The 72,089-nt window shown below is 37.6% G+C and overlaps 1 protein-coding gene across 1 annotated transcript; it reads right to left on the bottom strand.

The window, feature by feature from the left end:
- Positions 1 to 170: 170 nt before the first annotated feature.
- LOC150092087 (uncharacterized) lies at positions 171 to 20,553 on the bottom strand. Its single transcript, XM_090415319.1, has 3 exons — positions 20,391 to 20,553; positions 16,950 to 17,091; positions 171 to 492 (listed from the first exon to the last, which is right to left on the bottom strand). Exons 1-3 carry the CDS (start codon positions 20,551 to 20,553, stop codon positions 237 to 239), a joined length of 561 nt encoding a protein of 186 aa, XP_090271445.1. The 3' UTR covers positions 171 to 236.
- Between the last annotated feature and the right edge of the window lie 51,536 nt (positions 20,554 to 72,089).

The following is a 72,089-nucleotide window of genomic DNA, read 5'->3' on the forward strand; positions in this document are numbered from 1 at the left end:
CAATAATTGCAGTGACAAACGAGACTACTTTACTGTGTGATCATAATAATTTCAGTCTACATTAAATGGGACTAAAAGTATATTTTTTACACTCGTTTTGATGTATTTTAAAGTTTAATGATAAGATTTCTGTATACTTTAAATAGTAAAGCTCATCGTAAGAAATTTAATTTCCATTATACAAAATGTACAATCGGTTGTGTTTACAAAATTTACAGCTTCAGTGATGTTGTTATTCAATATGTCGTCAAGCTTACGACCACGAAGATTAAAGACATCGGTAACATCATGCTGTCACTGAAAGTGCAGTAAGAGACTGATCCAAGGGAGTAGGTGTGGCAACCCTTAAGATCATATGTATAAGCAGCACAGTGCTGTGTCAGGAAAGATCCAGACATGCGATCCATGTGTCGATGGAGAAATTTTCCAGCATGGTGGCCACAGTCATTCACTACGTGGGTGTATTTACATTGGACGAATTCAACAAAAGTGCTGAAATAAAAATTGAATCAATCAGACATGAAATTTTCATCACACAATAGAAAACAAAATCAAGATTTGACAGGATTATACTCTTAAAAATAGTTTTGTTTAGCGGTATGTGAATAACTGAAAAGTAGTCATTATTTGGTTTTAAGAATTGAGACTGGGGCAAGGTTCTCCCTTTAAGTGAAAATTGTACAGCACACTGTTTCTCTTCAACACGAACCATTACTTTACAGTATTTGAAAGATGCAAGAGGAATCAAAGTCAAAATTATATACTCATATGTAGTGTAATTTTTTCAGTGAAAACAAAGTTTACTACTCTATCAAGTAGGCATTGTTTTGAACCACTTTCTCAGTAATTTTGAGGCTTTTCTTTTTAATTGGGTAGGACATAGGTCCTTTGCTTCATCTTTCTTTTCTGTTAGGCTCAGTATCTTATCACAGCAAAATAACTTGGCCTCTTAGAAACATGATATTGCCAGTGTCTGCATAATATTCACTTTCTGTGGGGAGAAGAGGGGATTACCTTTCTAGGTGCCACTGTGTGAAATTTCTTTGGAATTAAGTTATTCCAAACACTTGACTACCATTCCTATTCTGCATCTAAACACATTTATCATAAACAATTGTTGGGAAGTTCTCCTGTGCTGGAGACCAAATAGTAAACTTTTTTTATGCTTCATACATTTTGTCAGTACATAGGTGGTGGCTTATACCACAATAGTGAAATTCATATACTACATAACGACATTCACAGTCAACATGTGCACAGGTTATCTGGTACAGGTGCAATGTTAAACTTCCAATATGAAGTCAAAACTTGAGCATGTTGCAAACCTACTGATAAAATGTGTGGAAATGAAAAATCTGCACCATGCTGTGACAGAGATCAAATTTCATGTCCTGGCATGGATGTTTGCTAGTTGGACTATCCCAGGTTGCTAAGTGCCAATTACACCAGTGTATGATTCTGAATTAAGTTCTCTTCTTGAATTTTTCAAAATAAATACATCCTGGTCACATGACCACCCATGCAACTACCTTGTAAAAAAAAGTTTGTAAAATATTTAATGTTCCGAAACAAAATTACAAATTTATATACATTGCTAAAAGGTAGATCTAATTATTACAGTAATCATGTTCTTCAACCAACAAGCTCGGGGATTTACATAAATTGATGAGTTTTCTGTCCCTCCTTTGATACAAAATTTAGTTTATTTTCCTCTGTGACCGTAATCGATGTAAAAGAACATGATTACGGTAATAATTAGATCGCAGACATAAGATCGATTACGAACGCTGAGATGGCAGACATGCACCTCGTTTACTATAGTATGTATCTAACTACTAATGAACTGTTCACAGTTATGCCTAATCAAGTTTTTTACACTATTTACTGCCTTGTGTTATTTTTGTATCTTTGTGTCCCTGTTCCTTCTGGTGGCGTTTCCCGTCATGCTTTCCTATGTGAATATGGTCGATTTTGATGTTCTCTATCTCCCCTCAAAGTTTGTAAGTGAAATTTTGAATCACCCTGTATGTGAGAGAGAGAGATTAAACAATGATCCATGGGGCACACTGCAGGCCACCTTAAATCTGACTGATTCACAACTCTAATATACCGAGTTCATATTTCTCTACTAAAAGACAAATTTTGTTAAAAAAATTACACAAGGCTGCTTATGTTGTGAGAGGCATAAAAGCTTATATATATATATATATATATATCCTCTGATACCTTTCATTCTCAAATTCCTATGATTATAACTGTTGGAATATGATGTGCAGCTGCCCCCCCCCCCTTCGTTAGCTATCGCAGTTAGCTCAGGCCGTAGATTTCAGAAGCAGCATCAGGTGGAGAATATGGCACACATCCATTTCCTTCCTGTGACCCCCACTCCTTGTCGGTTTTATCTTTTTTCTAGAGGCCTAGAAACAGATAAAAATTATTTTTAATGTAGGCAAAATTAAGATTTCCACCAAACTGGTTACAAAAATAAAACAAAATAAACTATCGAAACAAAACCTAATTGCAATGTAAGATGGCATAAATAACTATTTAGAAAATATAGAAAACGAAGACATCGAGAAAGATTGGATAATATGGAAGAAATTACTGCATCAGCATGTGAAAATCTAGGGAGACATTAAAAATTACTTGTATGGGATAATGGAATAAAAACAATACTGTACTTGAAAAAAAAGTTGCTCTTTAAAAGATGCTTAAAAGAAAGATGAATATGAAAAGAGAAACCAGAAAAATAAATTTAAATTATTCGCTGAAAATTATATATACATAGTAAGAACCAATGCTTATAAAATAATGAAGCATATGAATGCAGGTGTAAAAGAAACCACAATTTATATTTGCAAAGTCGATTTAAAAGAATTTATTATTTTATAGATCTTTGGACAGATAATAAATAAAAATAATCGCTCAAAGCCTGCAAATTATAACAAAATATAACAATGAAAGAATCAAAGCGCAGAATACAAGAAAAATAATAAATGGTAAATTTGCAGAATAAACTACAGGATAAAATCTAAAGTGTATAAATTTGCTTTGCTGAAAAAAAATTTAAATAAAATATGGACAAATACGAGTAGAATGGTACACATGTATAGTAAATATCGATATTTAAAAAAAGGGTAAAGGAGGCATCAGTTTATTGAACACATGCTACAAAACATATAGTACAATACTTTATGAAAAATTGCATTTTATGGGCAAGTTTAGAAGTAATTATGAATAATACAATATGGTAAAAAAAGTATTGAATAACTGCTAAGAGTAAAGAGGTTTATTCACAAGGAAATATATGATGAAACGTACACGCACAACTATCGGTGGAACGTTGGACGAATAAAGCATTAACGACGGCAGATTACGTTCTCGAAATGGGCACCTTGTCTTTCAAGCCAGATTTCTTAACACATACAAATGTGCTCTATCATCTTGGAGAACAAGAATTGGCCCATCTGCTGGACATGTCGTGTAATTTATCCCTTAGTTCATCAAGGTTTGAAGGCGGGTCATGGACATCCACCATGACCATCCATTCCACCATGACATTTGGACCATTTGCTTTACCCACTTCGTATGAACGAAAATAATTCTCAACAATAAACGCCTTTTCTTCCAACGTCAACACCATTGCTACAGCTGAATGTAATGGCGTTGACTGTACACGTGATCTTCTATTGTGAATTCAGTCGAACAGTTATATCCTGTAACGCCTTTCAAAGTACAGTACTTTTTTTTTTTTTTGCGTCTTACAATAGAAATACTTTTATCTTGGATGCGAAATATGAAGGAGAAAATGACAAAATTGAAAACTTCTAAAATTACGTCCTGATAAACAACGCTAAATTCGAATCCTGCACAAAAAACATGCTTAAAAATATACACTTAAGCATTACGTGTATTGTTAGATTAATTATATAACTGCCCACTCAGTCTCCAAAAGTTAGATAGGGCTAACAACGGCCTTGCCTGCTCCCAATATGCGGGAATAAAAAGGCGTTAGCTGATTTTTTTTTTTTTTATGTATATTTATGTATATGGCAGTGAAATTTGGGCAGTAAATAAACAAGTGCAATAATGAGAGTCACGAGAACTGCACAATACACCTTGTCAGACAACAACAACAAAAAAAAAAACTTCCAAAGAACAAAAAATAAAATTAAAATAAATAAACAAACAAAGAAACTTGCATAGAACAGAACGTAAAACGAATGGCCAATATCCTAAACAATTAATGATATATAAATCAACTAGGAAGAGAAGGCCAGGTAGACCTAAAATGAATATATTAAACATTACAGTGGAATAGATCATAAGGTTTATGTCCATATGCGTAGCGTTATGATGAACATAAAGCACAAAAATAGGGAAATTTGGTGAAGATACATGTAATCAAAATGGACACAATCTAGTTGATTTTGTAATTCATAATACGAGAATAAAGAACTCACTATTTGAACAAAGACATACATGGGCAGCCAGGGGATGTAAGTTGGTTATGGACTACATAATCACAAATTTTAAATTAGCCGAGTTAATCCCAGATGTAATAATTTAATTCAAACTCTGATCAATATATGGTATTGGCAAAAATAACGTGGAAAATAACTATCGATCGAGTTATAAAATTTCTTCATTACAAGAATCCCTTAACTAGGCAACCATATCGGTATTGCACTAATTCAAAACCAAAAATGACATAGTGGAGGAAGGGGGAAATCTGAAACAAAAGCTGCAACGGAAGACTAAGGAATATATAGAGCAAATAGAATAGTAAAGAATGGAGGATGGTTAATATTATAATTGGAAATACAAATAAGAAAACAAGAGAATTCCCAAAGGGCAATGATGTCACTGCTGTTCTTAGAGAAATGAATTACAAACTATGGCAGTTGGGATTTTGCTCCTTTATCCTGTTTAAAGTACTTGAGTCACCTTCTGTACATTAAGAATTCGATGTATTATTGGATCCTATGTTCTACTCCGATGTATATTCTAGCTGTTGACTGACTCCACATTCGAACACAGAGAAAATTTATTTTTTAACTGCGCCACCCTATGTTCTAACCTGCATAAGCAACATTGTGAAATCAACCATCAGCTAGCACAATATTGTTATCAACTTAATTCAAGCCGAAATTCTCCTTATTATATATATATAGGGTTCCTGCTAAGATTCGAACTATTTTAATGAGCAGTGCAATGAAAGAAATCAGGCAAACACAAGATTCAACTAAAAAAATTATTTAATGCTTTAACACATAAATTTACATTAAAACAAGAATTTCTAGTAGGGAGAATACAATTTAAGAATCAATAAGCTCTCATTAAGACATTAGTAATTTACTCAGCTGATTATATCATTTACGATTAGAATTTATGCATATAAATTCTACTCTTCTTATTATCCAAGATTCCAAACACAATTTCACTCTAAACAAAACTATCGTTCAATGTACTCCAAATATTGATTCAGTTTAACTATTCAGAACAATCACAAAGCACAAGTCAGACATTCATTCAGCAGCCTTTAAGTTTATCAATCTAACACAATAGTTCTCAGAAAATTCAGTCTTAAATTTACATTGCGTTCTCTCGTAACAGGCTTCTTTATATCACACATTCAATCTTGAACTATTAATCCGGAGATACTTCATATATTACGTTTACAAGGAAATGTTTCACACATTCAATCTTGAGCTGTAAATTTCAGCAATATGAACTATATCATGTTCTCCAGAAACAAGCTTCGTTACTTCACACGAGGCATAGAAAAGACATCCTTTCCGGAATAGACAGTATAGCTTCCTCATTATCGAGAATCCTAGAATTTCTCCTTAGTTCTTTAATACTTTCACTTTGAGAACATAGAAATATTACAGAAACCTGGGTTTCAGTGACTGATTAGTTAACTCGGAAGAATTTATCTTCTTGCTCGTAATTGCCTAACTTTCATTATTTCTTACTCATTCTTTATTATCCTTTCGTCCAACATTATCCTTCTGCGAGGCGATAGGAATTTATAAAAGAATATGAGCTCGAAGAAAGATAAATCAAAAAACAGCGGTTCCTAGTCCTTCCTACTCCGTTCAGCCCCTGTTAACTGATGTGGCTTTGATGGATATCAGTCCCATGGACTCTGATCTCTTCATCGCTATGAATGATTCTCGGTTTAAAGGAAGAAAGTTTTGAGCGCTTGGCTCGCCCTATTTAGGGCTGTGTTGAAAGATTTCATTTAGTGATCAGGGCCGCCTTTGGGCGTTTATGTTTCCATCTGTCTTTTTCATCGTAATCTGATGACTCACGAATGAGTAGGTTGGGATGGAGTGATGCTTGAGTAAAGTACTTGGTTGCTATCTGGAGGAGAAATGTAGGTATGTCTGGCAGGTTTCCGTCTTGATGGAAGATGGTGTTTCTTACAAACCACGGGGCATCAAAGATCATTCAGAGGCATTTAGTTTGGATTATTTGTAATTTTTTGATGTTGCTAGGAGAGGTGTGGCTCCACGCTGGTGAACCATAAGTCAGTATGGGTCTGATGATTGTCTTGTATATTCTTAATTTGTTTTCTGGGCTGACTTTGCTTCTACGGTTGAGTAGCGGGTAGAGTTGAGCAGTTGCTGCGTTTGCTTTGTTGCAGGCATGAGAGATGTGAGAGTTAAAGTTGAGGCGGCTGTCTAGTTGAATACCTAAATATTTGGCGCTGGATTTCCATGGAATAGTTGTGTTGAAATGTTTGACTTCTCCGTATGTGATGCCTTCCGTGTTGTGAAGAGAATGGCAGTACTTTTGTCAGCATTCACAGATATGCTCCATTTCCTGAGATATCTTTCCAGGTTTGCTGCTGTGGTCTGCAAGCGCTGTGTAGCTTAGTATGGTCTGAGAGATCTACTCAAAATTGCCATGTCATCTGCATAGCAAGCTCTGGGGGTTGATGTCGTGTTAGGGACGTCAGCAACGAAGATGTTAAAAAGCAGCGGAGAGAGCAACGAGCCTTGAGGAACACTTGCAGTGATTCTTTTCAAACAAGATTTGAGTCCTCTGAACTTGACCTGAAATTTCCGGTTTTTTAGAAAGGAATCGATAAGTTTGATAAGGTAGAGTGGAACTTTGGCCATAAATAATTTATAGATGAGGCCTTTGTGCCAAACCTTGTCAAAGGCTTTTGCTACATCCAGAAAAACAGCACCTGTATGTTGTCTCCAATTGAATCCAGTAGTGATAAATTCAACCAGTCTGTGAACTTGATGTGTAGTACTGTGTCCGGTTCTAAACTCAAACTGCTCCTTCGGTACTGTGTTGTTAATATTCACCACATCCTGAAGTCGATTGAGGACGATTTTTTCTGCAACCTTTCCCAAGCATGAAAGGAGACTGATGGATCTGTAACTTTGCGGCAACTGAGGTGCTTTTCCCGGCTTATGAATGAGAACTATATCTGCTTGTTTCCATCGGGTTGGAAAATAGTTTAGTCTGAGCATTGCATTTATGATTACTACAAAGTGCATGACAGCTTTGTGCGGAAGGGCCTTGATTGTTTTGTTTTTAATTTCATCTGGGCCAGGGGCTTTTTTGTTGTTGAGCTTCCTAATGATTGTAGACCTCTTTAGGTGAAGTGGGACAGATATTTTCACAGTTGTTAGGCTGCCGGGGCGCAGTACGGACTCGACGGTGAATTTTCTCTATGAAGACCAAATCCGCATACGCGTAATTAGGACTGTACTGAAGTTGAAGAGCTTCGGCAAGGGCTTCTGCTTTTTCATCGTCCCTATAAACTATACCTCTTTCTCCGTGAATGGAGTGGATGTTGGAACGGTCCGTACGGATAGCCTTTGCCAACTTCCACAAGAATTTATCTTCAGTTTTCAGGGAACAAAGTTTTCTTTCCCATTGCAAATTTCTGTGATCTTTTAGTGCATAGCGAAGTAAGTTTGATGCTCTGTTCAGCTCTTGGCGATCTTGAGGAGACAGTGTGTTATGAAAGCAACGTCTGATTTTATTTTTGTTTTTGATTAGAGCAAGGATTTCTTCTGGAAGTTGGTTTATTTGAGCTGGAGTGGAGATAGAAGAGGCTGCAGTTAAGCTAGTTTGAATTTTTCTTTCCAGGTTGTTGACTGCTGCGTCAATTTCTTCACAAGTGGAGATATTCGGCACTGAATCCATGATAGTTTGATTGTAGCCTTGAATTTTGTGAAATTAGTAAATGACTGACTGGGAATAAGTTCCGGATCCTCACCCAGTTTTAGAAGTACCGGGTTGTGGTCCGAACTGAGGTCGTTTTTAACTACTTGCAGCTGGAATTGATGAGATGTGTTTTTGAATATGGCTATATCTAATACATCTGGCCTGCCATGTGTATTAATCATATGCCCCGATAATCATATTATTGGGCCTGCGACGATAATATTTCTCAACTTAGCAAAATTGGAAAGGATTTTTCCGCTATAATTGGTACACCTGCTATTCCATAAGGGATGTTTTGAGTTTAGATCACCTGCTACTATTGTTTCTTCAGTAGTGTCAAGCAACTGAGAAAGATCAGAGGATAACAGAGTTCTGCCTGGAGGGTTATAAACAGAATATATTTTTAAGTTGCCTGCATTAATGGCGTAAATTTCTATGCCAGTTTTTTCCAGATTAGTTGTAGGAATCTTTTTTATCTCATTATAACGGATGTTTTTCTTGATAAAGATTGCAGTACCTCCACCTCTGGCATTAGGTCTGTCGTTTCTAATTAACGAGTAATTTCTTAGTTTGGGATTTTCACATGCTGCAGATGGGTCTCATTAACTAACATGATATCAATTTTGTAGTGGGTAACAAATTCATGGAGTTCTAGAATGTTGTTGCTGAGTCCATTAGCATTCCAAAATGCAACCTGTATAGAATTTATTGTGATGGCCGAATTATCCATTAATCAACGAGAATATGACTTGGGTATTTTTGAGAAATCTATTTGTGTCATCCTGGTTTGGATTTGATTTGCTGAAAACTGATAGCATTTCTTCCAAACTGGCAGCAAGCATTGCAGCAGAGTTTTGGCTGCTTTGTGTGGATTCTGCCGGTTTGTTGCATGAGGAAACTACAGAGGCATGTGATTTATCAGGTGTAATATTCCGCACTTTAATTTCCGATTTAAGGTGTGTGACTCGCTTCTGAGTGGGCGGGGTTACTACCTCCCTAGTCCTTGTCAGGTTAGATAGGTGGAGTGAACAGCCCTTGTAATTAGCTGGATGTGGGCCGCCACAATTGGCACACTTAGCAGGAGTGGTTCTTGATTTGGCACATGTGTGCGAGGGATGATTATTTCCGCATTTCACACATTTGTATTCCACCCTACAGAGTTTCTGCGCATGCCCATACTTTTGGCAGCGGTGGCATTGACCAGCTGAAGCTTTTCTTCTGAGAAGTTCGATCTTGATGATTAAGCTGCAAACTATTTTAAGGTCATAAATTTCTCTATGGTCTTTGCTGATCTCGACCAAGACCACAGGCATGGGGCGTTTGTCTGCTCTGTACATGCGCGATATCTTAATCGGCTCAAGGCCTTGTGATCTGAGGTCAGTAGCTATTTTTTCGGCTGGTATCGTCTCAGCCAGCCCTTTGATTACCACCTTTAATTTTTTTTCGCTTTTAGGCTGAAACGTATGATATGGGACTTTTAGTTCATCCATAAGTCTGGTGAGCTGGCGGTAGTCCGAAATTCCTTCTGGTTGAATTCGGATTCCTTCATCTGTATTCTTGGCTGATGTAAATTTGATGTTTGCATTCTTCATCGTCGCTGTAATTGAAGACCATTTTTCTTTTGTTCTTAAAATTACAGGTGGAATCCTCTCTTTGGGTTGTGCCCTGGAGTCAGTCTCTAATCTTTCATCAGGTTGTGCTGTTAAGTCCATTGTAGTTGTTTTTTTCCAAGGGTTGATGTATTATTTCAGGATCTGCTGCTGGCGAACCCTTCTTACGCTTCTTTCTGCTGACAACCTGATAGTCTGTAGAGTTATCGGAGTCCACTAGGAGCTGGTCGTTAACCGGTGACATAATCTCTCTGGTGTTATCTTGAGAAGTGCTGGGGAGAGGGTCAGGGGGATTGACAGTCCTCTGTTTCAACCTCTTCTATTTGGTGGGTTGCCACATTTCCTTTGTAGTAGGCCTCCTACATGCTTAAAGATTGCCAATAGCTGCTTGAAATCAAGCTCATCGTATGGAGAGTCCATAGTTTGGCCTGAGAGAAAATAGCGGTTTCCCGAGTAATCCTGTAGACTGAGAGTCTACTAGCAAATCCCGTAGACAGCTTAGAGTAAGCGTCTACCAGCAAAAAGTTAGTTTGTTATAGGTGACTATCCTAAAAACGAGGAAAAAGGTGTTTCGGGAACTTACTTGGACACAGTGCAGCGACCTACCTCCCTAAAAAACCATTCAACCACCACTGGTCCTCATTGCGGGTGGGGCATTCCGGCTATTAGACCTCTGCATATTTCATACAGAGGGGCAGATAGTAGGTCACGAACTGTGTTAGTTCCAGTCAATGCGAGCTTCCCGAAAAACCTTATATAAAAATCAACTAGGCAGAGTCTAAAGGAATACGTGCGATCACAATGACAGCACCAACAACACAATCCCATTCAGCCCCAGGCTATTTTTCTCCTTTTTTACTGTGCTACTTCTTTTTCATGCACTGTCCATGACATTCTGCTCTCCTTTCCTGCCAAAATCTGGTTCTAACTGGTTTTGTTGATACCGAACTGGTTTCTTGCATACTGTATAGCACAGGGGTTCCCAACCTTTTTGTTTCCTAGAGCACATTCAAAATACCGATAGGGCAACGGGCGCCATCTATTTTTTCAAGCAAATTTTTTGAATTCTTTTGTTAAATGAATACATACAAAGTTTACATTATAATCAAATGTTTTATTACTTAAAAGTTTACATTATATAAAAATTAAAATATATATATGAAGTTAGTGTGATCTTTGGCATTGCATTTCATAGGCCAGTGCTTCATAATTAGGAGAATATGATGATATTCCAGTTCTTAAACTGGAATGAATAACTTCGAATGTGCGTCTACTTTACATTGTATGCGTTTAATACTCGTCATGTGTCATTAACGCATGCGTCATATAGCATGCCATGAATTGTTGCGTGATTATTTCAAACTATACGGCACATGATTGAACAGGGGCGGGCACACACAAATTGGCGAACGGGCGCCATGGTGCCCGCGGGAATAGGGTTGGGAACCCCTGGTATAGTAACTCGCGATAAGGCACGCGCTGGCTAAAAATAACATAATTTCTCACAAACAACCAATCAAGTCTTATTTTGAAGAATTTCTTGGATACATTACATTTTGCTAATAACATAAAAAGATTACTAAAACAGAGATAAAAAACTGTAAAATATGTAATCTTAATCTCATAATATATAAGCAATATTTAATACATAGTTTTTACAACTGTGCTTCATATCAAAATAAATGAACAAATAAATATTAATAAACATAACTTGAAAGAAATCATATGAATAGCATACTATTAATAAGAGATTATTAGTCTGATGAGCAAATTTGGCTTAGGGAATGGCTGATTATGTTGGACTCTGAATGAAGTAATAATAATTTCCAATTCTTCTCATTCAGAATCCAATATTATCTATATTCAATAAATGAGGTAAAGAGTATAGTAATCGGATTTAAAAAAGGCGATGTGATCATACAAATGTCGAAAACCTACATACATAATTAAACATAACCTAAAATCTTATACACATATCATTAATAAATCTTTAGAACATGGGAAATTTATAGAAAATTTAAATGATGCTTCAGGTTTCGGTTATTTAGGTAACAAATGAAGCAGAAATTACAGCCCACTATGTATATCAGGGATGGCCAACCTGTGGCGCATTTAATCCCAATGATAATAATAAAAAAGTAAGCCTATTTATGCAAAAAGTATTAATCAAAAACCGATTTATAGAAATCGGTTTTTGATTAATACTTTATTTAAATATGACCCTGAAAAGATGTGCGCGAAACAATAAAATCGCTAATTATTTTTATCGATTTTATTGTTTCGCGCACATCTTTCACACATTCATTGGTTGATCCTGAGGTGCCAAGCGTTAGCAAAATCGGTGCGGCGCAGGTTTTTAATTAGTCAGTTTGCAAGCGATACTCGTGGGCTACGGAGTTGTGCTCTGTTTGTTCTTTGTGAACATTTGCAGTTTTTTCGAAAGTTAAGCCTTGTTTTTACATTCAGTTACCCATCACAGTGCAAAAGAAAACGAGCAAGAAAAAAAAAAAAAAAAAAAAAGAAAACAGAAGGCGATAGTAAGTGTGAATTCAGTGAACGATGGAAAAATGACTTCTTACTTATAGCTAATCCGCCAGGAAAACCGTTGTACATTATTTGTGAAAATACTTTCTCACATAATAAAAGACATGATCTTAATAGACACACAACATCAGACTGAAATACGAGGAGAACTGAAGTGCTTGGGTCTGAGTTACAGATAGAGAGAATCTCGTTTTTATATTAAATCAATATATCATCACTATATTAACATATTTTTCCTGGGAGTTTTTAAGGGTACAAGAGTTGTACGACGCATCTGAATTCGCAAGTGAAAAAATTGGCGCATGGAAAGCAAAAGGTTGGCCACCCCTGATGTATATTATCCATACTCTCAAAACAGCTACCTAGATTCCACATCCTTTTAAGCGCCTATCAAGGCGTTATTGGAGTTCCATAAAATACTTTATAATGGAATAAATAAAGGATTACAGTATCTAAAGCATTGGACTGTGCATCCTGACTTACTAGTTCGGAAAATGTCTATATACGTCAGTACAGGAGTTACTAATGACTGGTTCAAATCCTATTTGAATAACAGAAAACAATATACCAGCTATGACACCTTCAATACACAACAAAAATAATAAAATACGGAGTCATGCATGGTTTGGTGATAGGTCTTATCATATTTCTTAATATACGTTAATGATCTGAGTGCGTGTACAACCTTTTTTTTGGCAAGATGATATTGTTCGCTGATGACACGGCATTAATATATACTGAAACGATCATCGAGGAATCTAGAAAACCGCATCAACCATGATATGTTTAAATTAAATAAGTGGTTTATCATATAATAGCGTTGAAATTAATATTATTAATACATAAAAGTAAACATGTGTGTATATATATATACACACACACACACACACACTACATGTTAGCAAAAAAGCCAGATCACGATATAACTATAAAATGGCATGAAATAAAGCGAAGTGATATTCAAAATTGTATTCTATTCAAGATGTATAATAGCAGTCAAATTAAAGCAGATACACTGTTATTTGTAGATGATCTACAGAGATCAGTAAAATCTTTATATGAAATTAGAAAATAAGTTAGCACTAATTTCTGTTCCGAAATGTCTAAAGAACAAAAACTAGCGAAGATGCTAATTTAAAAAATAAAAATAAAAAATAAAAAAATAAAATTACGGACGAAACAACTAAGTCTCTGAATCCAGCATATTTCGTCTCTTAATTGCTTTGTTCTTCTGGCCAGCATGTCTATTCTGCGGAATAAAAACCTGAGTAATATAATATGAGAATATCAAAAGTAAAGAAAAAATAATGGCTTTCAAAGGAGAAAGCCCAATAAACAGTAAAATAGTGATATATAATAAAATATTAGAACAAGTAAATATTTTCAAATACCTGGGATGCAGATGAAAAAAAGGTACAGACATTAAGACATTAAATTTCATTAAAGTAAACGGCATAATAAATAATATTTAAGCCATCGCTGGTACAAACACACAAGATATAGCGTTCAATTTTACAAGCCCTAAATATAAAACCAATTAATCACAATATAAGTAAATATAAATGGATAGAACACCTAAATCGAATGGACAAAAGCAAACTGCCAAAAATACCATACATATGTAAAATAAATGGAAAAAGAAGAATTGGAAGACCCAAAAATCGATGACATGAGACCAGGAACAGGCCGCTGAATAAGTATAAAATATCCCCCACACGCAGGACATATATGGCGCAGAGGGTGAAGCTTGACGCTTTTTATATTCCTTGTTGTCTGTTTCGGGAGCAGTGATGGGAGAGATTTATGAGCTATTTTAGCTCGCCCTGAGTGGGCAGAAGTGGTTACACGTCGTTGAGTGTTAGGATGGCTTTCGGTCTTTTATGTTTCCAGTGGGCATTACCGTCATAGTTTCCGGCTTGCTGTATTAGTTGGTTTGGATGCGTAGATGTCTTCATAAAGAATTTTTCCGCTAGGGAACGTAGTAGTGGAGAGATGTAGGAGATATTCATGTCCCGGTGGATCTGGGCGTTCCTGATGAACTACGGGGCGTCCAGTATCATTCGCAGGCACTTGTTCTGTAGTCTTTGTAGCTTGAGGATGTTTGTCTTGGAGATATGGCTCCAGGCTGGGGAGGCGCATATAATTGTGGGACAGATCACTGTCTTGTAGAGTAGAATTTTGTTTCTTGCGCTTGGTTTGCTGTTTCTGTTGATCAAGGGGTACAGCTGGGCGATAACTTTTGAAGCTTTGGTGCATGTGCTCTTGATGTGGCTGTCGAAGCATAATCGTTTATCGAGAAGTATTTTGTTTCAGTTTTCCAGGGAATTTTAGAGTTGAACAGGGTGATGTCTCCTTTGGGGGTTGCTCGTCTTCTTGTTAAGAGTATCGTTGTGCTTTTGTAAGGTTTAATTGTAGTCGCTAGTCTGTAAACCATTTTTCTAGATTCAGGATGGTGTCTTGTAGTTTTTTTTTGGTAACGAGATGTGGTTGGCAGGATCTGGCTAGTATAGCCGTGTCATCTGCATAAAGGGCGATGGTGGATGTCTGCCATATAGATGTTCAACAGGATCGGGGCTAGCAGTGATCCTTGAGGAACTCCAGCAAGGATTTTCTGTTGGGTTGAGACTGTTTCATTGATTTTGACTTGCATCCTCCTGTTTGAGAGGTATGATTTGATCAGGTGTATCATGTTTAGTGGAAGGTTTGCGATGATAAGTTTGTAGAGGAGGCCTTGGTGCCAGATCTTATTGAAGGCCTTTGAGATGTCTAGGAAGACGGCTCCTGTGTGCTGATTCCAATTAAATCCTGTGATGATGTATTCTACAAGTCTATGGATCTGTTGGGTGGTGCTGTGATTTTGAAGGAAGCCAAATTGTTCTTGTGGAATGATATTTAGTTGGTTGGCATGATCTTGGAGCCTGATGAGGTTGATTTTCTCTGCTATTTTTCCTAAGTTGGGCAGCAGGCTGATGGGACGGTAATTTTCAGGTAGGTGTGGGTCTTTGCCTGGTTTGTGAATTGGGATGTTGTCAGCTATTTTCCATGACTGGGGGAAGTGCTGCCACTTGAGGATGGAGTTTATGATGTTTGCCAGATGTGCTATGGCTTTTCGGGTAGTGCCTTGTTGACTTTGTTAGTGATGCCATCGGGACCTGGGCTTTTTTGATCTTGAGATGGTTGATGATGCCGATTATTTCGGTAGGTATTATAGAGCTTGGATTGACATCGGGAAGATTTACTGTGAACCTGACTTTACAATGGATCTTGTATACATGGCTGATGTTTAGGTTCTCATATGCAGGACTGCATTGTTTCTCTCGGTTTCTTGCTATGGCTTCGGCTTTGTCAGCATCTGTGTATGCAAGGTACTGTTCTGCTTGGAGAAGGGGGGAGGGATTTGCGCTTGTTCCTGGGGTTGTTTAGGAATTTCCATATGGAATGATCTGCTGTGGAGATGGAGGTGAGCTTGTTGTCCCATTGTTGATTCCTGTGGTTCTGGAGAGCTTCTCGGACAGATTTGTTTAGTCTGTTAAGGGCTGTTTTGTCCTGGGGAGCACGAGTGTTGTGGTATCTTTTCTTTGTCTGTTTTTTCCCTTATTAAGTCCATGATTTCTTCCGGGAGACGGTTTTGTTTGTGGGTAATCGTGGATACTGTGGCTGTTGTTATGGCTTTATTGATTTGATTGGTGAGGTTCTTTATTGCCGTGTCTATTTCTTCCTTGGCTTTTATATGGGGAACCAGACCAATGTGTTCTGGTAGCACTTTCCTAAGTTTCTTCCAGACAAGAAGTTTGCGGGGTAGGTGACTGGTCTTTGTTCCCTAAGTGAAGTAGGATTGGGTTGTGGTCTGATGATAATTCTTTCAGTGCTTGAATGCTGTACTGTTATTTGATGTTGTGTAGGATGGCGATGTATCCCCGCCCACACACACCTCATTTAATGTATATATTCTTCACACTAATATCAAAAACCAGGTTTTCTCATTGTTTCTGTCATAATTTCACAACGAAGCGCCCTCTTCTATATCTTAAACAGTATAATGCCAAACAGCTTTAAAATCAAATGTACTTTAGGTTTCAAAATTGTCTTTCCTGGGTGGTAGCAAAATATTTGGGTAGAAATAAAAACAAGAACAAATTTCTAACTGGGGGGGATAAAACTTTCTACTGTTCAGAAAAAAAAAACTCTTGCTCGTATTGGGAGTGATGAGAAATCGACGATGTGTTACCCTCCTCTAAGTAGGGAGATGCTGATACGATATTTTCGGCTGACGCATACGCAAAAATAAACCATAGAAAAAATATCGAAGAAAGAAAACAGGTGCACTACAAAAATAAACGTGAAATGGGAGGGTGGGGAAGAGTGACTGATGACTGTATTTAAAGCATTAATAAATTCTGACAACCACCACGTTTTATACGCTCGAAATTGATAACTTAACGAAATTTTATTTAAGGTTTCCACATTCTTAAGCTGTTTTTATTTATTTGGCTTATGTCACTGATTTGTGAATTTTAAATTAACTTTGCGAAGGCCCACAATAAGCACAAATACATTAAAAATACATTTTATTCTTGTTAGAAGGTTATTTTGACTTACCAGCAGGTTTTTCTAAGGCCATCATCCACATCTTCCGTATCATCGCCTACTTCGCTCAGCAACACCATTTCCTTGTATTGAGCAGCACATTTGGTTTCGTCTTTGGAAATGATTTTAAAACAGGGAGCGTACCGGAGATAATCTGAATGAATAAAAATAAACATTTAAACTTTTTAATATTCCGTTTAATAATATATTTTCTGAACAGAAAATTAAAACATTTATGGGAAGGGAGCTAAGTTTTGTAGGAGAAATTTATGTTTTGGTTGGGATTGCATACGAAACCACTGAAGCTATGAAGTCATTTAATTGACTGTGTTCTCTTTACAGATTTCCATAATGGAAAAACCCTCCCACAAAAAATATGTCAAATAAGGGACATTAAGTTGTTATACATATATCTTACTAAAAATAATTTCAGGGCGGGTGAGAAACATCCCAAGTTATGCATACCTGAAATCCCGTAGCACAGCTTATCAAACCACACACTAAAATGCAACGGTAATAACCTTTGCACTCTGAAGGTGGAAAGCGTGGGGTGTTCCTTTGACGTTGGTTTGGCAGGAGCAAAAAAAAAAAAAAAAAAAAGGCCGGGCGCGATCTTTACACATTTTTTCTCTAACGCATGTATCTGTCGAGTACTATTGGATGAAATGCGTTATTTTGGTTCTCATTTGTGGCATGCACTATTCATGTATGTGCATGGATATAACTGAAGAATTGGGAAATTATTCTTACGAATGACTTCCCTTCGATTCCAGTAATAATTGAAATTAGTGGTTTGTGAGATTGACTTTATATTTTCTAGAACGGCACCACGTTTCAAAAAGTGGAATCTGCGATGAAAATTTCATGATGTTTGTGAGAGTAGTTTGTTTATTGCAGTGCCAACCACTCTAAATTAACAAGAATCCACAGTAGTTTAGCAATTAAATTTAACTTAAAAATTTCAGTTTTATAATGATTACTGGGTTTCCTGTTACTGTTCTGGGGAGGATGAGAATAGAAAAGGAAAAAGGTTTGGTAACAGAAAAGTGCAATTTGCGGATAATACTTCTTGGAAATCCTCTGGACGTTTTTGGTAAGCATCCCTAAGAAGTATTTTTCTTTAGACAACCCCATACTACCACTAGGAACATATCTGTTGAAAACATTCTTGTTATTTGAAGACGTGGTGTTTCAGATTTAAATAACGTTTTAGATTCTATCAGCTCCTTCCATTCAAAACTGCAATGCTCATTACAATTAGGGAATGAAGATGAACACCCTACATTTCTTGATATCAAAAACAGCAAGAAAAGGAATTTTACTGAACATTTTCCAACCCCTCTAGTGTACGCTGTCTTCATCTATACATCCATCATCATCCATCACAAGAAGTTCGCACTCTGATATACTGTATATATATATATATATTATAAATAAATAAAAAACATTAAGTGTTTTTAGAAGAGCAAAATTCTTGGAGCGCTGTCTGGAGAACGCTGTTTTCTAATCTTTCTTAGCAGATGAATCCCAACATTAATCAGAAACCCCATACCGCAATCTCTCCACCAAAATCGCTGTTCTGGTCAGAAATAATATCTGGGTTGCCTTCAAAGCCATACGCAACCTTCTTTGATATCTCCAAAAGACGTTTATCGAAGGGATTTACTGTGTTTACAGAATTTCCTATTCTTGTGCTTTACCTTACAATGCTCAAACCTGCAGTTTTGATGTAAAAAACATCTCAGAGCGATTTTGCACGCCATACAAAAGAGAATCAAAATCGGAACTTGTTCATCAGTATTCAAACACAAATCACGTCTTCGTATACCATTTTTTGAAGAAAACTTCCTTTCACATCATATCGAAGAATATACTACCGTAATTCGCTCACAAACGATTCATTTTTAAGTAATGTCTAGAAGCCATTAATTAGATCTCAAGAATAGTGAAACGCAGTGTTCAAACAGTCCTCGAAGACAGAAAAGAAATGATTAAACGTTCAATAAGCATGCACAACATTCAAAGTAGATAATAATAATAATGCAAGAAGCAGATCGTACAGCCCTTTTAATGAAGTCCAATTAACATTTTCGATACGAGTATGTACTCTTGAGAACCATTCAGGGATGGAGTGGGTGCCTGCAACAATCTGTGTTCTCAAACAGGTAGTTTTATTTTTTGGGGAAGGGGGGGGGCACAGAAAATTCTTTTGCGAACATCACAGCAACATTAATGACAACTTCATCCAAGAGATTCTTTTAAGAATCTCTTGGGTGAAGGAATGTCTTTTTAACACTTCCCCTTGCATCTGCATGCGGAAAGAATATCGCTTCACTTATAGATGAAAATAATTTTAAAATGGCTCATGATGACATATTTCAATATGCCACAGCAATTTTTGTTCTTTTTTTTTTCTCATTTACAGATATTAATACATTTTTATATAATGCAGGCCCGGGTTTGAATCCCGTCTATGACGTGAGGAACCTTTATCAGATCTTTTCTATCAAATGTTGAGTTAGCCAGTAGAGGGTTCCCCTCCCGGAAACTCGAGTTTTAGAGATAAATGAGATCGGTAGGATTAACTCTTTTATCCCTTACTTTAAAAAAACAAAACAAATGTGCAACTGTCCACCCTTTATCAATGATGGCTGGCTAAGCCAGAAGTTATTGGCAAGTTTATGTGTCAGGTGAGAAGGTAGGACACACAACTGCCGCCATCTTGTGGTCCTAAACTTTACCAGGTACACTTCTTGTCTGAAATAGTTTGAGTTCTACTGGTAAATTTCAGGATTGTGGGATTAAAATCCGATTTTATGAGGGAAAAGAAACAAGATTGGGAACTGGCTGAAAAAAAAAAAAAAAAAAAAAAAAAAAAAAAAAACAGTCTTTCGTCCGTCGGTATAGCAAGAAGACTGTTCTTAAATTTCTCATAATCGGTTGGTTACTCATTTGAAGACAAGAAAGTCTCTTGTTATAACCTAACTTCGGTATTATGAAATTGCCACTTAATACCCAAAATGCTTTAGATTTTATCAACTATACCGAATCCCAACTCCCATGGAGACAGAAATTTTGCAGTTCATATCAGAAATTTCATTAGAACGACTTAATATGATTTTTGAGACTTACAAAACGATCTTTTTTTTTTGTTGTTTTGTTTTTAAGCAAGGCAATTTAGATTTAGGCTATAATCGTCCAAATAGCAAAATAGAAAAAATAAATTTCCTAGTAAACTCACAGAAATTTGGATTACTATGCTAGTTACAATAAACCGAAATCGATTTAGATAAATTAGAGGCATAATTCCCATTAGCCAACCAGTGAAGAGATAGAGGGCGGTACTGCATGCATTTAGATGAAATAAAAATGCTATATGCCTAAAAGAATGGGGTTTGTGCATCTTTTATTAAAAACAACGTATTTCGGATAGTTAATATAAGATGCTATCACCTACTGTTCTGTAGTTCTCCCAGTAGACACAAGTCCTGGATGACCTTTCTAGATTCCGACACGACGGAGTCGAACACCCTTCTTTGAGCATTACTGAAGCAGGTGGCAGTGTGGTGTTCCAGGCAGCGTACACCTTCTTGCAGTTTCCTGCGAAACGAAACATGACACTTTCTAAGACGCACTTGTTTAAATACATTCAAAGGATTGATTTTCACAGAGCGAAACCACACCCGAATGTCATGTATCGTGTGGTGTTCATTTAGTTTACTTTAGGCTATTTTGGGAATGTTTTCACTGGAAAGTGCATAAAGATATTAATAGTTGTCTAGTGTGTTGTACAGCATAAAAAAGAATCATGGCATATATATTTCATATTCGTTTAGTTGGTACAATGAAACTGTTTTTACCATTATTCAGAATAACGGATTTGTTAAGAGTGCAAACATGGGGGCGATAAATAATCACATACACATAATATGAATGATAATACAATCTTCATGTACTTGGCCGAGTTCAAGAAGCATTTTATCATCCATTCTGTTGCACTTTTTTACTCATAGAAACCCACTTGTATTTTCAAAAGCAAGACTACCTAAAAATGCAAAAACGGATTGGAATCCACAGCCTTTTGCTGCTATAGCGGACTTTTATCTACTGGATTTGAAAAGTCCTGGTATTTAGGGTCAGCACCTCCCACGAGACTGACTGCACTCTTCGTTTATTATTAGGGTAATTTTGGTATGTCTTAAGCAAATCACAATTAACAAAAGATATGCCTCCAGTAAAAATGGTACACATGAGTGCACATAAGAAGGAAAAAACCTCTTGATTTTATTATTGTAGATGAATAATATGACGAAAGTAAAGTTCTCTTTTGCTAACTCCGATTAGAATGCATCCAAAATCCAAAATAACGTCAAGTGTTCAGAGCCCTCTAGCGAGTAATGTATTGGACGAAACACACCAATATTCGGTAGACGTACAGTGGAACATGGGGATTCGATTTAACGAATAATTTAAAGTAAAAAGCATTAATTTGCATTATCGCGTTTCTTGTGAGCGATTGCAATAAAACGAAAGCCTGTGAGATTTCTTATCATTCGTAGACGAACTGCTTTTCGATTCCTCTTACCTTACGTGAGCGTGCTTTGTCAGTCAAACTCTATTATCAGCGGAACAATAATGCCAGTACTTGCCTTCGTAATTTTCGACGCATGAAAAATTTACGAAAAGGACCCATTAGCGTAACAAAGGTACGAAAACTGATTCGGCGATTTGAAACTACTGGAACTCTAGCAATGCAGGTAGGCAGGGGACGGAAACCAATCAATCACCAACAAGTTGAACAAGTTGTAACTGCTATTGTGGAACAGGAGATGACGAATGTGCAGGGTACCAGCAGTGCACGAGCAATATCCCGGCATACGGATATCGCATACACAACGGTGTGGAAAATCCTACATCAGATGTTGAAGTTTTACCCCTATAAAATCAGTCATGTTCAAGAATTGCGCCCTGGTGACGCGACCACACGAATCGACTTATCTTTGAGATTCTTAGCGCGCATGGAAGTGGATGATGCATGGCCGTGGCAGATTTTATGGAGTGACGAAGCGCACTTTTATTTGAACGGCGATATTAACACACGCAATTGTCGCATTTGGGCTGCAACTAATCCGCACGTGTTGCGGATTAGTTGATAAAAGATACCGTAAACCGCACCACACTAATCCAATCAGTGTGGTGCGGTTTACGGTATTTTTTATCATCGGTCCATACTTTTACGAGGAAAATCGCCAAAATGGACCAGTGACCTGTTCCGTGAATGCTAACAGGTATGCCAATATGATACAAAACTTCGTGGTTCCACAACTGCAGTAAAGAGGATGTCTCGATTCGACCATCTTCATGCAGGATGGTGCACCACCCCACACTGGACTTCAGGTACAGCGTGTTTTGCGACAACAGTTCTCTGACAGAAGAATCATTAGTCGTGCATTTCCCATGCCATGGCCACCGAGATCGCCTGATCTCAATCCTTGTGACTTTTGGCAGTGGGGATTTCTTAAAAGCATTGTGTATCAAGGACATGTACCCGATATTCCAACTTTGAAAGATCGAATAACGTTACACGTGAGACAAATTAATTCCGATATGTTGCGAGCCACTGTGGGAAATGTCGTGCACCGTATGCAGTTCCTGGAACATCAGAATGATGGTCATATTGAACCTCATTTATAATTAACAATAAACGTCATGAAATGTATGTGTGCTGTCTCTCATTTGCCATTTAGTCATTCATTAGTCACACCTACTAAAATTAATTTGGCAGCGCCAAAATTTCCCCTGTTGGCGACTTTTGGTACTATTTTTTCCCGTTAAATCGAATCCCCATGTTCCATTGTGTACTTCTACCGAATATTGGTGTGTTTCGTCCAATACATTACTCGCTAGAGGGCTCTGAACACTTGACGTTATTTTATAATCACCCGGTACATCATTTTCCATACATTTCTTATGATTTACAGATTTAACGATTTGTAACGCGAGATATTCTGCTCCGAGATTTTCAGATTTCAAACAATTTTCAGGTCCACTTCAGGCTACAAATAAGTAGAACGACTGTAGTCTCATAGAACGCGGAGAAATTCATTTCTCACAAAGTTATTCACAAACATTCGTGACCACAGGCTGATTCCATTTCATGGCTGAAACGAAAACGATACTGAATTCGACTAACGTGAAGGATTTCTCATCTTGAAGAAAACTAAACTGTCTTATTGCTACAGCGGCCTTTTTCGGACCAAGGAATTGTCCTTTTATTTCTCTTTGGAACAGAAAGCGATAAAGGACGAGTTTAAGTTTCCTCCTCTTTACGTGCTATCACATTTCATTCCCAAACTAACAACAAGCAAAACGCAAAAGTAGGCTTTGTTTTCATTTAACGATGAAGACTTTTATGCTGCTACGCCTTTTTCCATCTGCTAGACATTCATCGGACGAATCCCAATGTGAATGAAATGTCACTTCCTCAACTAAGATAAAAAAAAACCGTTCTAAATTACAAAGTATCCTTTCAAGTGCTGTAAAGTAAGTGCCTCGTTCCGAAATCACGGCGGTTATTTATATCGATCTTGGAATTTGCATTTCTAGTCGATGCAAGTCAGCACAATTGTTTTTCCAAATTTAATTTCATGGTTCAGACATCGCTGACCACTCCTCTAATCATGCAGACAAAATAAAATGACACCCAGTTCTCTATCGGTGTGAAGAACTGCGGTTGTCAGGGATTTAAGAAATCATATTACGCCTAAAACGAAATGAGCAGTTTAGTGAAGTGAGGACCTTGGGACAATTTCCGAAAAACTTCCCAACCAGGCTTCTTGTATACCGAGGCAGACCACACTCTTCCAGTATTCCATAAATGCGCATCACACTCAATTCGCGACTTGTACGCTGCAAGGCATTATGGGAAGTCTGGACTAGTTTGGACATAATTTTTAGCAGTGAGCCATAGTACAGCAATGGTGATTTCAAAGGTTGAAGTCGGTCTGCATATTCCCATTCCCATAGTGTAGGGCTAGATACACCCCCCCCAACACACACACGAAAGATTTATTTGTAAACCTATAGTATATGCATTTATATCATGGGTGAGTTAACGATTTTTTTTTTCCCTTCTACACACACACATCTACCAATAATCGTCCGGACACTTTAGCCATTTTCAATTGATACCAGCAGGCGAAGCCTAATATCGGGTATGTTCACCTTTAGCTTTGATGACCTCCTGCACCCTTTGAGGGAGGCTTTCCACCAACTGCGCAGGCATCAGGTGGAATTTGTCTCCATTCTTCCATCAGAGCAGCACTGAGGTCAGCGACAGATCGAGGAAGTGCAGTTATGGAATTCAATCGCCGCTCCAATTCGCCCCACAGGCGTTCGATGGAGTTGAGGTCAGGATTCTGCGCACGTCAGGGCAGTCGTTTAACACCCATCTCGTCATACCATTCCATAACAGCTGCAGCTTTCTGACATGGAGCGTTGCCTTCTTGATAGTAACACGGATACATTCCATAAAACCTCCACAGTGTAGACAGCACCTGATTATCCAGAATACCAAGGTACTGAGCTGCTTCGTGGAACCACGGACAACAACCAATGGTCCCACTCCAAACCAGGATGAACGCACTCCACATCATGACTCCTCCACCACCAAACTTTACTGTGAGTACAATCCACTATGGTAACAAACGTTCACCAAGCTGCCTCCATACCCTGCCATAAGAGACTGGAAACAGGTGAACCTTGATTATCGCTCCATAGTACTGTTTTCCATTGGTGAATTGTCCAGTTTACACACTCTTTGCACCAGGCCAGACGAGCCGCCTTGTTCGTTGTTGTGATGTTCGGCTTGTGTGCCGCTGCTCTTCCCTGGAAACTCAGTAAATGGAGGTCTTTTCGTACAGCATTAGTACTCACCATGGTGTTATCGGCACTATGGAACTCATTATGGATGGTCTGTGCCGATTGTAGACGGTTTTTGCATGCCATTTTCAGTCATTTTCGGCCCGCCGCCCTGGGTGTTTTCCTGCACTAGTGATGCCAGAACGTCTCCATTGTTGATCACATAGCCGACCGTTGATTTTGGATGGTCCGTTTGAGTGACAATGGCACGTATGGACATGCCACCAATGTGCAGCCCACGTTGACATCTTTCTCGAAATCACTGAGTTCTCGATGTGTTGCCATACCACCTGTATTCAACTGCTACGATGAAATACTGCTTCCTACTATCTTGTACACTGATTTTTATGTTATTAACAAACCTGAAATGTTCCATATCTTCAAATAACAGTGGCGTCCGGACAATTATTAGTAGATTGTGTGTGTGTGTACAGGGTGGTCATAAAATAATTTCCCTGTTTGGAGGCATCTGTAGCTAAAACCAATAAACGGAATGAGACCAAATTTTATACTGAGACTTTTTGGAAGGCATGGGGGGGGGGGAGATGATTTCTGCGAAAAAAAATATATAGTACCAAAAGTCGCCGATATGAAAAATTCTGGCGCTGGGGAGCCGAAAACAAGAGGATAATTACATTAAAGGCAGATAAAATTAAATAATGACGTCAGCGCGAAGGTCATGAGCTTATTGTAATCTGCGGTAGTTAGTGCTTGCACACGACTGAACTTATACGGATGGAAGTGAAGCATTTTCCGTAAGATTTTGAAGACTGTACCATAAGCCACATGAAGTTGGCGAGCTATAGCACAAGCGCTTGGATCAGTACTGGTCCCTGTGTCGTCAAATGCCGCAGTAGCAACGTCTGTTACTGTCTCTTCTTGCACTGCTTTCTGTCCTCTGCCAGGTCTAACTCCTAGTGATCCAGTTTCTTCAAACTTCTTAATCATAGCTCTCAGTGTTACAGCTGACATAGGACCTGCACGCAGGTTATGAAGCCTTCTAAATTTCCGAAGGGCCACTACGGTATTGCACTGTTTACGGTAAAACAACTTAACAAGTAAAGCACGCAGAGGCAAGGTAGGATGCATATTGAGCACAATTTGTCAGTCATTCGAATAACTGCCTGAACGTTCCCAATCCCTTTTTAAATGGAATTGGTGGCACTGCTGTCACGTACGCACAGTAAAATTTGCATAACCATTTTTACCTGCGTTTATTGCAAATATTTGACAGCTTTCGGCTCCGCCAGCGCCAAAATTTCCACTATCGATGACTTTTCGTACTAAATCTTTTTTTCGCGGAATTCATCTCCCATGCCTTCGAAAGTCTTAATATAAAATTGGTCTCATTCCGTGTATTAGTTTTTGCTACAGATACATCCAAAGAGGGAAAGTTAATTTATGGCCACCCTGCATGTATGTGTGTGTATATATTGGATTGGGTGGAATAGCAGCTGAGTGAACTAAGGTGCTGTGCTACTCGTACCCCTGTAGGGTTTGTTTGTGTTACTGAAGAACAACCACTCGAACCTTCATTTTCAATGCTTCTATAAAAGATTCCATTCAAAGACGGGTTGCATCTCATCCTCATAACTGCGTCACAGGCTAGAATAGAATTTTAAGGAGTGTTTCCTAGATATTATTTAATAACTTAACTAATCCACGCCTTTGATATCTCCAACACACCTTGTTTAATACATAAATTGTTAATTATACAGAAAGGGGGGGGGGGGATCGAAGGTATACAATACTTCATGATTGCGCATCGGTTTTGTATATTCTTGTTCAAATATTCTCATTTGCATTCCCTCCCCACAAATTGAAGATTGAAAAATCGCCCCAAATAACTTCATAATGTTCATTGCTACAATGGCTGGAAATTAAGAGGTTTTGTTTCGGCTTCACTGAACCCTTTCCGAATACGATGGGCGCTGTTTAAAAGTAACTCTGAATTAAACTTACTCGCACACCTGTTCAAGCTCGGGGAGTGTGGTTGCCAAAGACAGTTCTTCACTTTGGGCAACCGATTCGAGGGTGCTCATGCAAGATTGGAAGTCTTCAGTTGAACACTCGTTTTGTAAGTTCAAAGACGTTCCTAAGAGAGAAAAGAGAGATTAACAAATCATGAACCTTCCTTCGTAAGAACAGAACTTAATATATTTTAGTAATACTTTAAACAAGCAATAATAAGCTACACAACTAATTCGATTTCAATTCATCTCTTTCGAATTTCTCCTTCGAATCTTTGTTATGATGTTCTCTTGGACCGGCAAAAGAACTGATTCTTTGCGACATGATCAAAGTCTAGTCATAAAATCCGTCTCGACAAAACCTAGTGATAATGCCTTAAGGTGAACAAAACAAATCCAATTGTAAGAGAGAAAAAATAAATAAAAAAATTAGGATTGGATAGAAATAATCTATGAATCTCCACTGGAATTATTCAATCAGCTTCGTAACGCCTGTTATCTCCAGTAACTGTAATACCAGCAATGAAAAACTATAAAAATAAGTCATGTAATCTGTATTTCTATGGACTAAATCGCAATGATGACGTCACAACAACTTGCTAATGACTCAAATACTGAATTTGGCAGCAGATCAAGTTAGTTAAAAGTTAACAACTTTCTTTCCTTTGAAGCTGCAGTAACAACACACCAAGTGCATTTTAATGCTGGTAACATTTTTTGAAATGATCTCAGATATATCCACGATCACAAATTAGCTGACAACCCATAGAACGACGAATATTATACTTTTAATTTCGTCTATTAATTATAGAGAATATTTCTGTCCAAAATTAAAACGTTAAATTAATGGGAAAACATTTTATCTGGCAATAATTTTTAGGATCATTTGCAGTTGGTCTTTTATTCTGGTTTTTTAATCAATGGTTAGTTTGCCAGTCTTGAGCGGAAGTTGAGTTATTTCTCCTTTAAACTTGGTTTTTTCATCTCTCAAAAGAAGCAAACCGATCCCGTGAACACAGATCTACATACAAAAAACAAGTTGTAACTGCTTAAATCCCTAATTAGGGGACTTAACCTGTCTCACACGGACGAGAATTGAGGGACAAAACGACTGTGAAAATGTCAAGCAGCAAACAACTACATTATTTCAAAATCAATAATTTCTGCTTGAATTCTGCTGAAGTCGAAATGCATCTAAAAATCCATCACAGCAAAATAACTTTCAACAGAAAAAAAATATATATATATATATATATTATTCCTTCTGCACATGCGTAACCAACATATCAGGTCGTATGTTTTCTTCATTAAATCGATGAGTCACTGGTCACTCTCAATAATAATAAAATCGTCTTCGGATGGAATGAATGCAGTCTTGGCGTCGTTAGCTTGTCGTTCTGTAGAAAAACGGAAGGTTTCAACTCGAACAGGGAAAAAAACTCCATTACTTAGTAAATGAAAGAAAGCTACTTAAACAATAGGAACTATTCCTTCAATATTTTTCATCGCCCTTAAAAATTTCGACACAGTTTTACAAATCAGTATTCATGCTTCTTCCTAAACCGCACACGGTTCCGTATCTCTTCAAATTCTTCGTCACATTCGCATTATGAACAGCTGATTCGATCCCATTGGTTACACAAAGTTGGTCTTGGGTGTTTAATATCAAAAACCTCCTTTCGTAATCCCCACAAACTGGGATTACGCAACTCATATTTACAGTGTGACAAAAACCATTACGTGGCTTGTTACATCTGGGAAGTCTCTTTTCAGCACATCTGGGAAAGTTTTGAATAGCGATAAGTAATACTGTGATCGCTGTTTGTATTAGAAACTTCAAAACTGTGAGCGAGTGGATGGAAAATCAAAATATAAATGACATTATCACTAGAAAAAAAAAATGCGAGATTCAAGCAATTGCGCAAAATATTCTACTGAAGATATACGTGATTGCCTTAAGATTTGAGCAATTTTTTTATGTGAAACCAACCGAGAAAGGTCATAAACACTTAATACATTGCAGGCGAGCAAAGAATAAATAATTCTATACTGGAAACCAAATAGTACTTTATGCTCCCAATAAGCAGGGTGATTTGATAATAGAAAATGAAATTCACCAACCATTAAAGAGATTCACACGCCCATCCGTTCCACAGTTCTGGATTCGAACCCATTATTTTTTGGTCCAAAACTGGAAGAGCTATTCCCTGTGCAAACGAAAAGTTTCCTTCTTAAATTAAAAAGCTGCGTCCGATGCCAAAAGGTTCTCTTCAATCTCGGATTAACCGATTATATTTATAGTCCCAACAACTATCCTACTTGTTATGTCCGCTATGTAAAACAGAATCGAACTGAATGTTTGGTTTCATACCAATACCGAAAATATACTTTTAAAACGAGTGTTCGATTACAGGTTGATGCAAGAAGATCCAACAAATGCGACTTAAGACCGTCAGTCTTGGATTCTTTCTCTGTTAACATGCCATCTTTAAGTAGGTTTGCTCAAGATTAGTGTTTAATGAGATAATCTCTCGTTTTCCCACTCCTTTCCCTTAATGAAATATGCAAATCAGATATCGACTTAAACTAATACTTTCTTAATCCTCATTTTCTATGCATCAATCAGATAATCTCTTTAGTCTCTGAATTATCTAAAAACAAAGCTTTAAATCCTTGGACGCAACATCTTAAACAGAGTCATTTATTGTAAGTAATTGTTTTCCTAATTGAAATGACACGAATGCTTTCCATAAGTTCGATATTAATTCGCATCCAACTTATAGGAACTCATGGATCATATCTAGAGTCGGCGAACTAATGTATGATTGCCGAACTGGTTGACCAAGTGGTCAATATATCCAATTGTCAACTAACAACAAATTATGGGTTTTGAGTTCCGCCATGGACACAGCTGTTTGTGAACAGACGTCTTTAGGCGGGAGATAAGTTCCGAGGCCTTTAAAGTCAACGAAGTGCTTTGAAAAATTGTTTGCTGTCTAGAGGAGGTTTTGCAGAGTACCTAACCCCTTAGTCCACCCTAGTACACTACTAATTTCATGTATTACGGATTTTATTTCGTGGTGGAATTCATGAGGAATATTTATATAAACCAATTTAATTTCCACGCTGTTAAAGAAAAAATTATACAAAGAGATAGAGGGAGGTTTACGGGTCCGTTACTTTCCAGTGTTCATAGGCTTCACTAACAACTTTTACAAAATGAGCACTCTTTGGGTTTGTTTTATATTTTGTTGACTTGCTTTTCAAAATTCATCTTCTCACGAAATCTTAGGTTGGTACGTTTCCTATTGACAAACTTCTTGGAATCATTCAGCATGAAGTTTATTGAAATATTCTGATATTCAAACAAGGGTTTTTCCCTGAAGTTGACCACCAAAAATATTCCTCGCATTCAAGACAAGATTCGAACTCGAGTTTCGAACGGCAACACCAAAGGGTGGTGCCGTTGTTACCGATATGGAGGCGTCTGTGATTTTTTATACTATTTCTTGAAAAGGTGTTTGAGATGAACAGATTCTGAGAATTTTACCAATAACACTTTTCAATGCCTTTTCAAAAACACCTTTTGGGAAATGGTTCGCCTTTACTAAAAACCTTTGAGAAACTTTCTCAAAAGTTTCTCAAAAATGACTTGTCACTACTTGTTGATTGTAAAGATTCACCTACAAGTGCTTAATGTCTTATACAAGGAGAGGTTGAGAAATGGGATAAGATTAGATTCTATTGACATTTAAAAACTATCACAAGCAATCCATAATGCATCAATACTGAGAGATCTGACAATTGACAAGATGCGAGACAAAAATAAGATTCTTTAGGAGCAATTTTATAAAGCCAATCTCTTTCAATAAATAATAAAAATAGGCATTCGATTTTAGCAGAAATATTTTAAGAGGTTTCAGTTTGCAACTGCCTACGTAGTCAGATATTTGGATCCAAAATAATCTACAACTTTCCATAGACAAAGTGGAGATGCTAAATTTGGTGGAAGTAATTTCATTTTATACATTGGGCATTCATTTGTCGTAATACATAAGATTAATTAAAAGTTCACACTAGTAACGTCCGGTATAACTTTTGCTTTCAGTGTTACAACGCAGCTTATCCCTTCATCGTCACTTAAATAGAATTTTTTTTTGGGGGGGGGAGGGGAGAAAACATGGCAAAAAGATAACATTTCTATGCACATACTTCGAACAGATACAAAGAAAAGCGTGTTTGTCTTGCTGATCCTAATAACTGTACAAGACAAATATTTAAGAAGCCAAAATCGACAGCATTACTGAAGAAAACCTTAACTGAAGTAAGATTTACCGCACGATCTCCACTCGGAGCGTCTCTGAACGAAAATACTTCTTTAAATGAAGTGCGAGGGGGTTTGGATAAACACTGTTTCCACATAATAAAGCAGTCCGAGGGAGGCTAACAATGAAAATGGAGGAAGGGATTCGGATCAGAGTTCATTTTTCATTCCGTCAAATGGTGCGGGAGTTTGTTTGCACTTCGTAACCGTTACGACGATATTTGTCGTCATCAGATGGGACCGGCGAAACAGCGACAAAGTATCGACAACGGAGTTACTCACCCAGGGCAAAGGTGCACGCGAACAGCATCACGTACTGCGCGAAATCCATACACGAATCTTGGAGCTCGGATGATCGGCAGACATCCCTGACACTCAGCGAAAGTGGCGGAGCCAACGAGGAACGCCACCTTTATACGAGATCGATATCAGGCCAGTTCACTCTGCCGGAGGTGAGGCTAAAGAAACTCACCAACTGAGGGACGCTGGTGACGAGTGGTGGGTGGTGAATGGATAATGTTATTCGTAACAACACAGAATCAAACGATGGGTGATAAAGTAAAAGAAACAGAAGAGAAGGTCAATGGCAAGTTTCTATAGCTCGGCGGAGAGAGAAAGAGATCCCTCAGCTGATCATTAGGAACTGCTTCCATCCGAAACAGAAGTCACGCATCCGAGAAAACCCCACCGTCGATGCTTAAAAAGTCAAGTCAGACAGTAATGACAGATGTTCAATGTAGAATAGCAATTTGCAATCTAGCGGCTTTCGTGCGTTCGGCACTCTTGGGAAACCTGTCGGTGTTCTGAATTAATCAGCGCATCGCTCTTGTTATTCCCAAGATATCCGCTAAACATAAGAAATGTAGTGAGAGTGCGGAGGAAGAAAAACAGAATGTGACAAACTGCGACTAATAATTTAGCCAATGGGTGAGTGATGACGACACTTAAATGGACTTGCGGTGATTGTGTTCCTTACTTGACACAGCACGTGATAATGCGGTTATGATATTTGCCGTCATAATAAGCAGCACACTCGCTTTTGTCCCGTTCGTTTGAATGAACATCGTGCTCCCGAAAGTGACTCTTTCAATAGTCCAAATGCCACGCTATTAAACCAGATGACTGCTCGCTGTAATGCGTAAGTCGAGTTCGGAGCACTGCGAGCTCTGAATGAGTGTGGGCGACACCACAAATATGTAAACACGCTTATTTATCGACGTTTAACTTGCAGAAACAATATTCTGCACATTTCGATATTATTAATGACGTAGTAAGAAATAAATTAAAATATATGTGCGCCTTACTATTAAACCAATCGAATGCATTCACAGTTTGTCTTAATCGCACTTTCCTCCCTGTGCTTTACATGTGTCATATATACAAAATAATCCATTGTCTACAAAATGTTTAGACAATGGATTATGGGTGCCCTCCCAATCATTATCCGCTTACTTTTTACGCCCCACTTTCTTTTTTAAAAACTAAAATCAAAATCTCTTAATTCCTCATTTTGCCATCTTACTGTTATGTCTGCCTGCAATTTTCCTTATTAAAAAAATCTTAATTGAAGGTGTGATTGATGTAGACTATCGAATAGAGCTAACTCGATTAGTTGTGTCAGTGCTTGTTGGAATTTTGCATATGCAAAGGGCTCAGTTATGGTTCAACTTCGGTCTGTCATTTTATGACTTGTGTTAAAACCCACATCAAGTGGAAGCATCTTTTCCGTTTAACGCGTTTCATAAAGAATAAATGTAATTTAGAATAATTTCGATTCTATAATATGAAATTAAACATTGTTAATAATAATGAATAAGAAATTATTGCTACCTCAATATTTCGTTACTTTCATCTCATATATTCCACCTTATCGATTTGTTAATGCAATCCTCATGTAAGTAATTAATAATGAAAAGTCAAAAATCGAGCAAATTAATTTGATCTTGGTGATGCCATACTTCTCTGCCTTATATTGACATTTATTTATATTTCTTCTCTTTCAGTTTGACAAAGTACGTTCGATCTTTAAACAGCACGAGGAGAGGGAAAATGTCCTGCGAGTTTCGGTATAGCTACTTTTATGTCTCAAATAGTGTTCGTGGTCCATTTCTCAGTTTATTGGAAAATTAAGATTGTCTTGCATTTCTTTGTTAAACCGATATTGCGGTGCTCATAAGATGTGCTGCTTGTTGCTCTAATGAAGATTTTGAGTCTCGTTGGATGCGCAAAGGTTTAATTTTGAAGCAACGAAAGATTTTTTAGTTGTTACGCAACATGATTCAGATCCATTCCTATTGTTCACCCAAAGATGAGTTCTATGGGCGAATTCATTAACTAGAATTAATTTCTAGGTATATCTTGGATGGAACCAAGGAGGCTTTTGATATTATAAGTGGGGAGTTTGGTCTGCTCCTCCCTTAAAATTTGCACAACCAAATTTTCGAACATTCGAGGAGTAATTCATCTTCAGTTATTGTTAGGAGTGAACGGCAAAAAAATGCATCTGCTTAGCGACAAAAAATGTCGATCGGCATTCGCAAGGATGAAATTTGCACGAACTCAGTAACACCTGTATTTTTACGAAGGTTAAGTTCTCATCCGCTGCGCTTAGTGACGATGCCCTTTGTATGGAGAGACTTGGATTCAAATTCCTTCAATCCGATTTTTATAAGGAAAGATGAAACCGATCAGCTCGGATCGAACTGGCGACTAGAGAAGCGCACGTATGAACAGCGGGAAAATTCTTTTATTATAATTTATTCAGGTCACCTAACGAAACATCGAAGCCTGTTTCTTTAGACCTGTAAAGTGCGCACTTCTCAAACCACTGATTTAAGTGATTTTGTAAAATATTTCATTCGTCAACGCAGTTTTTAGTAGCCGTGAACTACAAAAAAAGCAAAAAACAAAAATGAATGCATACAAAGAATTGGGGATGGTAATGAATTAGGCCCAATAAAATCTCCTGAAATGAATTTATTAAGTGTATACTACAAAACCACAACTATCTGACGGCAGTGGGGATGTCTCGCTTCCTCCATAAGAGGTCACGTGTACATAAAAGTGACGTTAGCCAATTCTCTCGAGCTACAAGCGCTGTAAACACGCGTTTACTACGATCACGGTATTTAACATTCACCGAGTAAGAGAACAGCAAATGGGAGTAAAATTTTTCTTGAAAAAACGGAAGCGCAACTGAAATTCTTGAAATATTTAAAAGAGAACACGAAGTAAATGCTCGAAAGAAATCTTCCGCGCTTCGAGTGGTGCCGTCGCTTTTCAAACATTGACGAACTACTTCGATTGAATATGAAGAACATCAAGCACGTCTTCGCAAAAAAACAAAAGTTCTTAACTGCTAAACTGGTGATGAACTACAAGCATAATGTTTTCTTTTCCGTCCATTCCGAAACAAAACAAAACAAAACAAAAAAAAAATTGAATGCGTCAGCCGCAGATTTGTTCCGAAGCTTTGTTAAAAAAAAAATTCTAGCCAACTGCAGAAGACAACATATGGATGGAGGCATGTTGTACCGTAGCGCATGATATCCGCGTCTAAATTCAAAATAACAAAACAGTCAAAATTAGATTTACAAAAAAAAAGACGAGGATAGTTCAAAGGGAGGTTCGTGACAAATTTTCATTTATTTTTTTTATTGATTCTTTGTATTCATTTTATATTATTTCGATAATATAAAATCCTTCCTCTACATAGACGCTCTTATTAGCTGTTCAACACAATTCTTCGCAGTTCAATTCCACACTCAGTACAAAAAACTTTCCTTTTCTTTCTTTCTGCTGCTGTCTTTTGGAACCGCCTTCCCGTGGGTGCATTTTCCAAATAATTTCATTAGCAAGATTTCAAATCCAATGTTTTTTCTTTTCCCTCAGACTTTTCCCCATCCAACCCCAACCACTCACACGAGGTTGTTTCAGAGGTTGAAACAACCCCTGTGGGTGGGATTACCCTGCAAATCCTGGATAGGTCTCGTCCCTTAATTACACAATGATAGGTATATGAAAGAATAAGAAATATTTTAGTGCTGTTTTATAAGCAAGTAATGAAACTGTTTGCTTTCAAAACTGATCAGGAGAATGTCAACCTTCGACATGAGTTGCCTTGGTATTGCACTATCAAAACACACATCAACATCTTTAGAACTCGTGCAAAAGTTTGCACACAGCGTTAAGCATGTGATAAGTTTTCTAAGTCAAACCGTATGTTTACTTCGCTCGAAAACGATGTAGGATATTTATTATTTTAGTTTTTATTTCGATAAATATATAATGCAGTACCACATTTTAGATTTTTATACTCCCTCCTGGTCTTTGATGTCACAAGGTGCCACACACACTGTATAATGGATTGAGTGTAGTTTCACAAAAATAACGAGGGAAAAAGAGAAATAAAAAAATCTTCCGAGAGCGTCAAGTCAATATTGTTAAACTGGCTTCATTATTCACAAATTAATTTAATGTCATTGGTTGTTTTTATTCCATACAAGCAAATATTTGAGGTAGGTTTTCGTTTTATGGTTTAGAATATTTCTGTTCGCACACATTGAAATAAAATCTTGTATTTTAAGGACGAGATTTAAATAAAGCCATGTGATTTCTACATGTTTACAATTGGGTATATATTTGGTAATATTTATTCTAAAGAGAACATTTTCTGTTCTTTTTCTTCTTCCGATGTCAGATTGCGTGCAAATGTAAAAAAGGAAGTGGGCAAAGTTCGACGTTCAAAATCCATAAAATAGCCTTTTTTCCCCTTCTTTTCTAAAGAAGCAGGTTTTCCGTTTGTTTGTTCCCTCGGTTAAGTTTCGATAAACATCGCGAAAGTTTTGAGTTAAAACTTTCTTAGCGCACAACTCTGTTTTTGTCTAACAATTCTTTATATTGGGAGCAAAGAATATTTTCTTCTCTCCTTCTCTACGATTTCCGACACCCACTGACTGGGAATGGGAAACTTTTTAAAGGGGCATATTAAAAAGAAAACCTAAATATACAATTCTACTGACCATGCGCATTCTCTTTCACAAACTCACTCGCTTGCTTTAGTCAATACAAAGGAGTCGTTTTTATGCACAATTTCGTTCTGACGGAAGTTTTTCACCTTACGGACAATATTTTTATGAAATTTATGCTTACGTTGTGAGCTGAACAGAGTTAACCCTGTTATAGCAAACTGTTGTAAGTGAATAAACTAGATAGATTATGAAATTAACCATTTTGATTTTCCAATAAATTTTGATAGGCAATGTGCATCGCTTTCTAAAAGGTGAATGACCTGACAACTTACTCCACTTTACACAATGCTTTAGATAACAGCGGCTGTTTATTAAAATAAACATCAGGAAATTCTCTCCGTGTTTTGATGTTTGTTAATAGATTATGTGTATTACATGGGTGATAAGAACTTGTCACCTGATTTAGTCGATCACTGATGCAATCATCACGAAGGATATTTTCTCCCGAAAAATCTCATTTTAAATCCGATCTTGAATTAGAGTTTACGCACATACAATGGCGAAGTTGTCTGAATGAACTTCTGCACTCTTCAAATTGTCAGGTATTCACACGAAACTACTGGTGTGACGAATAATTGCGAAGATCAGCTGCCGCCTACCGATTAAAAAAAAAAAAACACCCTTATTTTCATTCTTTTATGTTTAAAGTACGCCCCTCCTAAGTTGTGATTTTTGCACTTTAGTTTATGATTACATCAGTAGTTCTGTTTAGAAACAGATAGAAAAAAAATAAGAGTTTAGAAGCTTCATAAATGCGTTACGGGAAAGAGCTCGAAGAACCCAATGTCGTGGCACTCAGAGATAAAAGAACTTTGTTAAAAGGAAGATAAATTATGAGTTATAAATGGCATATCTGAGGGAAAGACCGATAAGTGATATTTAAAGAAGAGAATCCCTTAAATCAATAGAGAAAGATATTTTGGAGATTGAACACAAAAGATTAAAGACAACACCAGAGTGCGACATGATTCAAAAGCACCAAAGCGACTATTAATAGAGCGGTTCCTTTACAAATGAGCAATACCGGAAGACAAAAAAAAAAAAAAAAAAAAAAAAAAAACTAAATGCTGTGTAATTCAGCTGTATAAATAACAGACCATCCAGGATAGGAATAATTTTCAAAAAGCCATTTTTAATTTCTTATGAACAGAGAAGAAGCACTTTCTCTTCCCGAATGGACACATATTAGAACAATTTGTGTGTGTGTGTGCGCGCGCGTGCGTGTGTTTTTATGTTTGTTTATTTAGCATATACTCAACCAATGCTTGGCATTCCTGAAGTAAATCTAATCTAGAGCCGATACAGGCCCCATTTAGAAAACTATTTTAACGGCTATCAATCAGTTATATTGCGAGAGTTGTATGACAGATTACACCACCGCCAATACATTTATATAAGAATGTGAAAAGAGTGAGTGGGCGATACAGTTACTCGCCTCTCTGGACCACTTCGACATTTGAAACTACAGCGAACTTGAACGAATCGATCTATAAGCTTTCAAAACGGAACAAGGAGAAGAGGTCTATCAGTGCAGCAACCAAAACAAGTGGAATTTCATTGGTCTCTGACTCTACGTTCTCTTCATCATTTGCAGGGAATGTCTCGCCCAACTAAATCCTTTCTGCCTCTCTGACCACTCGCTTTGCTGTTCGATGCAGTTATCTTCATTTATTAAATATACTTCCCAAGTAAATCAATTAGCAAAAACTGGCATACTTCATTGATCCTCTTTACAGTAGGGTTTATCCCTATCATTAGGATTCTGTATAGTCATCTGAGCTCAGCTCTTCTCATAGAGAACCTCCGCGTCTTTAATTATCGAAATCCATCGGTTTCCAATTGCTTTTATTTCTTGAAGTTTCTCAGTTGATCTTTACTTCATCGCAAAGATTGCGATTTCAAACTTAGTTCATTGAGCATCTCAACTGAACTCTTCCGCTGCCGAGACATCTTGTTTAATCACGTACACATCGCACTACCGGATGTTATCAACTGCGTGGAGTATTTCCATTGTTGAAATCACTTCCGCTTCATTTGCACCCACTGAGCAGCTACAAGAAGATGCGAAGTTCCGTGAAATCAAACAGCTCGAGTAGTTTTCTCGAGTGACGTGTTGTTTGCAACGCTTCGTAACCTTTCGGAGTTGTGGTAGCACAGAAAGGGAAAATGAACCCTCTAGCAGAGCTGTATCGCGCGAATGTTCTAATAAATCCGATTTTCTGGAATAAGTTCGGTCAGTGGGAGCTCATAAAGAAAGCGCAATCGTTGATCCCCTCTTGCTTGTTAAATTGTCACGGGTGGGAGGTTTGATAGGGGCACCGAGCGAATGGAGTTCCTCTCAATATACTTCCGATTGCTTTGCTCGGAAATATAGTTACTGCTTATTTATGACTTCGAATTCCGTAAACATTCATTCTTCATACATTGTTTGTTTTCATTTCGTTGTTCTTGTTTCATTTTTTTCTTTTGTTTTAATTATAAAGCGCCAAAAGAAATAAAATACCAAATTTTAATTGATTGGTTAAACAGACAATTTATTCGCTTTTTTATGATCCGAAGGTTCTGTCAACTCCACTGTAATCAACTTTCGAAAATGTTATCTCTGTTGTTTCAGCATTAACTGAAAGATGAGAATAAAAACTTACAAATAGATGTATTTAAAATCCTTTAATAAGTAACTTATTTTTAAAAGATCAGATAACAGTTTTATCAGAACTGATAAAACTGTTATATATTGATCATAGAAATTAAAATTACGTATCAATAGAAATAAAACTTTCTATTGAATTTTATATGAAATTCATGTTATTTTTCGCACGTTTTTCAGAATTTTGCAAAAATCAATAATGGCGGAGTTGCAAACATTTTATTTCTTAACATAGCTCTTATAATACATTTTTATCTCCCGTATTCTATTTACTCAAAATACTAAGTGCTGTTGTTTTACTGAAGTCGCACTTTTTATTCCTTCCAAATGAATTAATAGCTTAAGCAACATCAAAGTCATCAGAACACACGTCAGTTAACCACAAAAAATAGTGGGCGGTGATGGTAGTTGGATGTAATGGGAGAATCAAGTAGTTCGGGAGACGGTGACATGTGTGTGGCGCATGAAGCATAGTGCCTTCCCGAGATGAGTCCTTGGACTACTTGGCGGTGTCACGTCCTAAAAAGGACTGGTTAGATGGGCGAAGCAAAAATGCTTTTCATATTCCCCGTTATCTGTAGGTGACAGTGTAAGGGTAGGGTGTTATTGAGTTATGAGCTCTGATCATGGCAGGAGGGTAATACCAATAGCCAAGCCTCAGTTAGAACTTCATTGGCTACAGCATTGCCATCCATTACCCTCCCAGGGTACCCATTTTAGTCGCCTTTTACGACACGCATGGATTTACGTCGGTGCTATTCTTATCCCGGCAACCACACGGGGAGGTGGTGTCATGTCCTTATCTTATAAGGACTGGCTTAAAGGGGCGAAGCAAGAATGCTTTTTATCTTCCCCGTTATCTGTAGAGGACAGTGTAGGGATAAGGTGTTATTGAGCTGTTAAAGCTCTGATCATGGCAGTAGGGTAACAGCAATATAGCCGAGCCTCAGTTAGAACTTCATTGGCTACAGCATTGCCATCCATTACCCTCCAAGGGTATGGTGGTTTTCTCTTGATCACCCAGAAGAGGTGGTGTCATGTAATAATAATCAAAAGCTTTATAAAAAGCTATATAAATAAAGAAAAGGTGTTACTTCAAACTCGGTGAATAACATGTGATTCTCTTATATTTTTTCATGGACCCCAAGAATATTATATTAATAAAGAAAAATAATGAATTTTCAAACATTAGATGGGATATAATTTTGCTACTAAGATTCAGAGTAATGACTTAATGCAGCAAATCGCTAACTGCTGTTATTACAAGAATCGTTAAATCGAAAATATGATTTAATATTCTGTAACTTCGGCTCTAAACTAAATATTATCTCTTCATCAGCTTTTATTTGGAAAGAGTGAATAAAACACAGCTTGTCAAATTTGAACTGTCGGATTCAGTAATGAATGACTTGAAAAACATTCAAAATTTTTTTTTCATCTTTTCTTCCTCCGGTCAGATATCCTCGTCTGATCATGATCAACTTTGGAATAGAACTCTGCGGTAGTTGTTTCTTAAATTACTTAAGGTCATCTGGGACGTTCGGCTAGAGTGGAACTGAGAATTAAGTCCAACTGGAGTGAATTCCTTCTCAGACACGCGTTCGGGTCACATCATTCAAGCATTTTCAATCAAATTTGAAAAATGGATTCCCCCTTCCCCCCACTGTTAGAGACTCAGAAAATTCGGACACAAGGAAAACCAAAATGTAGCTTAGAATTTTAAAGGAGGAAGAATTAAAGAATAAAAAAAAACATCCGGGGTGCGGCTCAACCGATTTCATCCAATTATTTTCAAATTTTTATTTCATTTGAGAAAAAAGTGATGTAAAACATCTCGTGCAGATTGTGTGTGTGTGTGTGTGTGTGTGTGGAATACTTCTCAGAAAACACGAAGCAAAGTCTCTGAGCTGAGTTTTTAATTCTTTGCTTATTTCTTTATGTTACTGTGAAAACTGTTCAGCTTTGCCGAATTAAGTTTAACCAGCAAGCACTTTAATAAATAATTTTTATTATTTAAGAGTTAAAGTAAAATGACAGAACCAACAATAAAATAAGCCAAAAAAAAAAAAAAAAAAAGACTATAGCGAAGAGGAGATGACAAAAAAACTGAATGAGAGAAAAAATAATTAAAAGCGCAAAATAATAAAGTGAGAATATGAAGTGAGTTTGGGACGGGGGACTTGGTACAGCAGTTTAATGATTAGTAAAGGAGGATGATTGAGCCGCCTCATCCCTGTTTCTGCAGTGATGATGAGGCACTTGCCTAATTCAGTGACTGCTTGACACGACGATCCTTCCGTTGACAGATTGGAAGCGGGGAGAAACGAACTGACTCGCGCATGCGTGGATGCAAAACTACACTTAACGAGGGAAAAAGTGGAATTTTCCATTGAAGGATTAGAACGACAAGATAATTAGTCGGTGTTAAAGCGGCTACTTCGGATCGGCCTCAGAAAAAGCCAGCGGAACAAACGAATGTCGGCAATGACGGAGTGTGAGTTACGTTGGCGGCTTACCGAAGAGGCAAAAATCGTTGAACATTAGAGCAGAACTCTTGCCTTAAGCACACCCACGGGTCAGCGTAACGATTCGCCACTGCTGGAAGGGGTTAAAAGCTATTTGGGGTATGTTGCACGGAGCTGCGATCCATTCTTCAGATAGTTTATCTTCTGAAACGAATCCCACAGTCTTCTAGAAAAAGTTCTTTTCAGGTCTCAGGCAAGAATTTAAAATGTTGCTTATCAGATAGTTTTCTATCCTTCCATGGTCTATCGTTAATTACTGATTCCTCTTTTATCGAATTTTGAAAACAAATTCCATTTTAGTGAGGTTTATATATAAAGCCTTTAAACTTTTTTCCGACTGCAAGGGACTACAATAACCGATATCTAAAGACATCGTAAGAAAAGAACGAAAACAAGAAAGTCAGTAAGCTGGCTCTCGGTCCGAGACAGACGGAGTTCAAGAGAAAATGGACAACTGAAGAAAGATTTGTAGTGAAAAAGAAATGAATTCAGAGAAGTGATGCGGAAGGAACACAATCACTGACAGACAAGAAGCAGTTCTAAAGTTTGTCATTCATAAATAAGGAGCTATTTGGAAATTTGAAAGTACTCTTAAGAAATGGTTCAAAATGATGTGTTTGCCAGTACACGTTTCTATGTGGGCTATTTGTTTGCATATTATATATTTTGTTACTCACTGTTGGTTCGTGCAGTGGTTACAACCAACAACCATCCTCAGAAAGCACCGTGGAATCGAATGTCCGTTTCCATGTTCACACACACGAACATTGCAAGCATCTTTATGCCCGCATGACACTAAGTTGTAGGAGTTGTTCACTTGCAAGCAGACAACCAAGAAAATAATAATGGTATTTTGAGGATTTGAGGATGGAATGCACAAAATATTACTCTCTCTTTTCTTTCTTTCTTTTCTTTGTGTGAAATTGGTTGCTGTTCTTTTGACACGATGGTGTTTGTTCCATAAATAGCTAAATGTTTTAATATCAGTGAAGTATTTCGAGTATTCTTTCCAAACAAAAAAATTATTAGATGCTATTAAGACAAGCGCCAAATACACAAAGAAAAAATCCATTGAGAATGCTTCCATTATCATCTTGCATATTACGTGTATTTTAAAGTGCATTTTGCTACGGCAGAAGGAAGATTAAAGGCAAGGAAACACCACATTACTAAGTACAAATTGAAACAGAAAATACAGGCGAAGCAGAGACACACCGACAAGAAAACTGCACATATGAGTGAGCAACTGTAGCCATGTAAGAGAAAATGGAGCAATTTCATTTTGTTTTCAGCTTTTTGTTAATAAAATTTCAGTAACAACAAAGTAAGCTATTGACAGAGCAGAACAAACACGCATCTCTGTGTTACTCGAAAATTTAAAAACATCTGCTAAATGAATGTTGCTCTAGCAAGGGTGATGGACTTTCTCGAAAACCGTCACGTGTTGTACGGCAATTATTTTCGTTCAAGATCATTTGCGATAAGGATGCTCAGTGTTCTTTACGGAGAGAAAGCAATCGATCCGCCCATTATAAAAAAGTCACCCCAATTCCTTGTTATCAAGGAAATCAGATCTAATTTTATTTATTTCCTTTCCATCATCCCAACCCCTCCTCGTTGTGTCACCACAAAAGTGGAAAGTGGGTTACAAAGAAGGTCTTATGAAATTGAGCAAGTCGTTCGCTTTCTAGGAAGTGTCAGACGTTCTCATCAATTTGAAGGTGGTCAAGGTGGGGGACGATAAAAAAAAATTGGGGGAAGGTGATATCAATAACTGTCTCCTCCGAACATTATAACTACAAATTCGCTCTCTCTCTCTCTCTCTCTCTCACACACACACACACACACACACTGCAAACCTCTTAAGTGATGTCCTCGACGCTGCGACTTAATAGCGTGGTTCTGATCCATTGACCAGCAGCAGCAGCGCCGTCTGTTAAACCTCTTCAAACAACTTGAACACATAATAGTGGGGCCGACAGTGTTTATATATTTGTATTTACTTTCTGGTTGAAATATCATTTGGAGAATGCGTTATAGGTTCATTCTGTTTACAAATAAACAAAAGAATAACTGCATTAATGCAACAGCAACCATTTTTTTTTATTGTGATGTGAATTAAACATCACCCGCAAATGAAAGCAAAAACAATCAAGGTGGGAGACGTCTGGAAAGTTCTGATCAACACCTAGAACAAAAAGGACATTAAAGCAACTTATATAATCACAAGTAAGAACATACGAAGATATACTAATGTACCTTCATAACTCTGCGTAGTACGCGTAGAACATACTTCATACGTAGTACACGTAGAACATACTATGTTCTACGTGTACTCCCCCCCGCCTCCTTCCCTTGTATTGTAAGAAGTTGAAATCAAAGATCCTTGCCCGAATAACTTTAAATTTTCACATTTTAAGCGTGGTTCATTCATAGGCTATTTCCGAGTTTGAAAGCAAATATTGAAAAACGACTTAGTCTGACTGTTAGAAAATTTACGTACTTTAATAATAATAAAAATTAGACGCAAGTTGGTGCATATATATGAGAGTATCGTATACTTTCACTGATTACAAACATCTTTCGGACATGGAGTCTTCAGTGTTGCAATAAACAAAACTTGTCAAAACGGGAAATCAGAAAACAGCGTTTATTGATTATCTCTTACAGTGTGAAAGAAAAACCTGCTGTTGCCATGGAAAAAAGTCGCCTACAAGTCCACAGTAAACAAAACTATTTTAACGTGTTGATGGACATGGGATTTGGTGTCATTAAATCATGGTTGGTTAGTGCCTTCTGTGTTGGAGAGGAGGAATTCGGCTCGACTTTATTAGCAAGATTACTGACTTTCCTGATTGATATAAGCTAGACAATTCGGATGAATTCTCCGACACGGTATACCTACCTCGCACGAGCAGGGAAAGAGCCTTTGCCACTAACTCGGTCTTGTCTTGTTCAAGTCTTCCTAAAACATATAAAGCTTAAAGCAGTTGAGAAGAAGATGCCTCAATACGAAACAATGATCGAAACCAACTTCAATAAACTGTGAGAAATGGAGCGCCACACAATTGAAGCGGTTGTATGCAGAACTACCTTGGAAGCAAAAGTCAGCTTTTGGATGGATACAAAAGGTCACTTGCACATCAACAGATGTTAATTTCTAAAATAGTTACAGGAATTAAAGGGTTCGCCCGTACCAAGCAGATAGTAAACATCTCGGGATAAATGAATGCAGACGCAATCTTAACCAGATTTCCTACATTCCTTTCCTGTTTGGATCTGCTGATCTTGCCTAAATACAAAATATAAGTGATGCACTTCGTTTCTCTTTCGATCTCACGTGAGGCGCGTACGCTAAAACATTCGGAAAGAGACTACTTCTGGTTCAAAATCGTTTCAGTTTTCCGACACGATGGAATGAGGGGGCTTTGCTGCCATTGACAGCAGTCAGGAAGACACCTTATTTTTGGTTGCGAAAAAAAAATATTCAAAGTGTATTTGTTTGGCGAATTGTATTTTCATCATCTTTCTATCCCCACTCCGCCAAATGACTCCACTTCGTTTCTTTATTGGCATTCACATCGTCCCCAAAATGCCACACATTCTCACGGAAATTAAAACTAATTTTCTAAAAACGGTTTCTGGAGTGAGTTGCGAGTTCAAGCTCTGACAGTCTACTGTACATCGTTATGTGATTAAGAAGCCCCATTCAGGAAGGATAGAATGAAAAAAAAATTTTATCAGGAGTTTTTCCCCATTGTTTATTCGAACCCCTAAGCTATCTCAGTAGCAACTGGCTTAAGAGATGACGGTGCAGTTTGGCTCCTAGACGTCCTCCGTAGGAGTCTCTCGAAACATCCTTTCTTAAATTTTCCTGCTTTTCTTAAATCTATCCTTTTCTCATTCAAAAGGTAATAAGTTATCGTAGACCTTTCTAGAGTTAAATCTAGAGTTAATTCTAGAGTTAATTGGCAAGAAAACTTGCCAATTAACTCTAGATTTTTTTTTTTTTTTTTTGCAAACATTACTGACTCGAGAACCCCCCTGAAGTTAGTCATGCTTTTCTCAAACCAAGAAGAAAATGAAGCTACAAATCAGTTTTGAATGTCTTTGTAAACTACGTACGGCCTTGTGTTAACCCCCGTTCGCTTCCTACATCTTTCTGGAAGACGTTTGCGCTCTAGTATTATTGGACTTGATTGAAATCTGATTAAGGGAAACTTTTGAAACTTATGAAAACAAAGCAGTTTTATGGGCATAAAATAAGATTTGTTGATTGCTTAGTTCACTTGTGTGTGTGTGGGGGGGGATATTTGAAGAAAAGATTCGAGTTCAAAAATCAGCTCATTCCATGTTCGTGTGGAAGAAACTCGCCTATTTATGTCGTTCTTTTTTTTTTTTTTAATCTCTTAGATTAACGATATTTAGAGGATGGTTTTATGGGTAATGAGAAGTGCTGAACGCTTCGCTGAATAGGATCTTCTTGAACCAATAATATTTTTTCATTATAACTTGAGCACGTGTCTGAAACCCAAGTGTTATTTTTATCTATAATAAAAGCTTTTGTTTTCGTTTGTTTTTCCATTTTAATGGCTCATTTTTTTATTCTTGGTCTTTTCTGTTCCTCCTACTCTCTTCTGTATTATCATTCATTCATTCATATTAACATCATTCACATATCCATGGTTCGGAGGAGATATTCCACTAATTGTTTAAAAAATCGCATACAAAAGAAAATAAAAACAACTAGAATAAACCACCCCATTCAATGCATTCTTTAAAATTTAGGCTGTGACATTCGCTCCGTAAAAATAATGAGACTCATTCAGTTAGTTTTAATTCTGAAAAAAATCTCAGTGTGATTGTTTACTTCTTTATCTGTTTTACAAATATGAGTATAATTTCCAAATTATCTTCGGTCTTATTCGTGCGTGGGAATATGTTCAAATGAATTTATACGTGTGATGGGACGGAAAGAGGAATTTAGTCATTCCGAAGGATTAAAAAAAAAAAAAAAAAAAAAAAAAAAAAAAATTCCGAAGGAAACAATAGTTTGAGTATATTAATGTGTATGATTGTTGCTTCTCTTTAAGTGTTCCGGTTTCTCTCTCGCAAAAATATGAAATCTATCTGAACATCCCTCTCTCTTCAGTTTGGTTACATTTGGTGGGATAATCTAAGGTGGACTCTTTCCAAATGGAAGGCAGAAGATCATAATAAATTCTATAGAAGAACAGGTTGCTTTCTTTTTCTTAGAACTTTTTTGTGTGTGTGCGTCATAAGCAAATTACCTTCATCTCTTCTTACACGTCTACAAAAACTAGCCTTCTTTCGTTCTAGGGACTTACTTCCCTGAAGAACTCTTAACCCCTGAATAAACCTCAATCAACTTAACTGGTCAGCGTATTCGCTCACAAACAACAGGTTAAGGGTTCGAATTGTGTCGTGAGCATGAATGTTTTTTTATCATCTTGAGGTGAATTTCACGCTCCATATGAGACACCCCCCCCGTCCCTTTTTTTCTTTTTTATGGGCTCCCTCAATTTATTTTCATTATTTATATTTTTAGTAGCCTTACTGTTGCAGTTCTATTCTATAATTAGTTTAACAATTATTAAAGACATTTAAAGGAATTTTTGAAAGTGTTCCTTAGATGCATCGATTGACCTCCGTTAGGTTTGCGACTTGTTGGCGGCACAATTCAGTTCCATCTACATGGTTCGAACTGTTCACATTAAAAGTTTAAATTCAAATAGTTCGAATCACTCGTTCGGAACGCTCCGCTGATTTTTGGCATTAATCGTATCGTAAATGAACGATCCACAGCGATTGTTTCACCACCCACTCATGCATCTACTGGGTTTTCTGCACCTCAAAAAGCGAAACCGTCTTCTTGACACAGAGCGTCATCTGCGGCTAAAAATAACAAACACAAAACCGGGTTTCACAAAACTTCCCAACGGAAACAATTCGTTCGTTTGATTAAACGTTTTCCTTTTTTTATTATGGAAAATTTAAATTTCATAATTTCTGTTTCTGCTGTGTGTTGGATTTGTGTAAGTAAAAATGTATTTAATGAATAAAAAAAAATTGTGCCGCATTTTATCATTTATCAACATTTTAATAAATGTTCAAAAAAATCTTTCTAATTACACCAGTCAGAGTTATGTCGGAGGTTGCTGAAATTTTAAAAAAGGGATATGTGGGTGTTGAAGGTTTCGGAAACGCTGCTTGACAACAAGGATTCTGAATTATCTTATACTTAGTCCATCCATGGTTCTAATAGTACGAAACACTAACAGGCTTTCGTGGGTAGGATTCACATAAAAAAACAAAAAAAAAGAACTGCAGGGCATTGGGAAGAGGAGCTTCCTAAAGGGCATTCTCGATGGCCAATATAAGAACAGCTCCAAATATCGCTCACAAAAATGTTTTCTTTTATTTTCGATTACGCTTTTAAGGCAGTTCGTTCCTTTTTTTTTCTTTTAAATCGAATTCCGCTGTGCTCAACTTCTACGCCGCACACGCAAAACCAAAACAAGACGTTCGACTCCCGTTAATTACAACCATCAGCGGTTCCCTCACTTTTTTTTTTCTTTTTATAGTACAATAGCAAAAAGTTAAAGATGCAAACATCTAATTTCACGTGTGACTTCGCGGTAATATTCGCTGGAAACAAAAGAACTTCAACTCTCATTGGCCGACACAATTCTGTGCGGAATCCAACTAGTCCACACGCACTCAAGTTCAGATTGCAGTAAAGAGGACCTTGGTCGTAATTCCTGCATCGTGCATCAACGACAGCAGACAGTCGAGTGATGAAACAGAAACGAGTTCGGTAAGGGAGGATTAAAAGTGGTCAACCCGATCAAGAAGTTCGAATTTGTTGATGAGTGCCGTTTGCTACTCAAACAGAAACGAACGATCAAAGCGAACCTAGCGGAGACAATGGAAATTGCATAATTTAAATATTTTGTAGCCTACGCTAGATAAAAATATTATCTAGGACTGATATTATTTCGGCTGTTACATCTCGGTAAAAAGTGCTGGAATATTCCGATGCAAAGAAGTTGTTTGAACACTTCTAAATAGATTTTTTTAAAATCATAATTAGGCAATATCCGGGTCCATTTGCATGCAAGCGTTTGAACTGCTACTGCTTAAGACAATTTTAAAGTATTAGTTGAGGAAAGTGAGAATTAACTCGAAGTTGAAAGTTTTTTTACCTTGGGTATAATATATGTTAAATATGCCAAGCTATTTTAAATCTGGTTTTACTCCATTTCCCAAGTAAGCAAACAGACAGGTAAGTCAAGTTTGCGCCTGCAAGTGTTGCAAGTCTGGGTGACCCGCAAAGTAGTGCAAGTCTAGGCAACTCGTGGTAAAGGTGGAATAAACTCTGATCACTATTCTTAATATTTACCTTTAATGAAAAGCCCATCTCCTTGAGGAGATGTATGATGCTATGCATTAAAGGCAAGGGGCCACTACCCAGACCGGTTTCGACCTTTATTGAGGTTTCATTAGTGGGAGCCAGGCTAGAAATACTAAGGTTTAAGTAATACAGAGCTTATAAGTATTTTACCAAAACAAGTTACCAAAAGGTGCTCTGATCTTATTAAAGAAAAATCTCAGGTTGAGAGATGGATGTAGAAAGTTTTTTTACCTTGGGTATAATATATGGTAAAGATGCCAAGCTATTTTAAATCTGGGGCTATTTTACTTGGGAAATGGAGTAAAACCAGATTTAAAATAGCTTGGCATCTAACATAACTCGAAGTTTTTTTTTAAACGTAACCCACTACAAATTTTTGCTAATATTATTTCAAATTTGTCAAGTTTCATTATAACCCAACACCCATCTGTGTTTTTTTGAATTAAAGAGGGTTCTGCAATACTAACAAGGGATAATAAGATAAAATTGATTGTACTTCTTATATCACGCTAATGAGTCTGTTGACTTTTTATTGTATCAAATCGGTTTCCTTTCAATAAGAATATTAATAGTAGAATAATAATAATACTAATAATAATATGGGTCTCATTGCATTCTGTTTGGGAACCGCACCTTCAAGTTTAAAAATAAAAACATTCTGATAAGTGCAAACGTTTCGCTTCAAAGCAGTGCAAAGAGCGCTTGCTCGTTGCACTACATCATGTATAAAAAAAAACGGCATGAATCCGTTACTCAATTTTGAATGAGGTGTTCGAATTTATAATAAAATCTGAATCGCAAAACTAACAGCAAACTCATTTTGAGGGAAGTTCGCAATTTGTACGGAAAATTGGCAAAGAAGAATTACAATCAACACTAAATTGCAACGATGGATTTTATATGATTGGAATGTAATTATATATTGGGTTTTATCCTGATTTTTAGAGAGGTCTTTACTTAAACAGTACCTCAATAAAGGCCGGTCTGGGTAGTGGCCCTTCTCTTAATGCACAGCATTATACATGTCCTCAAGGAGATGTGCTTTGCATTATGGGAGATACTAGGCAAGTAATGATTACTTATATCACCTTTACCACAGTCCTGAAAATACTTCAGGCGCAAACTCTGTTTGCTTACATTTGGATTAAGGATGAAACCCAATGTATAATTAGTAGCATAACCAAGTGAAAAAACTTCCATAAATGTATGGAATGTATTTATGAGTTGATCATTTTGATCTGATATTACAGATTGTCTAAACTGAAAGCATGCGAATTGAAATGGCATTCTGCAACCACTGCTGGGTTTCGTTCTAAACCGAAAAGAAAATAAACAGATGGGTCATCATTGATAAGAAAGAGTTGAATAGGATGGGGGAACAGGTAATAAATTAAGAAAAAAATGACAGCGAGAAGGAAATGAAAAAAAAAAGTAAAATAATAAGGAAGTAAGAATTTGAAATGAGGTCGGATGTCGGATGGGGGGGGGGCTCGGTACGGCTGTCTACTGATTAGTAAAAGCGGGTGATTTAGCCCCGTTTTCAATCTGTCAGCAGGTAGGATCGCTGTCGTGTGAACGCCGTGTTAAGTCGTCAGTGAGTTAGGAAAATGCATCACCGTACACCTCCTCTTTCCGTGGTTAATGATGAGGCATTTTCCTCACTCACTGACGACTTGACACGGCGTTCACGCGACAGCGATCCTACCTGCTGACAGATTGGAAACGGGGCGTTTAGAGTAGCGAACAGAATCGTGCGGGTGCAAAAGACACTTTAGAAGGGGGAAAGTGGAATTTTCCGCTGATTGATGTTAAGGCGGCCATTCAGATCGGCCTCAGAAAACGTCAGCGTAACGAAAGAATGTCGACAATGACGGAGTGTGGGTTACGTTGGTGGCTTTCCAGTACACGTTTCTATGTGGGCTGTTTGTTTGTATATTCTGGATTTTATATTGCGTTACTGCTCGTGCAATCGCTGCATCCCACAATCTTTCAACAGCACAGCAATGTCAGTCCTTTTTAATGTTTACACACGAACATTGCAAGCATGTTTATGCCCCCAAGACGCTAAATTGGAGAACGCATTTACGTGCAGCGAGATAACACTGAGGAAATAATAATAATAATGGGGTTTGATTCTTTGAGAGTGGAAAGCACATAATAATGTGCTCTCTCTTTCTCTCTCTCTATGGAAATATTTGCTATCGTTACGTTTCTTTTTATTTATTTTGTTTTATTTTAATATTACAGTGTTTCTTCCGCAAGTGACTAAATGTTTGAATATCAGTGAATTATTCAGAGTATACTTTCCCAGCATAAAATAATCTGAGATGATGGTATTAAGGCACTCACTTAATACTCAAAAGGGGAAAAATCCATTGAGAATGTTTCCGTTACTATCTTTTATTTTAATATTACGTGAAATTGAAAGTGCGTTGTCAGAGCAAAACGAAGTTCAAAAGAAGGGAAACACCGCATTAATAAGTACAGATTAAGATACAAACAGGCAAAGCAGAGTCATGCAAGTCATGAAAGTGAAAATGGAACAATTGCATTTCGCTCTCGTCTTTTTTTTTTTTTTTTTTTAATTTCAGTGATTAACAAACTAGTAGCTCTCAGTTATTCGAAAATTAAAAATAAAACATCTCCTAAATGAATGTTGCTTTACCAAACTTTTTTTGAATATCGTCACGTGTTGTACGGCAATTACTTTCGTCCAAGATCATTAGCGATCATTAGCCTTTTTAAATAGCGAATGTAATTTGTGGAGGAATGAAAAAAGTTACGAATTGTAAAACTAAGCAACTCTTTCTTATTTCTTTCCCTAATCACATATGGTTCTAGCGTTTTTACAATTACTCGCATACCCTTTTCGTAAAAACTGTTATTTCGCCAATTGCGCGCGCGAATTGTAGCTTGGAACTCTGGGAAATGAGTTCACACCTGTCTGCCTGTTCACCTGCATCTTAATCCAGGATCAAGAGGGAAAGAGTCAAAGGTTCGTTTGCGGATGATCGAATAACAAGGATAAGAAATTAATTGAGCTCACTCAAAATTTGAAAGAATTCATTACGAACTAAAAGGGCATTAAGAGTATCCTGTTGCGAAACGTTCCATAAATTATGTTGTTCGGTACCAAGCCACCCTCATTAGCACGAAGATGCAATAGTAACGTCTGGAAAAGCTATTTATTTATTTCCCTTCAAATGTGACTCGAAGTGAAGTTATTTCGAAACATATTCAGTTAAATAACCATTCGGCCTGCTATTCTAATCCGCTGGTTGCGATGTTGCGAGAAAGAAGTTGGAGGCTGCATCATTATTGGGGTATTAATTCAAACTAATTAGATGCACGTTCGAAGGAAGCATCCCAAGTGTATCTAAATTCTATTAATTTAGGGCAACGTATACAAACGATCCTGTTTCGTGGTTTGGTAAAGGGTGGAGGAATTATCTTTTCGGCAAAGATCATCTGTGTATGCTTAAGCTTCACTTAAACGAGTAAACACAACAGTAAAAGCGAAGACTTGCGATCGGAGAATTGGTGCGGATGTCCGCCTATTCCAAGTCGATGAGCCGAGGAAAACACTCGTGCAATGAATAATAAGGAGCCCACTCGGCGAATAGTGGTGTCCGATATTACACCGAAGACAGTTTCAAGAGGACTGTAAAGACGTAAATTTTAATACGATGTACAAAACGAAAGAATTCTGAAGAAGCTAAGAAGAAGAAGACGCAAGAGAATGCTGCGATTTGGATTATTTTTCTCACTCGGACTACTCAAATGCCTTTAAACACACTTCAGTTGATTTATTTAATCTCATTACTCTTCAGTCGAATAAATAAAATGATTTCTTTTAAGTATTATTGTGTAGTTTCCCACGCGATCATTGACCGCAAAACGCCGTTATTTACATGCAAAGTATCGACTCGTATGTGAAGCGAACACCGTGGGGTTCTTTTAAGATGGCCTGCAGTAAGCAGAAAAAGGCACATTTATCGAAACACGGATAAAAGTAGGGGGAATGCGTTTCTCAGTGAATTTTCTGGATTTTGTGTGTAGCAAAGTGTGATTAGGGTCATCATCGGAGATCTCCATCGTAATGGCTAACGATGAGCACAATTCCACCTCCCCCTTTTCCCTCTGCCAACACTAATACGTTCTATTTGGGTAAATCGAAGTGAAAACCATTTATTTAGAAGTCTCTCCTCCAAAAGAAACATTACTATGAAACAAAAAAGAACGGAAGAAATCTGGAACATCGTAAGTCTCAAAGAAACGATGGTTAATACAGTTTGTTAGCGATAATGAATCTTCATGCATATTACTTGAATATTTCGAAATCGTTCAGCTAATTTCCTCTTTTCTATTTTCCAGGCGTCATAAATCGATTTATTCAGAAATATCGAACTTAGATCAACAAAATATCTTTGAACTGAACCCAACTCGTTGTAGTTACTCATTTTGAGAGAAAAATGCGGATCTCTTGGAAACAAGGACATTACCAGAAATTACTACAATAAGAAAAATGCGTTTTGCGGTTGTGTGTAGCGAATCAGTGAAAACTAGGGGGAAAAGTCAACCGTCCATTCTCATACTGAAAGGACACGGCTACCAATGCTGATGCTTGCGAATCATATTCATGTCTATACGAAAATAATTAATTTAGTTGCAATCAGGAAACTTCCTGTAGCATAGCAAAACCAGAAGATGTTTGAGAAATCAAAAAGCAACATTTATTGATGATCTTTTAGTATGTACAAGCAGAACCTACCGTTGCCATGGAAACAAAGTCGACAGCAAAGAAAACTAATTTAATATAAGGAAAGATATGGGATTTGGTGTCTTTAAATCATGGTTGATTAGTATCTTTTGTGCTGTGGAGGGGGGAGGGGCTATTCGGCACCACTTTATTAGCAAGATTGACGACTGTCCTGATTGATATAAACCTCCTTGCTAAACCAGACAATTCGGATGAATTCTCCGACACGGTCTACCTACTTCGCAGGAGTAGGAGGAGAACCCGTGCCACTTTCACTTAAGACAACGTAACTCAGCCGTGTTAAGTTACGTTGTCTTAACACGGCTTTAATACGAAAACAAAGAACGAAACCTACTTAAATGTGAGACATGGGAAGCCCGACAATGGAAGCGGCCACATGCATAACTACCCTGAAAGGAAAAGTCAGCTTTTGGATGGATACGAAGGTCACTTACATCCGCAGATGTTCATTTCAAAAATAGTTACCCGAAGTATAATAAATTTAGTTTAATCATTTATCCAAGTGTGAGCAAACAAAATTTGCGCCTTAAAGTATCTTCAGGACTGGGGTAAGGTGGTACAACACCAGGGCAACTCCTTGCAAAGGTGGAGCAAGCTACCAACACTCCTGTCTCAGTATCTTCTATAATGCAAAACGCATCTCCTTGCGGATATGTCTAATGTTATGCATTAAGGGAAGGGCCACTACCCAGACTAGTTTCGACCTTTATTGAGGTCTCTTCAGTGGGAGCCAGGCCCAAGTTGAGATACCAGGCAGAAGCTTTAGCAGGTCATCTCTACCTATAGGAGTTGCCAAATGGTGTGCCACCCTTTTTCGTTACCCGAAGTATCGGGTTCGTCTTCACCAAGCAGACAGTAAACATCTCTGGAAGAATGAATGCAGACGCAAGATCTTAAATCAGCTTTTCTACACACCTTTGCAGTCGACCTACTGATCTTGTCCAAGTTCAAAATATAAGGGCAACTTTACTGTCACTGACAGCAGCCTGAAAGGGACTGGTTTTGTCGTAACGAAAGATAGCAATGACAACTGCATCTGGTCGGCGAAGGGATTAGTAACACCTCTCCCCATCCTCCCCGAAACATGGCGACTTTATTTATTTATTCGAATCGTCATCACATTAAGCAATCCTCTTTATAAGTGAGGCAATTAAAAGTGATTTTCTAAAATGGTTCTTGGAGGGGGGAGTGCCAGCTGAGGCAGTTTACATCATATCGCTATGTTCTTACCATGACACTGATCGCAATTGGCTGGAAAGACTTGGGGCTAAACAAATAATGAAAAAAAAAAAAAAAACTTGTCAGGAGCAGAGTTTCCCCAATGGTTTATTCAAACCCCCTAGGCTATCTCGGTAGCAAATAACTTAAGAGCTGCCAGTGCAGTTTGACTTTCTAGGAGTCCTCCGTGGGCGTCTCTCTAAACATCCTTTCTTACATTTCTCCAACCTTTTCAAAAGTTATCCTTTTCGCATTCAGAATGTAATGAGTTCTTGTAGACCTTTTTTTCTTGGCAATCAACTCGAGAGGATTTTTGCAAACATCACTGACGCGAGCATCCCTTCAAATCAGTCAAGCTTTTCTCCCACAAAAGGAAACTGCAGATAATTTTTGAATGTAAGTAGAGCTTGGTGACGTCCAGAAGTTCATTTTTTGTACCTTTCTGGAAGATGTTCAAGCTCCAGTATTATCGAGTCGAATTAAAATCTGAGTAAGGGATACTTTCGAAACACTTATGGAAAAAGCAGTTTTATGGGCGTGAAATTGGATTTCTGGATTACTTAGTTCACTCGTAGTGGAGTTGAAATTTGAAGAATTTTTTTTTTTTTAAATCTGCTCATTCCATGTTCATGTGGAAAATGCCGTGCTGTTCATAAGTTAATAATCTCTAAGATTAATATCGTAGTCTAACTTGAAGGATTTTAATTCAGATTTGTCTTACTAAGAAATGCGCAATCTTCGAATGGTTTTATGGGTAATAAGAAGTCCTGAACACTTTTGCTCAATAGCAATAAAAGTTGTTCATTTTAACTTGAAGATGTGCCCAAAAGCCAAGTATTGTTTTTATCTCATCCATTAAATTGATTACTCTAAATGAAAGCTTTTGTTTACTTCTGCTCCTCCAACAAGCTCGTTTTATCGATAGCTAAAACATTTGTGCTGAACATTCGGCAAGATGTTTCAATGTTTCTGGTTCCTCCTCTCTTCTGTATTATCAACATCATTTTCAGATATCCACGGTTCAGACGAGATTACGCTCCTGGTTCAAAAAACATCACATACCAAACACAATAAAAACAACTGGAATAAACCGATCCGGGCTTCAAAACAATCTTAAAATACCAGCCTGTGGAAAATGTTCCGAAAACAAAAGATGAATATCATAATTTACGTCTTTATCAGATTTGACAGATACGAGTTTAGAAATATTCTCCGATCTTACTCATGACTGTCAATATGCTCAAATGAACCAATGCTTGCAATGGTTGGGTAAGAAAGAAAACGAGTAATCACGTGCGCGGTTTCATTGGCCCCTGGGGTGATTGATGACTTAATATGAGCCATTTGCTGAAGGACTTTCGACTCTCAAAAATGGAGTTACGAGTTATTCATCTGTTGAATTAAGGGTGGAAGAAGTACGGCCACTCGGCCAGTGGATTTATGTTGTTAATTTCGTGTTTTTCCAGACGGGTTTTCTGCTTCGAAGGATGTGAAACCAGAATATCCGAAGGAGAAATAAAAGTGTTTTGAGTGTATTAATGTGGTGGTTGCTGTCTTTCTCCAGGTGTTTCGGTTCCTCTCCCAAAAATATGAAATCTACCTGAACATTCCCGTTCGGGATTTGGGACAATCCGGGTGGACTGTTTCCTGGTGAAAGATCACAATAAAATCTATAGAAGAACTTCTTTTATTCTTCGAATGGGCTTTTTATTTATGGCCTAAGAACGTTAGCTGCATCTTTTCTTACGCATCTACAAACATTAGCCTTCTTTCGTTCTAGGTATCCCCCCCCCCCCGAAGAACTCTTAACCCTTGTAAAAATACCTTAATCAACCTAACTGGTCAGCGTATTCGCTCACAAGTGAGGCCGAGGGTTCGAATCCTGTCGTGATATAAATGTTTTTTTTTTTTTTTTATCTTGAGCTGGGAGGTGAATTACATCGTCCGATATGAGACCCCTCGTCCGTCTTTTACAATTCGCCTGAATTAATTTTGATTGCCTTTACATCCTTTGTCGCCGTATCTACGCAGAGATGTGCAAGTCTGTTCTATAATAAGGTTTCCAATAATTAGAACAATCCGAAGGAAGTTTTAAAAAACTGTGTCGTTTCGCCATTTATCGACTGACCTCCAGGCTAAGGCCTCGTCTGGTTGATGGCATTATCGAGTTCCATCCCTTTCGTTGAAACCGTTTGCATTAAGAATTTAAACTGAAATAATTCGAACAAACAAAGCGGTCGGAACTCTCCGTTAAATTTCGGAATCATTCGCATTTTAAACGATCCACAACGATTGTTCCCCAGCCGTCTACACATCTACTAGGTAGGTTTTCTGCTCTTGTGTACCTTAAAACAAACAAAATGCAGAACAAAAAAACTGCCTCATCTACGGATAGAACTGATAGAATACGGAATCAATTTCGCTAAACTCACTTGTTCTCAACGGAAACAATTCCATTCCTTTCGCTTCTTTTCATAATTTTGTGTCTACATTGGATTCGTACAACTAAAATGTATTTAGCAACATAAAAAATGTCATGCATAATAATGAGGCTTTTTTTTAATATTTGAGTTTTAATTTACTATAACGCAAATATTAAAAAAAAACTCATTATTATTCGTGTTTCATCGAATTGTTATAACTTCTAGATTGCCTTATCTGGGAGTGGATGGGTACATCGGCGTATAGGCGGGTGCTGAAACTTTGGGAAACACATTGCACTGGACCAAGGTTACAGAATTATGCGATTCTTTGCCCATCCACGATACAAATAGAAACGTATTATAAGACGAACGGGCTTTAACCAGTAGGATTCACATGAAAACAAAGAAAGAATCGCAGGGCATTGAGAAGGGGAGTGCTTCCTAAAGAGCATTCTTGATTGTCACTATAAGAACAGGTTGAAACGTTCTCACAAAATTCTTTCCTTTAATTTTGGAGTAGGCTTTTAAGACTTTTTTTATCGGTTACCTGAGAGACATGACGCGAGAACTTCTTAATGGAAGGGTCGTCGGCGAGTCAGTTAAAGTAATTTGTCGGGAATTCAGATGGATCATTCATGAGTTCAAAAGATTTCTTTCCGAGCGTGCTTCGCTCTTAATTACGATCCGCTGATGCTTGCTTTTGCATCGGCCACGCACCGCTCGCTTTCGTGTTGAACTCCAACTCCACACACGCGAAACTAGAAACAGACTCTCGTTAATTACGACCATCGGCTGGTCCCTCATTTTTTTTTCTTTTCCTAGTATAGTAGAGGAAAAAAGCGAGGAAAAGTCCAAGATGTAAATATCTAATTTCACGTGCGACTGCCTTGTAATATTTGCCGAAAATGAAAGAACTTCAATACTCATTGGCCGACACAATTCTGTGCGGCATCCAACTAATCCACACTCACTCAAGTTCAGGGTGCAGTAAAGAGAGTTTCGGTCGTAATTCGAGGCCTCGTGCACCAAGTAACAACGAAGTGACAGCGGAGTGATGGAACAGAAACACGCTCCGTAAGGGAGGATTAAAACTGGTCAACCGGATCAGGAAGCTCGAAATTTGTTTTTGAAAAATCACATAATTTAAAATATTTTGTACCGTACACAGTTGCGGAGATTCGATACAATATTAGTCGACTAATATTATCTCAGTTTTTATATCTATAAGTCAGTCCTGGAATATTCTGATCCAAAGAAGGTTTCGTCCGAACACTTCTAAATATCTTTTTTGTAAATAAAATTTGAAAATTTTCGTTTTGCGTGCAAATGTTTGAAATGATTGTTAGTAGATGGCACAACCAACAAATACAGATTTCACTAAGACGGTCACGTGCCTCATTCAAACTAGTTCTGAATGAGGCACGTGACGAACCTTTACAATATGTAATGTTGCTTTACGTAATTTTGCCATTAATACTCCGCTGGAAACGACTCGCGAAAGATCCCACCTTCAAAGAAGAGGTAAAGGGATTCAAGTGGTTTTCTGCAATTCGAAAGGGATGAAATGAGCAGATGGTGTTAGTAAACGGGCAAGAAGCTTTAAGCCAGAGGATGTCAAAGCAGGGGATTCTAAATTTGGCAATCTCTGGAAAGCAATGTCCAATCCCACAGACGCGATGTGTCACTTGGGCCATTTCATGTGGATCGTTTTTGTTTTGGTTGCAATTTGGATTTCTGCTCTGCTAAGAGTTGGAGATCTACTTATGACTGTAAGTGATGATGTGGTCCATTCATGTTGGAGTTAATACCACACATGTTGGTATAATGGATGTGGAAGGTTTTTTTGGAGGGGAATTTTGGAATGTTTTATTTCAGAGTTCCATTGATAGTAGTACCACTATGTTTATTGTATGTTATTTATTATTATACTCATTTTTACTTGGTAATAGAAGAAACGACGGTAGGGAGACGTATTGAGAGGAGGAACGAGAATTCTTGAACTTGACGCCCATACAAAGAGTGACAATTCTCCTTGTTTATAAAGTGGGCTGGATGGCCGGCGTCTTTTTCCCCCACTACTTGCCTTCCCCTTCAGCCAGAACCTAGTAGAGTATACAAACATGTCAGGAGGTTTCTGTGCCAGATGACCGGGAAGCTTCTTGACTCATTTATGACAAGTCCGGTCGTACTATCTGACAATAGATTTGCACTGCTGTACTCCCGAAATGGCGGTTTGGGCTTTTAAGTATTTTTGACATGCTCTCTAAGGGTATCGCTCCCACTGAATGGAGAAAAAGGAGCTCATGCTTTACAGACCTAGCATTGGTCACTTCAAGGAAGGGTGGTGGTGTTTCTCCAGCAGCCGATGAAGGCATTTACCACCTAATGGATCTAGTTGGAATTTCCTCAAAGTAGGAAATTAGGCACACACCAAGGCGGAATACTCGCTTGATATGCCAGAGTTCCTTTTTCGGAAATAGGGCGCACCATGAGAAGACGGACAGAAGTTTGTATATTACTGCGAACTTAGCTGCTTATCTTGCAGAGGACTACATATTGGAATTATTTTAGTCAGTTTTTGAAGTCCTGTTGCTTTAACTGAAAACTCCACATCCTTATGTAAACAACCCTAACCTCGACAAAGCCTGGAAAGCGTTTCTCACGATCCCTTGCCGGATTTTTCTGTCACAGTGGAAAGCGACGAAACCATTAAGTTGCCGAGACCTGCATTTGAATCATATTAGTGGGATGCGAGACTTATTCACATGAGTGTTTCTTAAGGCGTGTTCCGCGAAAACCTAATGTTCCCTTACGGCATACAGATGTTAATAAATTGTATTCGATGCAGTTTCTGTAAAGCACCTTCGGTGAATAGCGAAATGATGATTTGAATTATTTCTAGAAGAGTTGTGCAACTTTATTATTTGGAACATTACGTATCACGTGTTTTCTTGATTAAAATATTTCACTGCTTCTTTGTCACAATTCCTTTCCGATGATATTTTAGCTGAAAATTTTCAAAGGGGTTCGGGGAAAAAGAAATATTTTTACTTAGGGTTGGACAATCTCAAAAAAAAATTTCAGAAACACTTCATTATATGCACTCGTCAGCCTAAGGAGTCTCGTACAGAATGCGACGGAGTTGTCCGCCCATAGAGTGGCCAGAGCGCGCACAACTTTCAAAGAGGTTAGATTCGTCTCGCAATTATTTTCGTTTTGGAGTAATTATCAACCGACCAATGGCTTGTTGATAGCGCTACTGGTGGTGGTGTGTGTGTGGGGGGGACTTATTAGTGGTCCACCTACGGTACTAACTGCACTAAGGAGATTCACAACCCCTTTAGTGCAGTTTTGGTGAGTAGGATTCATAAAAAAAAATAGCGAGGAACCTGTCTAATACGACTGGTTCCTATTAATAACCAAGCACTACTATATTATGTTACAAATAAATAAATTAATTTTTAATATAATTATTAAAAATTAAATAAATTCCAAGTAAATCGAGTAGTTCCTTGCTGTGTAGCTCGGCTTAAAATAGTATGCATATGTTGGGGGGAATAACCTCGTATATCATCTACTCGAACAACGAAGATATGCCAACAGTGTACAAAATCTAAATTAGCGAAAAGACTAACTGGATTTAGACATTTTTCCCAAGCAATATGAAAAATAACAGCTTTCCACTATTTATTTTTAAAATTAAAACCTGGAAGAAATTCGAATAATGAGAAGAGGGTGAGGGGGGGGGGCTTTCGTAAAGAGAATGAAACTAACCAGATGCATGAAAAGCGAAGTTTTGAATGTTTCAGTTTTTATTTAACTCTTATTTTTGACGTCTTATCTGTGTGAAGATTAAGCTTAATGATGCTCTAATAAGAGGTGAATTAGTGAAACAATACTTGATAACACGCCATACTGAAATTTATTCATTTTACGCACTGAAATAATAAGAAAAATTAAACATGAAAATTCTCATTTATCTTTCGCAAAAAGAAATTAAATTAATCCTCTACCACCAGTTAATTTTTTGGCTGCTCTCATAAATTTAATGGGTTTCATTCTCTTTGCTTTTAATTCACTTAAAAACAAATATGTACTTCTTGAAAGTTTATTTTTCACTAGGTTAGACTATAATAAATTTAGTTTAATCCTTTATCCCAGTGAGAGCAAACAAAGTTTGCACCTGAAAATATCTTCAGGACTGAATATAGTGTTGTACTATCTTACCTGGGTAAGTAGTACAACACCAGGCAACTCGTAGTAAAGGTGGAGCAAGATACCAACACTCCTATCCCAGTATCTCCCATAATGCAAAACACATCTCCTTGTGGATATGTATACTGTTATGCATTAAGGGATTGGCCACTACCCAGACTAGTTTCGACCTTTATTGAGGTCTCTTCAGTGGGAGCCAGGCCCAGTGGTGGAGATACCAGGCAGAAGCAGTAGCATTTTCAGGTGCAAACTTTGTTTGCTCTCACTGGGATAAAGGATTAAACTAAATTTATCATAGTCTAACCTAGTGAAAAATAAACTTTCAACATCTTTCTCTAAATCCAGAGTAATTTAATAAAAAAAGGTGGCAAACCTCTTGGCAACTCCTATAGGTAAAGATGACCTTGCTACTGCTTCTGCCTGGTATCTCCAACTCTGGGCCTGGCTCCCACTGAAGAGACCTCAATAAAGGTCAAAACTAGTCTGGGTAGTGGCCAATCCCTTAATGCATAACAGTATACATATCCACAAGGAGATGTGTTTTGCATTATGGGAGATACTGGGATAGGAGTGTTGGTATCTTGCTCCACCTTTACTACGAGTTGCCTGGTGTTGTACTACTTAGCCAGTAAGATAGTACAACACTATATTCAGTCCTGAAGATATTTTCAGGTGCAAACTTTGTTTGCTCTCACTGGGATAAAGGATTAAACTAAATTTATCAAATATGTACTTCTAACAGGCGAGGGGGGGGGAATGGAAATTCGCCCATAATAATTAAATACAGTGCAAGAAATGGTAACATGTCCTTTTGATTTTATTTCTGCAAGTTGTATTGTTGAAATTAACAATTCACCACTGTTCACAGGGATCGTCTTGGCCATGGTCCTAAAAATAACCATGGCCAAGGGAAAGAAGCAAAGTTCTCAAAACGTAGAAAGACCAATCCTCCTCCTACAGACAGAAGAGCCCCGTAGATTATCCTTAAGGGAACTCCTGAAGATCTTTTTCGAAACCTCGCTGATTCTTTTGTAGGACTCGTTCAGGAGAGGAGAACCCACAACGAAGCTGGACATGCAGCAGAATCAACGGTTGAACCTGAATTCGAAATCGGAACTGTTCTGGAGTGTATTGATGTGACAAAAGAAAAAAAAAAGTGCACTTAACACGATGAACAGAGAACCGAAAAAATTCTAAATTAGGTGTGAGTATTAAATCGTTTTTCTAAATGATGTTCTCATATCCGATGGTTGTTTTAAAACAAATTCCAATTTAAAAGATGTGTACAAGTTTTAATGCTGGTTATTCACTACGTGAAATTTCCATACTTTCAACACATTGGATGATTTAAAAATTCAATTACACGGAAATTATAATATTCTTTAGGTGTTAGAAATTTTCCGTTCACTGCTGATTCCCACGAACCACATGCAGTAATTCTGCCATCGGTATAAAAGTGGGTTCTCGTGCCATTTTCCACTAATTAAGAATTCCCCTTCATTCGCTTTTCTATCGTTATTTCGAAAACTGTTTCCCTCGTTTGCTGAAGTAATTACGGAACTTTTTCTACCGAAATAAAATTGGTAACACTGCGGGAAAAGGTCAAAGCATCGACAGTTCACATTTCCACTTGGGTCATTTTTCGTCGCGAAACATAGCGTAAAATATCTTCTGGAGAGATTGAGGGACTCAATTAAACCTGAACCTAAGTAGCAGTGCTGCAGTTGTTAAGAGGGGAGGCGGATGACCTTTCAGAACAATGACGGCATCATTATCAAGAAAACGTTTTAATAAAGACAGAGTGCATTATTTTCCATTTTTTCAAGAGAATGTCCACTGCCTTGCATGAAAGGCAAGGCAGTGGACATAGCCTTGCATGAAATAAATATTATCTGGATATAAACGCATCTGCATAGAAAGTAGAATGGCTCAATGAAGCGTTTGCGTGCGTATTATCAGCTATGTAAATATAAAACTTACCAAAAGGCTGAATATACAGAAAGAATGCTTACTATTTATAAATCGAGAAACAATGCATTAAGTTTTTTCTTCTTTTTTTTTTTTGATTCATGTATTTAAAAATATTTTAACTATAAAACACCTTTTATTTATTTCGATAAATGTACTATTAGAAATCGCAGCAAAAGCTTCCCCGTGTGGTGACCGGGCAAGAATAGTCCCAATGTAAATCCATGCGTGTCGTGAGAGGCGACTAAATGGACCCGGAGTTTCGCTCTCTCAGGTTTCTTCCGGAATTTTGCTCCCGGTGAGGGGAGGGGGTTTAGATTTCCGGGGGTTTCCCTGAGGGAGTATCTGAGGAAGTTGTTCTCCAGCGTGGCCTGTGAGGGGTTTTGTCGGTGGATGTTTCTCCCTGGAATATGAGCGGTTCTGCTCGGTGGTGGTGGGGGGGGGGGTCCCCGTCACTGAGTGGAACCAACGCTGAGTTGAACGATTTTTCGGCCACTACTGAGTAGTCTAGGGATCGTTCTAATTTTTATACAGGGCTTTACTTACGTATCAGCCCCACTGTAGCCCATGCATGTCGTACGAGGCGACTAAAATGGGTACCCAGGAAGGGTAATGGATGGTAATGCTGTAGCCAATGAAGTATTAACTGAGGCTCGGTTATTGCCGTTACCCTCCTGTCATGATCAGAGCTCATAGCTCAATAACACTATCCTTACATTGTCCTCTACAGATAACGGAAAATATTAAAAGCATTCTTGCTTCGCCCATCTAGCCAAAAAAAAAAATTATATATAAAGCTAAATAAATATAATGTCTGTATTATAAATATAAATTGTAATTATATGTATATGAATGCTATTATATGAGAGAAACCTTAGCGTTATAAATATCTGAATTCCAAAGCCTTTTTTTTTTTTTAATTTGAACTCATAAAAAAACAAACGTGAAATAACAAAGAACATTTCTGTTCGGGAGGTATATAAAGCAGATTAACAAGTGGCTCCCTCTAGGATAATAGCTTATCCTAGTGCTATGCTGATAACATACCAGAAGAAGAGTTGAAATGAAGAACAGTAGCTGTTTATTACTCATAAAAAAAAAGAAGGGAAAAAACTTAGTTCTTTTTCTATTAAAGCATGAATTTAGTTTAACGCAAGGAGATGGAAATGATGAAAGGCAGTCGATGTAATGCGAGTCGAGAAAAACCCATTTACTACATAGATTAAGAATTTGCGTTACACTTGAGATAATTCGCTCCGAGCGGAGATAATATTACTTGAGCACTTATCTCCACCTGGTGGTTTCTCGCACACGAGTGTGCCGGACAAGAGAAAAGAAATTGCTTTGGGCTCCAAGTAAGAATCTCAAGCGTGCATTGAGAAATACGTAAGGGCTTTCTGAAATCTTAAAAGATTGTAAGATTAAACGGTATACGTGAAACACTCACTCACCCATCACACCCAAATTAGGTTCTTTTATTCCCGTAAGAGAAGGGAGATGCGAGTGATTTCCCGCTGTTTAACTTTTACAAATTAAAACACGAGAGAAAAATATTTCTTAGATGGTAATGTAGTTTTATTTTTATTAACTTTATCTATCTTAGTGTATTAATTTTATTCTGGTATATACGAGTATATATCATAATAAAATTAAGACTTGGCATCGGTGATATACCATATTTCGAAAACAATACCCCGCGCGCGTACACACCCACAACACAATATCCTTCCAAACATACAAACTCCGAAAGTTAGTTTGTAGTTGGTTGAACCCACGAGACGACTCGTGTTTCTGAAAGCGAATTCCTTGCCACCTCCATACGAGACTGGTATTCCACAGATAAGAGCACGAACTCGTTGGATAGCCAACTGGAAAGCATTTAACGTGTGTGGTCTCACAATCTTCGTTTCGGTAAGTCGTGCTGAAGATGTATTACGTCAGTCACTGACATTGCACGACCCATAGGTTTAATGTTGTTTAAAATAGGCGATGGTTGATATTTTCTCCCGTTCTAACAACCATCTTCGCAGTTTCTATCATTAGTTTGGTCAACCATTAAAAAAGTGAGCATCAGAAATCAATCGAATGGGGAACGTGTTTAGGATAAATGTCGCTCAGTTTTATTCTAATCCTTGGCGTGCAGCACTCTAAAATATCGCTCATTCAATAAATATAAGAAAAGAAAGAGCTTCAATAATGCAAGATGTATTAGAAGTACAAAAAAATCGGTTATTAGTATCGCTAACAATTTCTTTACTTTAATACTAATTATTAACAGAACTGAACGTAACTTCTATAAAGCTACACACAAATGTCCCTGCTTTGATATAAAGAACTATAAATGGGAATTCGCGTTAATAATGGCGGTCTCTCTTAAACATGAATCTATTGCAATTAGTGACATTTCTAGTGATGGATTTATAGCATTTGGCTCAACGACGAGGAACAGAGAAGACAGGCGTTTTCTTGCGACTTAAAGATGTATTTTGTGCAAACGACCTCAATCCAAAAAAAAAAAAAAAAAAAAAAAAAAAAAAAAAAAAAAGAATTAAAACTAAATAAAGAAGATGCAAGACATTTCACACCCAGACGGACAAAACTCCCCTTCCGGGTAATTAGAGCTTGCGTTCTTTTTTCATGCAAAACGAAATACGAGAAAATATTCCTTATTTGGTTCATTTCATTTGGATACTTTCACATGCGACAAGTTAGTTTTTGTAAAAAAATGCAAGAATTAAATATGGCATTCCATCATGTTGCAACATAATAATTAAACCAATTCCATTTAAGAGTGATTGTCGAAAAGGATGTTGTTTCCCATTTGTTGGATAAATTTACATTTTTCTTGATTCTGGGTAAAGAAAGTGACTAACGATGTTCGTGTCGCTAAGCATGCAAAAAAATTAATGTTCAAATTACTCCCACTAACAGATAAGGTTTTTGTGGGGTGTTTGGGGGAATTTGCTCATCAGAACGACCGAACACGACACTTTTCCCTCCTATGAATATTTTCTTTATTTATTTGTTTTTTGACATTCAACACTCTGTGGCTTTCTCGCTCTCTCTCTCTCTTTCAAAATGTGTCTTGTGCTAAACTTACATCTTCACAGACTCATGCTTTCTGAAGGGCCGGAGTAGAACCAACAGGTCGCAACTGTCAACGCCTTCCTGCTTTACGTAAATCTTGAACTTCTTGTTAAGGCTTCAAGGCTAGCATTTTCAGCAGCCACGGAAGTGGGAACTCGAGAGACACGGTAAGTTCGACAATCTCCCCCATTTGAAATGATTCTCTCTTCATCAGAAGGACCCCGTAATACCTTAAGTGACATCGCATCAGGTAGAAGGAACTCATCACATGGAAATAAGCCTTAAGTGGGCAAAGTTTTTCTCATTCATTTTAACATGATGCAGTATTTCTTTTGTCACATTACACAAGCCTACCTTTCACTCTATTCTTCAGTAAAGCGAAGTTAATCTGTCGTCATGTTTTCCCTCTGTTGTAATGCGATCATCTGAACAGTCTCTAAACCAATGCTTAAAGTTAAAACGTATCAAGCATCTTGAAACTCTGATTTCTTACTTCAAGATTTGTTGTGAAGAACAAAGAATATTATTGATGCTGTCTGGAATCACAGGCGAATCAACGTTATTATAACTGAATTGCATGTATGCTTCAGGTAGGTTTGTCTGCTTTGACGGTAGGAGAAAAATGAGATTCATATAGAAAAAAAAACATTCTCCATATGAGATCGCGTAACTTGCCCTCAGTTGAAAAGCCCTGATAAATATTCTTCGTGTTTAGACGGGAGTCAAACCCAGATCTTTGCATACATGGCTAACTGTGATGTCTTCGGGCATGAAATAATTTCTTTAATGAGGGTTCATCGCTCGGCAATGAACGACGTTGCACTATTTAAAACCAACGTTACCTGCAGGCTATTTATAAAGATGGGTCGTCAGAAGGTCAGTTGACCAAATTACTTCTCGAGTGCTGAAATAGCTGATAAAATTTCATTTTTAGCTTCCTGTTTTATTGAAATGGTCAATTAATGTTGACAACACTTGAATAATTAAGAAAAATATAATCGCATACTCGAGTTGATTCTTAGGTCTTTTAGCCTGCGTACATGCATGCTTATAATTGATTCTCTCGTTCTCAATTAGCTATCAATTTTAGTGATTTGCCATTCTGTATTTTCAAAATATTTACACATGAGGGATTTAAAATGCTTCAATCTTTTATTTTTAATTAAAACTAGTATATGTATTACCACCTCCATTCCTTCCCCTCCTCCGTTCCAGCCCGATTATTAGGATGGAACTAAACACTTTTTTGTGTCATTGAAATACATTTTGGGTACATTAATATTTGAAAATTGCCAATTACTTAAAGAACTCCCTAAAACAATCTCATTATTTATGGTGGTTTATTTTATTTTTAGCTTAATCGAATTTCAACTTAAGTATCAAACTGATGTTTATTGGGTTCGATTTAAACTAATCATCGTAAAAATTCAAAATTCTTTAAAAATTGTTTTAAAGTGTCCAAGGTATGCACAATAATTGAAGAAGGATCTTAGAGTACCGGTCAGAAAACAGCCCGTGCCTATAAATATTAATTTCACATGGTGTATTATTGAACCATTATGCACAGGTTATGAACTGCGATAATGATCGAAGACAATCGATTGAAAAGGTGCGTTTAGTAACAGCACTCTTGTATGGTGACGTCATTTATCATCACCGCCATTCGACCTGGAGTCGTTTGGTGCGTATTCTCTGCACAACTTAATTTATGCTTACTTGTAACAATCCATTTTAATCCTCTTGCGTAATTTTGGAAACTGAAATAGTCTCACTTGAAAAACATAACCGAGGCGACTCGACAAAATTAAACAGAAATCCTATTTCAGAAAAATCTGTCAAGGCGAAGTTCATTTATCAACATACGTACAGACGGACGAACAAATGAATTCTGTTGGTATATAAAGTGGTTCAAACAAACACATATGAAGGGTCATTTCAGATTTATTGTGTTTGAATTTAATGGTAATTTCGTTCTTCCTCAAAAGAAGCCGTCAGCCCGCACGCTATTTTTTTCTTTTAAATAAGAAATAAATTTGGTTTCCCGTGATTATTTTACAATAACTCTACATTTGGTGACCATTCGTATGCGATTTTGAATAATTTAAGAATAATAACAGGTTTAATTGTGTTGAATGATCATTTAAAGCGCCCTCAAAGGAATGGGTTCCTATTTCCCCTCCCCCCCCCCATGTTTAACTATTCTTTCCAACAGGGGACGAAAATCAATTGCCCTCCAAACTTCCCACCTCTAACTTTAAAGAGAGAGAGAGTGTGTGTGTGTGTGTGTGCGCGCGTGCGTGCGCGCTGTCTCGTCTTGCGTTGGTAGGTGCCGTCTCACACCCCGTAAACGAAGCTAAAGGCGTGAGGGAATGTACTTAAATCGTATCAGGCGGCTGGAAAGAGAAGTGCAAAAACTTGTAACGGGCGTTCCATCCCATCGTATCCGTCGACAAGGAACCAATTTCGCACGTGATGTGAGAATGCAAGTGCCGCTTCGCCCTTACCTGGACGCACTTTGTCAGCAGAAGGTGCATAACTGTTCGTTCTTGTGCGTTGCTCGTAATTTCGATGCCTTAGCGCCGTCGTCCCCAGAATGAAACATTCGCAAGAATTTTTCGTCCCCCCCCCCATTCGAATTATCGCGTTTGAATTTAATTGTAGTTTCGTTCTCCCTCAGAATGAGGCAGAGTCGTCAAGTCAGGTTGGCTGTCAGGTCTCTTTTAAATAAGAAGCAGCGGAGATGAAGAAATGAAGCGTGGATTGGCGAATGACTTCAAAACAGAAGAAATTGAGATCTTAAGAACAATGCAAAAAAAAAAGGGGGGGGATTAGCCAACGAAGGAAGGAAAGAAAATGAGCGAGGTATTAAGAATTAATGTGAGGCATTGAGAACCAAATACTAAAAAAAGTACGGAGTCGAAGATAACTTCACCCGTTTGCAAACTTCAGTTATAAGGATAATTAATTGTCGTATACGAACGGCTTGCTCTTTAGCAAGTGAGTTTCAGACGAGCGAAATTGAACTAAAAAATCTTTTTAATACTTTTCGAGGAAAACGCATTTTTTAAGCTGAAATAAAAAAAACGAAGTTGAAATCAAATGTAATTTTAACGACATCCTTCATTGCGACTAATCACTTTATTCAGTGAAGTCGAGATTTTTTTACATTTTTGAACGAAGGCAGAAAAAAAAACTTTCAATCTTGGTTCCTGATGTTAGCAGAATCGTCTCCGAGGATTAAAATAATTCATTTTTGACTGTCAGAATACTTTTCTAAGCACACTCGGAAGGATTTCATACTTAAAACGCGATGAGTTTAGTAGAAAAAAAATTCTCTCTCAATATTATTATAATCGACAGAAAAGGAGAGAAAATAAAGAAAAAAGTGAGAGGAAAATGAAACTGTGACTCAGTGTAGAATTTTTTTTTAATATTTCATCTCTTAGTAACTTTGAATTAAGCAATAATGAACTTTATTAAAATCCATTGGGGATCAAATAAATCAATGCTTAAAAACTTATTTCCTACACCGCAATACACCCAACCTTACACAAACCAACTGCTTTACTTCTTTTTTGTAACTTGATCGTAAGATGAACTTCATGTTTTCAGCAAAATATATAGAATGTTGCTAAAACTACAATATTCATCTAACGAGCAAACGTTTCAAAATCTTACAATTATTAATAATGAAAGAAATATATTTTCTTATAGTCATATACACAGATAATTTTTCAGACGCCTTCGATGTTTTAAAAGGATTCTAATTTATATAACTAAAGACCTTCCATATTTCGATCTTTCATGTGCTGCAATCTTCCACTAATTCGGTAGACCATAGTGAGCATAATCCTGTGAAATACAAACGACCCAAAACTATACTGAGCAAGTAAGTTCTTTTTTTAATAATCAGTAATAATAATAATCAAAAATGCATTGCAGAAGCCTCAAGTGGGCGAGCCAAAGGCTCAATGATATTTCAAGTTCGTTACGGTATACCCGCCAACGGCACAATAAAACAAGCATTTCAAGACAAACATCTTAATAAACCATACCGAACCAGTCGTTATAGCACGCACACACACAGTATGAAAGAAAAAAGAAAGATTCACTGGTAGTTCATAGCATAGAAAGGGCGAACCAAGTGCTCAGTAAAATTTCTTCATCCACAAAGGGATAAACGATCACAGATCCAATGAATCCATCTTGCAAGACCGCTTAACAGTTATGTCGATCACATATATCGACGTCAGCAATTGTCTTTGATTATTCACTTCGTATCACCTCGTATTTGATTGTAAGTCTCTCTTGGATTAGCTTTGGGATCGTAATTCAACATTCCGTCAACTCTCCACCCTTCGGATATAGATAAGTATCCTTTTTAATTTTTTTTACCCTTACTTTAACCATTTACGGCAAAATAGGAGCGAATGATAGATCTGAACTGGGAGCGCCAGGACTATAAGTAGGTGATCAAGGTGCATGACCAAGATGTTTCTAGAGAAGAAATCACTTCCAGTCAATCTGCCGATGCATCCAACATCAGGCCAACAAAAGAACAGGAACAGACAACACAATAACCTTGCACAGACCAAGAAGGTTTCCAACAAGTCAGCCACAAAAACGGAGCAAGGAAACAACTAATGAAAACACAGAAACCCATTGACACAGAGACCAACAAAACGGAAAGAATACCGCAGGTCATACTGCGAAACAAAGCACAGAGGATATAATAGACACGAACCGAATAGTGCTAACAGTAGGCGAATTGAAAGCCAACCGTGCAGCCTGGAATAGCACGACCACTAATCGAAAGTAAAACATTCAGAGATTTCATCGCTACAAAGAATGTCACGGTTGGAGGACCTCTAGAACCCACGCACCATAACACGACAGGCCGTCTGGCCATTTTTGATATCGCCATATTCCGAAATGTCGCTCACCAATGCAGGTTGAATGCTGTGGGCGACCTCAGTTCCGGTCACAATCCAGTACTATTTCACTTAGAACAGGAAAATACTCCTGACCATCTATCAATAGTCAATTGAGAGAAGCTACTTAACACACTCTTGTCGTTCATAGGCCAGTCCCAACTATCAAATCTAAAGAGATGATCAACATTTCGGTAAACAACCTAGAACAACAAGAACACTCCATGCTGTTACCTCTGCAACACCACTCTCAAAAACCTCCTAAATGAAATCAAGAATCTCATTCTCGACTAAGAACAGAGCAACACGCTGGTATCACAGGACGTTGGTCCCTTTAAAACCGACAAACCCTCGAGGGAGCCACCTACTCACTATGGAAGATGAAAAGGGCTCTCAGAACGGACCGCAAATCCCTCCCACCAATTCATAATAAAAACAGGTTTGGTCTGTCTTGACGCCCAGAAAGCAGACGCTTTCGCTGACAGTTTAGAAAAACAGTGCAGCCTAAACTATACGCATGGAGATCTGGATTTCATCAGGAAAGTTGTCGCTACCGTACACGCTGATGCGCACAAATATCCCAAATGACACTCAGTCAATGTCACCCACTGAAACACTACAAATAGTCAAGAGACTAAAGAACAGGAAAGCACCGGGCTAAGACGGGATTTCCAACTAG

Source organism: Typopeltis vanoorti, unplaced genomic scaffold, assembly GCF_054136105.1.
Source record: "Typopeltis vanoorti isolate ZY-2024b unplaced genomic scaffold, IOZ_Tvanoo_1.0 HiC_scaffold_75, whole genome shotgun sequence".
In the NCBI taxonomy this organism is placed as follows: Eukaryota; Metazoa; Arthropoda; class Arachnida; order Uropygi; family Thelyphonidae; genus Typopeltis; species Typopeltis vanoorti.

Bases quoted from the DNA above. Each gene is read 5' to 3' on its own strand.
- LOC150092087 (XM_090415319.1), bottom strand. From the start codon at position 20,553: ATGTTTCGTTTCGCAGGAAACTGCAAGAAGGTGTACGCTGCCTGGAAC. The intron at 17,092-20,390 runs GTGATAGCATCT...TTATTCATTCAG, and splicing joins GGAGAACTACAGAACAGTAG to ATTATCTCCGGTACGCTCCC. The intron at 493-16,949 runs GTAAGTCAAAAT...TTTTTATTTCAG, and splicing joins GGCCTTAGAAAAACCTGCTG to CACTTTTGTTGAATTCGTCC.